At 35.4% G+C, this 72,089-nt stretch overlaps 3 protein-coding genes, 2 long non-coding RNA genes and 1 other non-coding gene across 9 annotated transcripts; 3 read left to right on the top strand and 3 right to left on the bottom strand.

Moving 5' to 3' along the window:
* Positions 1–2,929: 2,929 nt before the first annotated feature.
* On the bottom strand, positions 2,930–7,778 carry LOC113308174 (aspartyl protease family protein 1-like). Its single transcript, XM_026556648.1, has 10 exons — positions 7,437–7,778; positions 7,099–7,213; positions 5,734–5,966; positions 5,421–5,645; positions 4,454–4,592; positions 4,283–4,353; positions 4,063–4,153; positions 3,924–3,981; positions 3,648–3,719; positions 2,930–3,550 (listed from the first exon to the last, which is right to left on the bottom strand). The coding sequence occupies exons 1-10, from the start codon at positions 7,757–7,759 to the stop codon at positions 3,210–3,212; spliced, it is 1,668 nt and encodes a 555-aa protein (XP_026412433.1). The 5' UTR covers positions 7,760–7,778; the 3' UTR covers positions 2,930–3,209.
* A 19,257-nt stretch (positions 7,779–27,035) lies between these two features.
* Positions 27,036–30,323, top strand: LOC113308440 (aspartyl protease family protein 1-like). Of its 2 annotated transcripts, none has more exons than XM_026556902.1 (10): positions 27,036–27,479; positions 27,971–28,106; positions 28,224–28,417; positions 28,526–28,732; positions 28,826–28,967; positions 29,067–29,146; positions 29,241–29,337; positions 29,418–29,478; positions 29,771–29,842; positions 29,926–30,323. In XM_026556902.1, exons 1-10 carry the CDS (start codon positions 27,160–27,162, stop codon positions 30,141–30,143), a joined length of 1,527 nt encoding a protein of 508 aa, XP_026412687.1. In that variant the 5' UTR covers positions 27,036–27,159; the 3' UTR covers positions 30,144–30,323. The 2 variants fall into 2 exon arrangements, with proteins under 2 accessions (XP_026412687.1, XP_026412688.1); XM_026556903.1 differs by having other exon boundaries at positions 27,298–27,479; positions 28,036–28,106.
* Positions 30,324–52,852: 22,529 nt separating this feature from the next.
* On the bottom strand, positions 52,853–57,472 carry LOC113309190. Its single transcript, XR_003340437.1, has 4 exons — positions 57,360–57,472; positions 55,023–55,183; positions 54,109–54,160; positions 52,853–53,122 (listed from the first exon to the last, which is right to left on the bottom strand). It is a non-coding gene; the product is annotated as an uncharacterized LOC113309190 (long non-coding RNA).
* LOC113314637 lies at positions 53,410–53,490 on the bottom strand. The gene has a single exon (XR_003342518.1). It is a non-coding gene; the product is annotated as a small nucleolar RNA R11/Z151 (small nucleolar RNA).
* Positions 57,473–64,062: 6,590 nt separating the features above from the next.
* Positions 64,063–68,565, top strand: LOC113310715 (WD repeat-containing protein 87-like). Of its 2 annotated transcripts, none has more exons than XM_026559468.1 (8): positions 64,063–64,282; positions 64,559–64,618; positions 64,709–64,776; positions 65,008–65,692; positions 65,795–66,234; positions 66,315–66,476; positions 66,859–68,025; positions 68,121–68,565. In XM_026559468.1, the coding sequence occupies exons 5-8, from the start codon at positions 66,094–66,096 to the stop codon at positions 68,268–68,270; spliced, it is 1,620 nt and encodes a 539-aa protein (XP_026415253.1). In that variant the 5' UTR covers positions 64,063–64,282; positions 64,559–64,618; positions 64,709–64,776; positions 65,008–65,692; positions 65,795–66,093; the 3' UTR covers positions 68,271–68,565. The 2 variants fall into 2 exon arrangements, with proteins under 2 accessions (XP_026415253.1, XP_026415252.1); XM_026559467.1 differs by having other exon boundaries at positions 64,106–64,282; positions 64,559–64,621.
* Positions 68,566–70,348: 1,783 nt separating this feature from the next.
* On the top strand, positions 70,349–71,810 carry LOC113309295. 2 transcript variants are annotated; one of them, XR_003340504.1, is made up of 3 exons: positions 70,349–70,561; positions 71,370–71,501; positions 71,582–71,810. It is a non-coding gene; the product is annotated as an uncharacterized LOC113309295 (long non-coding RNA). The 2 variants fall into 2 exon arrangements; XR_003340505.1 differs by lacking the exon at positions 70,349–70,561 and adding an exon at positions 71,046–71,173.
* The last annotated feature ends 279 nt before the right edge of the window (positions 71,811–72,089 follow it).

Raw genomic sequence — 72,089 nt, 5'->3', positions numbered from 1 at the left:
TGGAAGTAATTTTGTAAATTATTCTAAACTAATTGTGTTGTGATATCCTTTTTGTATTAGAGTGATGACGCTTGCAAACTTCTAAAAGTTTGGAATCAAGAGATGATGTTAAAAAATTGAAAGAGGGGAGAGTTCAGAGTTCGTTAATAAGTACACAACCTCTGGAACACCGCCCAAACAGGACGGTATCCATATGTGAGCCAGAAGGGAGGTGTAGCTAAGATTCTTCTACGTACACTTAAATAAGACTCTTCCCACGGGTGTCGGATGACTGCAGGTGTTGACTGCATTGTTTTGATTTCAAACAATCTACTGATTAATGAATTTGTAAATCTTCCAATCAATTTAAAGGACTTGGGCGAGGCGAAGCCGAGCTTTACCAAATCAAATGGGGACTAGGGAGAGGCGAAGCCGAGCTTTACCAAATTAAATGGGGACTTGGGCGAGGCGAAGCCGAGCGTTGCCAAATCAAAGAAAGAGGCAGTGATGCATTGTATTTGTAGTTTGTAGTTGTAGATTGAATTGGTGAACCAAGTTTGCGAAGCTTACGCCCGGGCACAAAATCTAGTTATGTACATGACGCAGCTACGAGGGCATAAGTTAGATTATCGTTCACAGGTACATCCAGTATAGTCGAGTCAAAAACAAAAGCCAAGGAAAGCTTACGAAGGTCACAAACATCGCAACACAGTTCCAAGGTACAAGAAAGTTTGGAGAGAAAAATCAAGAACAAGCACAATCGAGACATGTGGCTTTGCAGTGCTAAGCAAAGACTACAACAAAGAAATAAAGTGCAACAGCAAGATTGCAGCGAAAATGCATTAAGGAGGAGTGTTGGAATTAATTCATTTTCTAGAATCACCTAGGCTGTAAAACAGTAAAAGAGTTTTGTAATGCGAACAGATGTGAAAGGGTTTTGATAAGTCTAGAGTTTAATGTTTCTAGAATGCTCAATAGAAGTAAGTCAGTCAAAAGTTCATGTAAAGATAAAACTAGTCATAGTTAGAGATAAACATCAGAGAACTCTAGATAAACTTACCTGGTTGAGAGGGTTAATGTGAGGCTCTTCTTCTCTTAAAATGAGGATTAAGAGTGGCGACAGTCAGTTTCATTGAGAGAAAAGAAACGTCTCGACATTAAATGAATATTTTCAAAATAGTATACATTTCTTTAAGACATTTCATCGAACATATTACCACAAAACTCAAGTAAAACCAACCTAACAATATGAATAAACTTTAGCTGGTGCATTAAGCACAAACAATCTTACTTGATAAGAAATACATATAATTCATATTTGAGCGGGGAAACTTGGAACAACATATTTGTTGAAGTTGAGGATTAATTCAGACCAAAGATCACTGTTAGATGTTAACGACAACTCATGGAACGGTGGAACCAAAAAAAAATGCGGGTAATGAGTTAGAGGAATCCGATACATAACTTTAAGAGAAAGAAAAACCAACAACAACACCAATAACCAAAAACTATTTTCGTGGAGATGTTATACTTGCAAGTGGAAATGGGGGATACACAGGTAGAAGTTTATATACTTGAAATTTTGATCGAGCGTTTCAGAAAGACAGAAACCATAAGGATTGACATGAATGAGGCATAATGGGGTGGTTAATGCTTTTGAATGGTAATTTAGATTCGTAACAGACCATAGACGAATAAATGGATGCAAAATAAACTTTGAACCGGTAAAATTTATAGTTGAATGACTCACATACGTTGGATTAGGGAGTAGAAAATGTGTGCGTTCTCAACCGAGATTTATCTCTTGCACTCTTCCACATATCAAAAATAATGGGAGCCGTCAATCTTTGTAGATGGTTCATGTATAGCCGTCAGATAGGCAAAAACACATTTGTTTTTGTAAGATAAAGACAGGGAGGTAACTAATATTGAGAACAGAAAAATCCACTAATGAAAAACAAATTAGACAAAAAAAAATCTTCATTCCTATTCCAATTTTCCAACGTCTTTTTCTTCCGAAGCATCGTCATATCCACCACCACTTTAACACCAATCATCCGTGACAAGCACACCACTTCAAAAAAAAAAAAATTAAAAACAGAAATTGGTTTCCGTTTAGTTAAATTAAGATTTTGATTCGGTAAAAATTGGTGTTTTAATTCAGAAATTGGGTTTTTGATTTGTTTTATTAAATAAGGTGTTGGTTTAATCAGAGAAAAAGAATGTGTTGCTTCGATTGATTTTGACAGAATGATTGATGGCAGTAATCTAGGGTTAGAAACGACTGTTGTATTAGCGATAGATGTAATTTTGGTAGAGGAAACCCTAAAAAGGGTTTTATCAGAGAAAATAATTGGATTTCAGGAGCTGCTTCTTCAATTGAATTTTTTGTTGAGTATGTTCGTGGAGTTATGGAGAGAGGAAGAGGAATTGATTGGATTTGGGGAGCTGCTTCTTCAACGGGTTGTGGGGTTATGCAGAGTAGTTGAATTTGTTCATGTGATTATGCAGACAAAGGAGAAATTGATTGGATTTTGACAGATCTGATTTTTCAACTGAGCTTTTGGTTCATGGGGTTATGCAGAGAGGTGTTTGCAGATGCGGAAGTGGAAAATGAATTTAGGGTGTTGGGAAGACTTTTTTGGTAAAGTAAAAGGGCATAACAGTAAATTAAAGTAGTAAATAAATTTATTTATCTATTTTCAGTAATTAGCAAACAAAAGTTAAACTCTACCAAGACAATTCCGGTCACGTTATTTCCATGTACCAAACGCCAAGCTAGATAAATGTTAGACCAAACTCAAAAGTTGGACAAAATCTGATCACCAAAAACAAAAGAACCCATAATTTGTTCAATCTTGTTGGCTTGCAAATATCAAATAGTGTAACAATAATCTTATTTCAAATGAAAATGAGAAATCATTAAAGATAATTTTTAAACCCATCGAGGAAAAAAACTCTGAGTTGATATTGATAATGTGGAATTCTTTTGAAACATGCTTTTATCTGGCCCAGAAAGTCGATATTTTGCTCCTTACCATTTCTAGGGCTAATAATAGCTTGCTCTGCCATGAGGCCAGTGACAAAATCTTACGTTTATTATTGAAATAGTACGTAAAGCAGAAAAAACCCACTTCCAGTTCTACTAACGTTCAATTTGGTCACATTTTATTCTCTTTTATTGAGCATTCTTCAACCATAAAAAAGAAAAGAAAAAAAAACACAAGCAATCATACGATTTTTAAAATGGGAAGAAATAGCACGAGAAGTGATGAGGCTATCAGGTATAGATTTCTTGGTTTTCCGACAGAAAGCTGCGGAGCGTTATTAGAATTCGAACCATTCCTAGGAGTTCCGCCGTTAATCGAAGGTGGTTGAACATTTGTTGTCGGGGTTGGGGGTGAGGCTGCGCCGTCATTTACAGAAGGTGGCTGGACATTAATTATTGGGGGTGACGCTGCTCCGTCATTTACGGAAGGCGGCTGAACATTTATTGTCGGGGGTGACGCCGGTGACACTGCTGGAAATGGAGGAAATATATCATTCCTTGAATCGACAATTCTATCAGTACCTGCAGGGAAAGAAGAAGATAAATAAGTGATATGTTAGCATCCTAATTAAGCAGTACCTTCACAACGATATATTGGCTTTGGAGAAATTATACTCACAGTTAGACGCCTTCCAGCCCAAGACCATTTTCTCCCTATTGAAAACAATATTGTGACCGATCATAAAATTATCTGCATAAAGAAAACAAACAATGTGCTATTAGCAAAGCATGAATTTTCGGTACGTTATATATCTAAAGTCGGAAGCATCCTCCCTATGCAGTCTACGGACTGACAGGAACGAATTTCTTCAGGAGCCTAGCAAGTTTGTAAAGAGATGCATTTGGCTTCTCCCCCAAGTCGTTTTTCTTTTTTGTTCAAGAATCAGATACTTACTGCCAATGAAATTCCCTCCTGAAGACTTCATAACACCCAAGCAATATGCGGTAACAGTCTGCACATGAAGAGATGACGGATTAAGTGTTTAGCATAAATTAAAAAGGTTTTCAAATGTAACGTGAATCTGAAGTCGTACCTTATCAGTGTTTAGTATCTCAACCAATGGGTAATAAACATTGAATTTGCTCCCACCCTTCATGATGAAAGTCACATTTGGTGTAGCCGTGCTGAACACATGATGAGAGTAGAAGTCTGAGTTAAAAAATCGGTACCAGACTACCAGTGCATGGAGAATATGTTAATGGAATACCAATATAGAAAAGAACGGAACAGTTTGTTAGTGTGTGAGAACAAACTTAATATGGTAACAGTATTCAAAACCGAGCATCGGACCAGCAGAATGTCGTTTATCTATCTGCGAGTCGAACTGCAAAAGAGAACATCACACCTCATATTATGCTGAACCCAAACTCAATTTATGTTTTAAAGTTCAGAGAGTAGTAGAATTCGTTACTTGGACTACTTACGCTATCACATAGAGCCGTGTATGCTGGATCGTATAAGAGTGTATATTCGGCACCAGAGTAAAATATTGCAGTAACATCGAGCTCGTCAGTTAGACTTCCCCCCACATTTAATTGAGTTACAGTAATGTTATACCATGGGCTGTATAGAATGAAAGTCACCAACAAACAAAGTAAGGAATGTTAGAAATATTATCTCCAAGATATTATTTTGTTGAGATATTTTTTGAGATATAATTTGATAGTATATATTGTTTTCATTAGGCATGTATATTCTCTTTATGTTGTAATATCTTATTTATCTTGTTTCTTTATTTCCATCTGTTCACGCATATAAGAACAGGTTGTTTTGTAACCATTTGATTTACTAATAAGAATATATGTATTCTCCAGAATATACATGCCATGACTAGTTTTTGTCATGGTATCAGAGCCAGGCCCCTCTCAACCCACTCATGTCCATCCGTGTGTCAGTGATTTCCGTATCACCCATCAATGTAGCCCAGTCAGCGGATTTCGTATCATACCCGTCAGTGTAGCCCAATCAACGACTGTCATACCCATCGGTTCAGTGTAGCCCTAGTCGTTGAGAGGGGATGTTAAATAGTACCACATCGCCTAGGGCAACCTAGGATCCATGCTTAATAAGCCATGGACAACCCTAACCTTGCAAGCCGGTTTTTGAGGTTAGTTAGGTCCAGGGATTTCTGACAGTCGTTACTTGGACTACTTACGCTATTACATAGAGCCGTGTATGCTGGATCGTTCAAGTATGTATATACGGCACCAGAGTAAAATATTGCGGTAACATCCAGTTTGTCACTTAGATTTTCCCCCACACTCAATTGAGTTACGCTAATATTATACTGTGAGCTGTATAGAATGAAAGATTAACCGAGATGCAAAGTAACGAACTCATCATTTTGTTGTATAAGAAAAAAGAAAACAAGAGAAATGAAATTGTACTCACCTTTGCTGCATGGAATTTAATGAAGTTTGTTGTTGGTCCGAGCTGCCTTTGTCCCCAAAGCTAATTCTTCCAACCCTGTCATTTCCAAAACACATGGAAAACGAATCTGCTACTAGGCTTTTCCTTGACAAAATGCTAGGAACAGATGTGCTCCCAATACCAAGCCCGAATAACCCATTGCGAGCCATACCGTCCCAATAAAAACCAGTCTGAACCTGACCACAGCTACATATGGGAAGCATGCATCACTGTCAGATTAACAAGCCGTATTGTTGCATGTTGTATTATTCAACTAGTAGCAAAAACTACCTACCCGAATGTTATCCTTGCATCAATGTCTTTTGGATTATGATTATCTGTTTTCAAACGCAAAACATCCTCTACCAAAACTCCGAAAGAAGAAATATGAGCATTATATTCAACTTTATAAGAGCATTCACTTGAAGACTTGGAGCATCCACTTTGGAGTTCACATAAACTACTGTTGCACGTCACAGCTTTGCTCGTCGATGAAGAGCTCACGCTGTATGTGTTGAGACTTATTTCCTGTTAAGAGTGAGGTGTATAATTGTAAGTAGCAGAAATAACGAAAAAAAAATACAGACTTATCTCATCACCGCATTTTTACGGTGCAACACAATCTTAAGGCAACATGTGTCCTCTTACCGGACACTGGATCTCTTGCTGAAAGGGGTGTATCGTGAACACGATTTTTATCTTTATTTTTAGATCTATTTTATTAATGGCATTTTCTTGAATATTAAAAAAAATCAGCAGGAACAACTCAATTTCTAAGAACTTGATATAGAACAACGGGCATGATTTGGAACTTTTGTAGACAAAAAAGCTAAGCAAGAAATCTGAAGAGAACAAAGTTTCCTCACAAAAGTGGTTTCTTACAAAGAAAGGAGATATATCATTCACCGTACTCTATGACTACCGAGCCTTTATTAGCTTACTAGTGGAGTGCACTGCTTTGCAAGTGGTCTATGTGGACGGGTATTGCTAACTTTTGACAATTGCAGTTCTGCTTCGCTTTAATATGCATGAGTGTTTTGCTAATCTGGATTTAGAAAGGTCTTTGCATTATGAGAATAAAGATTTATATTTTGATAAGTCAAGACCTTTATCCGTTTTACATGCACCAAGCTGAATGGTAGAGTTTTTACCTCATTTATTTATTTATTTTTGATCGAAAAGAATCGAGTTTCCAACTCACGTTACTATAAAATTTACATGCACCAAACTAAATGGTACAATTTTTATTTCATTTATTTGTTTACTTTTTTTGTTCGGAAAATAATTTGATACTACCGAGTTTCGAACTCAGGTCACATCCGATTATTTTACCACATGGCTTATTTAAGTATACTAAGATGACATTGTTTGTTATTTTACTGCCCTATGTTTCAATAGAAGTTCGTTTCGGCTTATGAATTTAAATCAAAGAGTATGAATGGACTAAAATGATTCTATTACCTTATGTTTTAATATTTTCTTGAATTAGTAGATGTAGTAAAATATATTTAGACGACTAAGTTGACTTAGATAAGAAAAAACATGGTCCCCGATGGGTATCAATATATTGGCAGAGTATTAAAATCCATATAAACTGTTGAACTGTGGAAATAAAAACAACGTAAAAGTAACCCAGGAAAAAGAGAGAAGGAATACAGACCTCTCTTTTCATATCGTTGTGAATACATGGTACCCACAGCAGTTTGGTTCCTGTATCAAGCGCGACAAAGAACGACAAACTCGGTGTCCCCAACGAAATATTAACATAGTGTAAACTGATAAATTCACACAAAAATAACACCCAGATTATAAATAAATATCAATTTGCTCTAAATGCTAGCATGGGTTTTCGCACAACTTGTCAAATAACTACGAATTTGGCTGGCCTGCAAATTTTTAAATTTTCGCCAAATACCAATCCCCGCATAAAACTTTTAATCTTTGTGCATACAATGAAAGACACACAAGGGGAGCAATATAAGAACATGACAAACTTACGGTCCGAGTGAATCAATATAAGAAGCGTCGGCGCCATGAGACAAGGTGAGCAACTTAGAATCATCATCGTTTTCGGAAAGAGCGCGACCATGGAAAACTTTGTCCCTATGAACCATAGCTGCATGGTACTCAGGACTACCTATTTCCGGTAAATTATCAGCACCCATAATAGCTTTAACTTGATCAGAAAATCTGTGGTGTATTTCAAAATCAATGGTTTTGATTGCATTACAGTTCTTTGCATTCTGGAAACACATAATTGAGAACACTAAGAATAGAGTAAATAGATAGTTAGAACTACAATAGCAAGAAGAAGAAGCCATGGGTTTCAATTTTGCTCAGAAACGAAACAAAATTACTACATTTAAAGAAGATATCGGGAAGTTAGTTTCCCAGAGACACCGAGAAGTCTTGACGCGTTTCCAAGGACTTTGAACAAAAAGTCTTGAGTCTTGAGTCTACTGTCCAAGTTGATACAAAATACATGACAATCACCAAAGTCACAAGCTATTAATATTCTTGGGGGGCTATATTTAAATGGCAAATTAATGAGCAAAATTTACTTCCATGTCAAAATATTAGTAAGAACTTACAAACGCAGGATCAATAATCATCAATAATCTTTTACAAATGAATAATCATATTAGTTACTACAACTATTTCGATGTGATGTACTTTTCTTCCTTTGAGTGATAAAGGTAGAAATTAAATACTAACTATTAGCCTTTGGTTCTTTGACCTACTAAGATTCTTGTCATATGCATTCCATTCCTTGATGGATGTGTGACAGTGTTTTAACGAGTCACATAGGAGATAGATTTTATTCATTTTGTAATTTCCTCATCCACCACCAGACTTGTTGGAACTTATTTCTGAATTAATTCAAAGGTTTGAAACGAATGTATTTATAACTTAATAAATCTTCTGAACTTGCTCCATTGTCATGCATGATTCATCTGTTTTTATTATCATGCAAATGTCGGGACACTGTTAACTGTTAGACAACTGTATAATAACAGTCGTAATGGTTTTCCGTTATAAGTCCCAGTCCCTACGTTCCACAGAATAGTAAACGAAGAAGACCAAAAGAACGTACGAGACAACTTCGATATTGACACTAGCAGAATGAATGGTTTGTGGTTTTAAATAAACTCATTTTTCTATTCAGTCCAAAAAGGAGGCTTGGGCAGTAGACTTATATTTATACGTCGTGAGAAACGCGACAAGATATCACACCCTTTTTGAGAAACACATCCCAAATTAAAAGGGCATGTCCCTGGAAATTGTACTTCTTTTTTAACAAAGTTTGGTACTTGAATGTTTTAACCGAAAAAAGAACCAAACAAATTTTGCGGCGACCCTAAATGAATTAGGGGCCACTTTTTATTTCCATCCCATAGGTGTGGCTAGTCTAGTTTTGATTTTATTTATCGATTGTGACTTTTCTTTTTTCTTTGATTTGTTTCCAAAAAATTAAATCTGGGATCACTATCACAAACGGTAAATAATAAACATTATGAAACTACCGATTGTGAAAATAGAGAAATTCAAAATTCCATTGGCTTTTGAAGATTCTGAATATGGGTGACTACCATAATCGTTAGATAATTAGCATCAAGAAACTACCGATTGTACAATCAGTAGGAAATTAAAATCAAGAAGCTATCGATTATGAAAATAGAAGAAATGCAAAATTCCACTAGTTTTTGAAAATTTTGAATTTGGGGTTACTACCACAATCGGTAGATATATAATGAACATTATGAAACTACTGATTGTGAATACAGAGAAATGCAAAATTCCACTAGTTTTTGAAAATTTGAATTTGGGGATACTATCACAATCGATATAGATAATAAACATCAAAAAACTACCGACTGCATAATCGATAGATAATAAATATTACCAAATTACCGATTGTGAAAATAGCAAAATGCAAAATTCCACTAGTTCTTGAAAATTTTGAATTTGGGGCTACTACCACAATCGGTAGATAATGAACATCAAGAAACTACTGATTGTACAATCGTTTGATAATAAATATTACCAAACTACCAATTGTGAAAATAGAGAAATGCAAAATTCCACTAGTTTTTGAAAATTTTGAATTTGGGGCTACTACCACAATCGGTAGATAATGAACATAGTGAAACTACCGATTGTACAATCCGTAGACAATAAATATTACGAAACTACCGATTGTGAAAATAGAGAAATCCAAAATTCCACTAGTTTTTGAAAATTTTGAATATGGGGCTACTACCACAATCGGTACATAATAGCCATCTAAACAACCGATTGTACAATCGGTAGATAAAGAACATCACGAGACTACCGATTGTGCTTATCTATTTGAACATAAAGGAATAATCAGTAGATAAAGTACTATATTATCTGCCGATTCTAAGACGTTAATGGCGCTGAATGCATTCAATCGTCTCTCTGATTAATATTGAACCTTGAACATGATATTTTACATGTTGTTTCGAACCTTGTTCCTCATACATATCCATGGTTGTTGTTGATTTAAGAAAAAATGGTTTTCTCTCATTTTTTTCTTATTTTTTGCTTTCTCTTCTACAAAACTAAAATAAATTACTTCTATATAAAAAATTTCTCCCGAGTATAAACTAAACTACCGATTGTCAAGGGTAAAATTGACATTATGAAAAATAAGAGATAAGGGGTGGCTTCATTTTAGGTTTGGGGGACCCTAATTTTTTTTATTAGTTGCCCCTAATTTTTTTGAGGTCGCCCCTAAAAATGCAAGGAAAAAGAAGACTGCCCAATTGGTGTAGTACTGCTTCAAGGTTTTCTTCTTATAATTTCTAAGAATCCATTCAAAGTTTCAAAATTGTGATAGTAATTAACTTCCTTTAATAGATTCTTCACCGTCAAAAGACACGGCGAAGTTAATTTTAGGTTGTTAGTAAATCCCACCAATGACACAAGTAGTGGCAGAACTAGGATTCAAGGCTAGGCGACTTGGGGGAAAAACATTATGCACGACGTAAGGCAGGCGAAGGCCGCAAAAGATTTTGGGGTGTGTTTTGGGATAGTGGATTCACTAACATATTTATATGTAACCCATTAGATCAAATCGAATCAGTTAAACAATCTTTGTTGGAATTTCAGCTTCATAATCATCATTTAGTAACATAACATGATCATGTAAATACCGATATGCTGAAAAGATATTATCCTAGCATTCTCATATTCTACAATCTAGAAAACGCTTATATATAGCTACTAATTCATATTAGAAACTAGAATAAATCATCTTCTTGGTTCTGATTTGAATATATCATTAATATGACTATAACAATAAACACAGTCACTACAAGTTACTTCTAAATTAGGCAACATGAATAGGAGCTATACAATAACATAATACACAACAATATACATGCTCTGTAAAAGGAAATAAAACCATATCAAAACTGAATAAGGTTAATGACTTAGCTTCTACTTCTATTTCCTCTTACCCACCTGATGGAAATCAGAAAATTCTGAATATATATGAAAAAGCTAGAAGAGGGCTTAGTCATTACTTGAGTAGCTATGTATCATTCAACCTTTCCATCATTAGTTTGAGTGATTCATGCTTAGTCAACATGACACCTAAGCAACAGTAAGTTAATCTAAATTCCCTGATTTAACTCTAATCATTCCTTAATCTGGCACAAACTGAATCCAGTTTAGATTAGAACTAAACATAGATTAACTTAAACTAAGCCTGATTTTTTGCTAAACAAACATAAAGTCTAACATCTCCCACTTTGGTTTGCAACAAACTCTTTACTGAAAACCGCAGGCTCAAAATAAAAGCACGTTAGCGTTCGACTATGAAGACCTACACATCGTTTAGAAGATGCATACATCATTTTCATAACCAGAAAACTAAGACGTACAAAAATCCTAAACTAAACTTTGTGCATTCAACTAAATATTTATAACAAAGGTTTTTATACTTCAATATTGAGTATTTTAAATGATCTCTGAAGAGATTGATTGTCTCAATTAAGAGACTTCTTTACAATCATAACTAAGATCATTATATCTGATGCTAACGATTTTCCCGTGATCTCAAAAGATCGGCCAATCTTTCTGTTAATTGACTTCTTTATCTTTATGATTACAATTGAGATTGTATCTCATTTGAAAAACTTCTTTAGATCATATTCAAATGACTTCTTTTGTCCAAAAAGTCATTTATATCTCTGTTAAGAGATTTCATCGAGTTCCTTTGAACCTTAACTGAGATTAGAAAATATCTCTGGTAAGAGAGTACAACAAGTTCCTTATGATCTCAACTGAGATTTGCCAATGTCTCTGTTAAGAGACTATACAAAGCTTTAAATTCTTTATGATCTCAAAAGGCTGCTACACCAATATCTAGATTAAGAGACTACGGCGAACAATCTCAAAAGAGATCATCTAATGTCTCAATTAAGAGACTACAATAAATATAATACACTAATATCTCAGTTAAGAGACTCAGCAAGTATAATACGCTAATATCTCAGTTAAGATACTACAACAAATATTTATCTAAAAAGACATTTTGTACTCAATATGAGCTATGTCGACCTTTTGCAAGTGAAAATGATAAGAAAATAAAAAATTATCACTATCCCATTATTCTTTAGAATTCCACCATTGTTTATACTTTACCATCCTTTATTCAGATATAATGAATTTCTTACAACATCAATAACCATCTCCATTTAGATAATATGAACTACATGTCAAGGTAGCAATCATCTCTTCCGGCAGATGGCATAACTCATGTAACGACTTTTGGAGTAAAATCATACGTATTAAAACTTTAGAAAAAATTCAATACCATCATAAGTCACCTTTGGGTAAACCCATGATACATGAATCTCAAATTGCTAAGTAAAACTTTTACACAACAGATAACAATGTATGAAGTATGATTCATTTAAAATATTATTACTAGTATGAATCACTTTTGGGTAAATTCACAAGTATCTAAAATGAATCACCATCAAACCACAATATATATACATTCCAATCATCATTTAAACAGCTATACATACAAACGAAATTGATAGCATGTTTATTAACACATGTAACATCTTAAACTCAAACTAAGACTCGGTATCATGGAAAATCACCTTTGGGAAGAAAATACGATATACACGAGTCTTATGCATGTTTAAGACTAACATCTCATACCAAGTGAATAGCTAAACCATTAAAACCTTTGGGCCAATGGATAAGTTGTCACTATTATGAGACATGATTCATTCACGATTTTACAAGCATAAACCACCTTTGGGTTGATTCATACTCATGACTTCAGAATGAATCATAAGAAAACCATAGCAATCACATATTTATTCTCATTAGAACACTTTCAATACTCTCAAAGCATCACTTTGGCAATATTTGTCGAGTAATGAAAAGCACAGATTATTTACAATTAAAATTCTTTAGAAACTAAAAAACAAACAACATAGTTACATAAACCAGTATACCATGAAGTTCAAATCTTCTCCTTAAAGAAAATATACCCTCATCGCAACTGCTGAAGCTCAAATTTGCCCCGTAAATGAAAAACATACCTGATTGCTGCAATAGAATGACTTAGAAGTTGACAAAGCACATGGAGAATATTCTTCAATGGCTAGACAACTCTCCCATATGAATACCCAATCCCTGATAGCTCCGCCATTCAGAAGCTTTGAAGCTATGTCACCAGCTAGTCGTTCCTTCCATATTGCATGACTCGATCAAATACTCCAGCCAGGACCCAAATTCATAACCCATTTATCAACACGTTAGTCTCTGGATTAATGTTTCCACATCGATAAGTATGGACAACAACTCTCTCCCACTGATGAGCAACCTCCATTTGCTAGAATGACCACTGCACAAGTTGTGCGTTTCTTGCTGGAATCAGACCTTGCTAGTAGAAACTCTTACATGCACTCTGTTTTGTTACGTTAAGCATAGAGGTGAGAAACTGTTGGTCGGAAAACTTCTCACAACATAGAACTGACATTAGAGTGTGCACACATTCTGAAGACCCAGCTGTTAAATCAAGCACAATTGGAGGGGTCTGCATCCTTTCCATGCTCAATTTCGCACTTAACATAAGCACCTCCAGGCACAGTAGCAGGCCTCGCAAACATGGCATCAGCAAAATCTGGAGGGCATGTGACAAGAGCTACCTTTAATTCAATCAATGCGTGTCATGGTAAGCCTTCCATACTACCCTTTCACATTATGACTGATATAAGCATTCTCATCACGCTTCGATAACCAGCAATAGGGCCATCTGAATCCTTAAAGGAGGTAATTTAAGGGTGCATCCATAAAATCTTGACTTACATAACCAACAGATCTACCCCACAAGTAAACAACTTCCATTGTAAGTCCAAATATAAAGAACTGGAATGAAGCAACTGCTTTTTTGATTTCATTTTTCTCAGTAACATGAAGTTATGCATTCCGGAACTGCTGCATACTGATATCTTGAAGAAGATGAAAACATCAGGAGAAATTTCCCACTCCTAAGGACCATCCCTTGCCAACAGACACATAACTAGTGCTTAGTATGTCTGTTACTAAGTGTATAGAAGTTCCAAATCGTCAAGTTTGACAAGCCTTCAACACCTTCAGGTTGAGAAGCGTACTTCTCACATCCATTGTAAGAAAGTAATATCTGCATTTGTAACATGGATCTTTCATCCATAAGCTTAATTTGATCTGAAAACAATCAGATTTTTATGGTTGCTTGATAAGCTCTATGTAAAACTGTTCTGGATACAAGTGCAGGTCCGCAGCAGTGAAAAGCTTCATGGAAGTATCAGACATATGAGATTCAAAAAAACTCAAGTAGTGGTAGAGGCCTGGAAAGTTTATCTTTTTTTGAAATTCCATGTAAGGATCTGTAGCTGATGTATAAAAGCATCCAATGATGACCCACTCCCCGTAAATTTAATCCTAACTACACAACCATATGTTGGTTTGATTCCCACATCTCTACAAGAAAACGCTGGCTGTCTAACACACTACACTTAAAGCTGTTACACCCTGCCTTGCAAAAACAACTACAGCTGAACCTCCTGATGATTCTACAGGTACCTCAATAACATCCCATTGATTTTTTGTCACCATAGACAATACTGGATCTGTTATGCCGCAATGCACAATCTGAAGTTTGGTGCTTGATTCAACCAGAACACCAGCGACAGCAGCAGAAAACAATGAAAAACACACAGAACAAAGAATTCCATTAGGTAACTGAATTAAAATCGAATTTGTATATCCCTAGTTGAAGAACATGAAATAACTAGGGGAAATAGAAGTAAAATGTTGGAATTTCAACTGAAGTACCCCATTGCTTTGCTATTCACTACAATAGACAACCTAGCAGAATGCAGAATGACCCGAATCCAATCCACAAACTGTTGACTCTACAAAATGCCAATACCATGCTGCTGCTTCAAAGCCAACATGATGCTCCTTGGTTAGATGACCAAGATATTGGAGGAAACAGACGATCGAGAAGAGAGTTCCTATAATCACATGAAAACTGTGGCGGTTTTGGATCCAGCTATCCACTCCAATAAGGCGGTAAGTGGGAACTTGTTCTCCCAACGGAATCCAATTCGGCCGCTGACCCATCAAATGATTGCATTTTCAAGCTAGACTAGGATGTTTTTCGGTCCTCAAATCACGGATTTAGCCCTTCCAACCATCTGCTCTTGTAACAGGTTAAAGATGTGTCGAAAGCTCCATTCTCACTAGAAATGTTCGTCGATGAACAGTTTTGTAGGGTGTTGATGGTGATGGAGGTGATAGTGGTGGACAAAGATCTCTGAAGATGTTGAGAATTCTTCTCATAAAAAGAAGAAGATGAGAAGAAAGAAATCGAAAGGAGGAAGAAGGGAAGAAAGAAAAACTAACTAAAAGTTTGGAGGTTGTCGGGTTTGATCCCGTGACCTTTAACTCAATTATTCTGAAAATTCCCCTCAACAAGTAAAAGATTACCAACCTCCGTGTCCTTTTTTCTGTTCGTATTTTACGCGATTACCCTTCCTTTTTCGGCTTATCTACGAAACTGTCTAAAAGAAAATAAAACATAAATTACGCCTGCGTCCTTTTTGAAGGGTATTTTTGGATGAATAAAACGGACGGAATTTGAAATCTTTTTATGAAATTGATGTTAGGTTTCAATTGAAAAAAATGGCCATAAAAGGGTCTCGGGCCCTTCGGGCTCTCCGGTCGGTCGGCCCAATTATAAGCATGGAAGCGAGCAAATATTTGTAGTGAAAACTACAGAGAAACCCATTCTTCAAATTTTTTCCACTATGAAACCCACGCCCATAAAAGTTCACGGGCGCACCCATTCTATCGGTGAAAATTTCTCCCAAACCCATAGTTACTGAAATTTCCGTTTATCTGTGATTTTCTTAGTCTGAGTTTTCTTTTTCTTTTTCTCTCTAGATCGATCCCTGTATATCTTCTAATTTACCAATAAGTTTATAGATTTCGATTATAATCATGACTCTGTTTGTTCAATACTGACAATGAGTTGGAACGGGATTTGGTGAAGATTGATGGAAATTCAGGTTGTCGGTGTTTAGATCGAAGACGGGTTTGATGTGAAGATGGGTTCGTATTGAATTTGAACCAAAAATTGAAAGAACTGATGATGTCCCCATTAACATCTGGTATTGAAACAGGGAAATTAGGGTTTGATGAGGAGCTGATACTGAGTTGGTAATGGTTCTTGTGGATGTAAACGTGAGTCTTGGTTCGGGATTCAGAAAATGCTTCAGAAACATACCTCGTGAAATTTCTCCAAAGAACAATTGATTTCAGAGTCAATAATACTGATGAGGAGAGTGTCATCCGCATTGGATCTCTTCTCAGTTACAGAAGACAAGTGTTGATAAGCTGGAATTGACGTCGTTCGAATTCAAATCACTTTTTCAAATAGATTAGTATTACTGTTACTAGTACTGGTCTTTATTGGGGTAGTGAAAATGACAGAGGTGTAGTTTCCATGAGTAGTTTTGTTTGCTGGTGGAAGTACTGAATATGGAGCTTTCTTCATCGTTCCACTCATAGTAAGTTGTAATTTTGTTTCCTGTTTGTCCTACTACTTGCCCGCGTCTCTGGTACGCATGCAACAACGTAGCGTGCTATTGATCTCCATTTTCCTAATGTTTTGCATCGCCTTACTAGATTGGAAAGGTTGACTATCATTATTAATTATTAAAACATAACAATTTGTATACATCTTTGACAGGGAATAGAAAGATTTGAGACTGATTTAAGTGTGTTACATCCAATTTTAACTGAATTCTGTGCAATTAAATCAGACGCGGAGGTTTCTCTTATTTTGTATGCCAAAGATGAAAGCTCAGAAGCTCATGCAGAGGTAATGTCCCGACAAAATGTTCTGTAATTTGATAAAATGAATCTCCTAATTTGTTAACTTTCGTTAGCTTTGGTTTGTTAAATATAGATTCCAATTACTACAAAAACGGGAGACTAAAATAACAGGAGTATGCATAAGTTTGCTTCCAGTATGCATAAGTTTATATTGCTTAGTAATATATATTGGAAATTTAACATTCTAAGAACCATGTAAACTAGAATGTTTCAAAATTGTATGTAAAGCTTCCCTTGTATGTACAGTTTATGTCTTATTATAACTTAGCTTTTTAATCTTACGTGTTCGGTTTAATTTGTTACGAATGATTTTTTTTTTGATAAACTGATCCACTTGGCAGGCAATGAGAAATATGAGAGCCGGCATTTTCAAGTATCAACTAAGTAGCATATTTCTTCCACATCTGAAGGTTCTAATCTATAACCTTACTTATTTTGCAATATCGAGTTGCCTCAACTATCTTTCATAAACTTCTACATGTTCAATATCGAGTTGCCTCAGCTATCTTTCATAAACTTCTACATGTTCAATTCCGTTGTGCTTTGATTTCACCTAACTTTGAAGCTTGCAGACTTGATACAGTCCAATGATTCTCTCATATTTCAACATCACTTGCAGGCCTTCGAAGAGCGTGTTGCTATGTGTCGAAACTAGTAGAAGAAATAAAATGTGGAAAAGGAGATGGAAGTGTAGATGGGTTTGGTGGTGTGTGTGACGTGCATTTAGAAGAAAATGGAGGTGTAAATAGTGATGCATAATAGGTTATGCATCTACAAAATTTGTTGCATAACTTGTTATGCATTCTCGAAATTGGTTGCACGACACGTTCTGCAGCTTTTTCTTTTGCATAACTTGTTATGTAGTCCAGAAAAGGGTTGCATAACACGTTATGCAGCTTCTTTTTTCTTAATATTGAAACCAACAAGAAATAAGGCTGCATAACTTGTCATGCACCTACAATAATATCTACATAACATATTATGCAGTCGTGAATATGACTGCATAATGCATTATGCATCGAGAAAATTGTTGCGCAATCTTTTATGCATCGAGAAAATAGATGCATAACCTGATATGCATCCGTAAATATGGGATGCATACTGCATTATGTATTAATTTTTTATGGACGCACTAAAATCAACCAAAACAATGATTACATAACTTGTTATAGATGCATAACTTTGTTATCCAAATGCATAATTTGTAGAATGAATATGAATGTTAGGTGGTTTTAATGAATTTCATTTTCTATCAAAGAAAGAAGCAGCTTGGACCACAAACGAAGTATTTTTGCCCCCTTGATAAGAGTATAATTAAATGGACACGGAGTCCATAAACTTAATTAGGAATTATGGATGCAGACGCGAGCTACCCCAGATTAAATGGACACGGAGTCCATACACTTAATTAGGAATTATGGATGCAGACGCGAGCTACCCCAGATTAAATGGATTGAAAGTGAAAAAACTTAAAAGTTTTTATTGACTTTAAATAAAGTTAAGATACCGAATTAAACTTAACCCATTCATTATGGAAATACAGTTAAATAATTTAAACTTCTTTGGGCCAACATCAGATCCATAACTTCTTGAAACCTCCAATAAATTAGGTTATGTGGCACTCTACTACGGTGGCTATTTACCATTCAATTTTCACCCCATCTCAATTGGAAAATATTTTGATTCTAGCAACTTGAACGCATAAAAATATTCAAGAATATGTTATTTTTATGGAAAATGGGTCATTTGTCCAAATATTTTTAAATCACGGTTCAAATGGACGAGTAAAAATAGTTTGGGTGAAATGGCCAAAAAAAAATAACAAGGATGAAACTTGATTCATCCTAGCTTAAATTTAAAAAATAGCAAGGATGAAACTGGATACATCCTGTGTAAATTAAAAATAAGAAAAAAAATTTGAAAATGGGCACGATGAAACTGGTTACATCCTGCCTATTTTTACATTTTTGGCCATTTAAACAATATCAAAATCTAACTGTCCAATTCACCCAGAAATTGTTGATTTTGGTCTTTTTAATCATTTTTGTGTTGTTTTTACTGTTTGGAGAACGTTGTCTTCTAATAAATTAGCATATGCTTTCATATACCTTTCATGTGGAAGAAATTATAGGTGAAAATCACATAGAACTTGTTAGCTTTTCAATTGTCACATTACTTTATTCTTAGTGGGACGCGTGCAAATTGTAAGAAATTAACAAAATTCACTTCACTGTCGTATCATCTTCAATCATGTATATATATCAAATGATCAAGACAATCAAAAACCCTAACACTCAACTAACTTTTATGCCAAACCGTTTTGCCAATACTAGTTCTTTTGAGCATATCCGATAGAGGGTGAATTTTTGTTTTTTAGTGATACATTGGATTTTAGATTCCGTTTGGCATAAATCCATCTTCAATAGTAGGGTCCTATAAATTAGGAGGGACCATTTACTAAATATGAAGGTGTTCAAGAACGTGTTATCTACACCTCCGGCTCCATCTCCACGTCATATTTTCACTGTTTTTTTAAGAAAATTCTCTACTGTTGGAGATGGTTTTTTGGATATGAAGTCCTACATTTACTATATCTGTAGACCCCATAAATTAAAGGACTAAACAAATAAGGCACATTGGATTTTTTGCCCCTTCTGATAGAAATGCTCTTAGTATACATGTGCTTGGGACTTTTTGAAGGGGTCGAAATAAATGTTGTTTACCCTAGCTTCAGGAAGACTGTGTTGTGTCACTGGTGGCCCGTTTCATAATGATTTGACACGGGATTCAATCTGCATCATTTTTAACTCAATATGGGCAAGCAAAAACATCTAATTAGCGATTTCTTGAACGAATTTATTTTTGAAAAATTGGGATTATTATCACCTTGGGTCTACTTGCTGATTCCTGCTGCAATCATTTCGTTTATTTGGAGAGAACGTAACAGCCGCATTTTTGAAGCCAAGTATCCCTACAAGATAGACGATGATCTGGAAATTGATGCAAAAACATTGATACTCACTTGGGCTACATCTGCTGGAAGTCCATGTAAACTTGGCAAGCTCAATCATCAAAAATTGTCGTTATCCTTATTACCGATCAAAAAAAAAATTGTCGTTTCTACTATTCGCAGACTTCTGTAAGTTATTTCTTTCTAATATAATCTTATCTTTCCAGGACATGAACTCCCATGTACACGCTTAAAAGTCAAAATATATCAATTTTCTCTGTATGTTCGATACCTGATAATATAATCTTGGTGTTTTTAGGGGCCACCCCAAAGAATTTAGGGGCCATCAATTTATACCCAGCCAAAGACTCTAGTTAAGGGGTACCCTATATGATATTGAAGTTACATAAATACGCTTATGGTAAAACTGTATAAAAACCAAATCAAAAACAATTTTACTCATTTCAACTCTTCTTCTTCCAGTTTCCTATTATCTTCCGATTGTGGAAGAAAAAAAAAATTTCCGCTCCAAAGTCAAATGGCCCCAATTAGGTAAGAATCTATCATTTTTGGGGTTTATTTCGCTTTAATTCGACGAATCGAGAAAAAATAATTCTAGGGTTTTCGGTTATTTATCCAGATTCGGACGATATTCATGCTCCTTTACTTCCGAATGTAGTCGTGTTCTTCATTTCTCAAGAACATCGACAGTATTCGGGAGAAATATTTGATGGTTATCGGCCGAATATTGTTGGTCATATCTTCCTGGATACAAACTGGTAATAATCGGTAGTTTAATGAATCTTTTGGCTTTCGAATATATTTAAGTAGATACACAGTATTCGGAAGTACACTCACTACCGAATATATATATATATATATATATATTGAAAAAATCTCAAAATTTCTGATATAGGAAAAATCCCATTTTGGGGCCAGTATTTATTCGGAAGACAATATAATGTTATATACTTCCGATTATTTCAATTTCAAAATTTGAAAAGTATAAGTTTTTCCCAAATTCTGATTTTTGGGCCATCGTACATTCGGGACTTTACAAAACAATTATCCTCCGAATATAGCAAGTTCAAAACAAACCACGCCATGGCTCTAGGTGGTTCCAAGGGCCAATATAGAATGTTAGACAGCCCATATTCGGAAGTTTGGATAACTAATTATACTTCCGATTATTTCAATTTCAAAATTTGAAAAGTATAAGTTTTTCCCAAATTCCGATTTTTGGGCCATCGTACATTCGGGACTTTACAAAACAATTATCCTCCGAATATAGCAAGTTCAAAAAAAACCATGCCTTGGCTCTAGGTGGTTCCAAGGGCCAATATAGAATGTTAGACAGCCCATATTCGGAAGTTTGGGTAACTAATTATACTTCCTATTATTTTAATTTCAAAATTTGAAAAGTATAAGTTTTTCCCAAATTCCGATTTTTGGGCCATCGTACATTCGGGACTTTACAAAACAATTATCCTCTGAATATAGCAAGTTCAAAACAAACCACGCCTTGGCTCTAGGTGGTTCCAAGGGCCAATATAGAATGTTAGACATCCCATATTCGGAAGTTTGGGTAACTAATTATACTTCCGATTATTTTAATTTCAAAATTTGAAAAGTATAAGTTTTTCCCAAATTCCGATTTTTGGGCCATCGTACATTCGGGACTTTACAAAACAATTATCCTTCGAATATAGCAAGGTCAAAACAAACCACGCCTTGGCTCTAGGTGGTTCCAAGGGCCAATATAGAATGTTAGACAGCCCATATTCGGAAGTTTGGGTAACTAATTATACTTCCGATTATTTCAATTTCAAAATTTGAAAAGTATAAGTTTTTCCCAAATTCCGATTTTTGGGCCATCGTACATTCGGGACTTTACAAAACAATTATCCTCCGAATATAGCAAGTTCAAAACAAACCACGCCTTGGCTCTAGGTGGTTCCAAGAGCCAATATAGAATGTTAGACATCCCATATTCGGAAGTTTGGGTAACTAATTATACTTCCGATTATTTTAATTTCAAAATTTGAAAAGTATAAGTTTTTCCCAAATTCCGATTTTTGGGCCATCGTACATTCGGGACTTTACAAAACAATTATCCTTCGAATATAGCAAGGTCAAAACAAACCACGCCTTGGCTCTAGGTGGTTCCAAGGGCCAATATAGAATGTTAGACAGCCCATATTCGGAAGTTTGGGTAACTAATTATACTTCCGATTATTTCAATTTCAAAATGTGAAAAGTATAAGTTTTTCCCAAATTCCGATTTTTGGGCCATCGTACATTCGGGATTTTACAAAACAATTATCCTTCGAATATAGCAAGTTCAAAACAAACCACGCTTTGGCTCTAGGTGGTTCCAAGGGCCAATATAGAATGTTAGACAGCCCATATTCGGAAGTTTGGGTAACTAATTATACTTCCGATTATTTCAATTTCAAAATGTGAAAAGTATAAGTTTTTCCCAAATTCCGATTTTTGGGCCATCGTACATTCGGGACTTTACAAAACAATTATCCTCTGAATAATATAGTCGTGTTTAGAAATACCAACTTAATCGGTAGATAAGAATTTAAGTTTGCCACCGAATGTCTTATTCGGAGGGAATACGTGTATCGTTAACAACCGATTGTAGTGCACCAATGATACGAAACCTCAACGTCCATATTTTCAGAAACCTCAACGGCCATATTTTCAGAAACCTCAACGGCCATATTTTCAAAAATTAGATCCTTTGGAACTCTAATCTATATAAGGAGGGTAACCCCTCTCAGTTATTATTGAGTAACAAATCTGAATGAAAAACCTTTTCAATGGCAAGTCCATCATCAATCGACAACATACTTCGAAGATGCAAGCGAACAACTACATCAATTGCAGCAAGGGAAGAAGAAATACAAAAAAGGAACAAACAACCCAAAAAAATTAAACCATCGTTAGTGGCAACGGAGGATGAGGAAGAGGAAATCAAGGCTAAGAAGCGAGGTCAAGAACAATTCCATCATAGAGAAAGATTAAAACAAGTTGAGGAAGAGACCGAATGGATAAAAAATTATTACATTGTGAAAGATCTACCCAAAGAACAGCAGGACGATCGTATATTTTGGATTAACGTTTCATTGGGTCCTTTTGTTGGTAAGTACAAGAAGCCACGCCACAATTATGAACCATCCCATGTTTCTTCAAGGGTGCACCATGTTATAAAATTGTGCACCGAGTACAACCGTATTCTTGCTAGGCACAGAGACGACAGGTTTGCGGCACAAGATGCTTATTCCAAGTGGAGAGGAGAGTCGTTTCTACATTTCGAAGCCGCGTTGATTGTTGCATCTCGGACTGGGAAAAAAGAATAACATGTGATGTTTGAGTGTTGTAAATTCAAATTTTTAATATTAATCGGCGGTTTGATAAAATATGGAATTCCCGAATATGATTAATCGTATTGAAGTGTTATAATACTGTTGTTCCGATTACATAGTTTCAAAAAAAATTATAATCGTGCCTCGAAAAAAAACGATCAAACATCGTCATCATCCGAGGGGATCAATTCGAGTAACTCAGCGGGAAAGTTGTTGTCCATAACACGATCCCAATCAACCATGTTGGACTCATATTGTTTCACCCAATCCTTGCAATGGTTCATCGGGAAGTAATCGTGCCACTTACTCAACGGAGGTAACGGACAATCTTTCTTTACTCTTAAACCGATAAAATGCATTTCATTCACAAATGCCATTATGATTCTTCTATCTTTAACCGACTCGTCGCATGCCGTTCTTGTGGGTGCAAACGTCATGCTAAGTCCATACATAGGAGGAACGAAGAAATGTACCACGCAATTCAAAACGTCCGCTAGGAGATATCCAAATTTAGGAATTGTCATCCAATACTTGGATCCGATTGTCTTCAATCCCTTTCGACACTTCACACGCGCAACTAAGTCTTTGAAATCTTGTTCTTTGTCGTATCTATCTCCTCGCCTCATCATCTCCATATAAAAACCCTTGTCCTTCACTAGTTGTACCGCCATCTTATTTCTTAAATATTGGCATTGGGTGACATCTTCGATATCCGCCTCTCTAAAGTAACCCATTTGTTCCGTAGCAACGTGAAACCCACAATTTCCATCCCCATCAACCTCGTCGGTCGACAAAACAAATGGAATGATAAGTGGAGGGAGTTGTTCCAAATACTCTTTGTATATTGTATATGTGGATCGATTTGGTCTTCCATTAAGATCTCTAGGGAAACGAAGAGTACCTTTGTCCTCTTTTATAGTAAGAATTTCCATTGGTTGGGTTTGTTGCGAGGCGTTCATTTGCTCAACAACTTCTTCGACAACATTGGGTTGACTTACTTGAGAAGGATCTGTAGAGATCTTTGGCCTTACTTGTCGGGTGGTTGGTCCACTTTGATCATTTCTTGGACGACCTAATCAGTCCTTTTGATCGTAGCTAGGGCCGACTTAATTGTAGACAAAGAAGACAAGTTGTCGGGATCGTCCGCCTTTATTTTACTTAAGATCGCACTCGCTTTTTGGATCCGCATAGACCTCACCGTCTGCATTTGATGTGGTTTTAACTTGGCAACCATTACATGTCCAATTAAATCCAACGGATCATCATGGTTGTGACAACCGTTATCAACTTTATACATTTTATACTCTTTACCTTTAATACCATCGGGCTTATAGAAGACAATCTTAAATGGGCATCCTATCTTCTTGGTATTGCTTCGGTATTTCCTATTCGTCTTCCGTATGTACTTACTATTCTTTCCCTCGTGACTCTTTCGCGTCCCACCTCGCTCACAAATCATTTCAAATCGAGTGTCACTAACATGATTATTTTGAACTACCACGCACATGTTATCTTTTTCCTTGTTCATAAGCCATTCCTTTGCCTCCTTCTTACTTCCAAATGTCTAAACGTGCATAAAACAAAACAAATCTAATAAGCATAACCATTTAACATATAAATTTTGAAAAAAGAAAAAAGTAGTAATGAGTATACCAAATCGTTTGCATAGTATATGGAAGTGTCGGGCCTCAAATAGAAGTCATCAACAAACTCTTCAACGGCCTGCATATGAAAGCAACAAATTATTATACAATAATCGGAGGTTATTAAATAAGTCAAACTTCCGAATATGCTATATTCGGAATCCTATCGGTTACCCAAAACACCCGATCTATGCAAATGAATGTACACAGTTTACTGAGTGAAAAAAATGATATAATCGGAGGTAATTAAATAAGTCAAACTTCCGAATACTTTATATTCGGAATCCTATCGGTTACCCAAAACACCCGATTTATGCAAATGAATGTACACAGTTTACTGAGTGCAAAATATGATATAATCGGAAGCTAAAATATATAGTAAACCAGCCGAATATAAATAACCGGGAGATAACTTTAATCGATAAACATCCGATTTTCAAGTTTTCGGAAATTTTATTTTGAGGCCACTGTTATATTCGGCAGTCAAATAATGTTAAACTATTACCGATTGTAAAGGATAAGAATACTGAGTTTTGAAATTTTCTGAGGAATTCGTTTTTGGGGCCATTCGGAGGTAAATAACTCTACATAACTACCGAATGTAGATATTTTTGGAAAACCAGTTTGGGTTTTTTCTCATATTCGGCAGTAAACTAGTATCTTGTAACTACCGAATATACATATTTGGTACTCAGTGTGTTATATTCGTAAGTTTAATCTAGAAATTATCTACCGAATCTGGGTAGTTCATGGCATTCAATGCATGCAATAATCGGTTTTTCTTGTTTACAAAAGCACACAAACCATGCAAATCGAGTATTTTAGTTTCTTAACACAATACCTGTGTTTTACATGCATCGTTAGCTTCAATATCATGCGATTCTCCATTTTCTTCCATGAAAGGGTCGTCTATGTTTTCCTCTCCACAAAAGTTTGGATCATTCAACATATACCCCAAATCGTCTTCTCTAAACGGTCGTGAACCCTCAACATTTTGTTCTTCGTCATGATTCTCACCTTCTTCTTCATATCCATCCATTTTTGTAGTGATAAAATGGGTTTTCTCTTTTTTTCCTTCACCTTCTTCTCTATAACTCTAACAACCCAAAAATGAAAAAGAAATGGAAAAAATGAAACACAAATCATTCTAATACTGCACCGACTACAATCGGAAGTATGGGAAATATTTTGGCTTCCGATTTCATTCGGAGGGTAACAATGTTATCATATCCTCCGAATATATAAAGGTAATTTCGCCATTACGAATTACGCGAGATAAGGGCTGGCTACATTTTCCCTTTGGGTGACCTTTTTTATTTTATTGTTGGCCCCTAAATCCTTTTGAGTGGCCCCTAAAAACGCCAGGAATATAATCACCACCGGACCAAATGAAAAAAAAATATCCATATAAGACTTGTCAAATCCACATTTTTGTGGTCATGTTTCCACCCACTGTTTGATGGTCACATAACTGATAAATCCATTGACTTGCTTTTATTCGTCTTTGTCACCTATGGGTAGAGATTGGATCTTGCTGGCCACTAAAAGAGATTGTTGTTATAGATCCTTGGCCAATCCCTTTTCTTAATAGCCCTAATCTCCTTTCATCTGGAACTGTCATAACTTGGCTCTCTCTAAATAGTTTTTTCTTTAATAATTTAATTCTAATTCTTTTTTTACATTTCATTGAACTACACCATATTGGGACAGTTGATTCTCTTTTGTAGCTTCCCAATTTCCTCCATCATCTCAACTCGTTAGTTTGTTTTGAAAAATTCTGAATACGCATATTTAATCACTCTTCGTCATGTCTACAGAATGAAGAATTTGAAACCTTATAATTAAATGAACTTATAGGTAAATAAATCTATTCAAACTTGTTGGTTTCTAATGTCTTGTTAAACATGACTCGTTTATTTTTACTACCATGCAAATTACACAAAGCTATTTATTTTCTTCGGAACGCCTTTTAACTGTTGTACGAACAAAACATCTATAATAACAGTTGTAACGGTGTGCCGTGTCCCGTCACATACGTTCTAAAGAAAAGAATAGTCAAAGATATTTAGCAGAACGTAGGAGACAAGTTTGATATTGACAGTAGCAAGTCGAATCAATGGTTTGTGGTTTTAATGAATTCCATTTTCTATGGGAGAAAAGAAAAGCTTGGACAATAGACTTTTCTTTTCTAAGTCGTGAGAAACGCGACAACATTTCACCTTCTAAAACTCAACTTCTCAGCAGTCTCTCCTTTAACTGAAGTAATTTATTTAGCTTCAAAAATATCAAAATTTTGATTCATTTCTTTCGATATTGAAACCATGGCTTCTTCTTGTTCATTTTCTCGTAAATATCTAATAACTTTATTATTAGTGTTATCGATGTATATTCAGGAATTAAGGAACTGTAATGCATTCCAAACTTTCGGTTTCGAAATGCACCACAGATATTCTGATCAAGTTAAAAGTATTATGGGTGGTGATAATTTACCGGAAAAAGGTAGTCTCAAATACTATGTAGCTATGGTTCAGCGTGACAAAGTTTTCCGTGGTCGTGCACTTGCTGGAAATGATGCTGAAGATTTGAAGCGGCTCACCTTTTCTAATGGCAACGAGACTCTTCTTATTCCTTCACTTGGATCGTAAGTGTACTGTGAATTAGATTCATTTTTCATTATATAGGTCTAATTGTTGTCTGCAACACTGAATTTTAAACATTACAAAATAGAAGGCCTCTTGGAACGGCTAAAAAACGTCCCAAGAGGACAAAAAACCGTCCCAAGAGGTATTAAGGACGGTGTCCCCTGTTCCACCGTCACTAATATTATTTGGCCATATTTTCTTTTTGGGACGGACATATTTTGACCATGTTTTCTTTTTGGGACGGACATATTTTAGCCTTGATTTAAATATTTTATGACTATTAGGGACGGTCAGGCCGAAACCGTCCCAAATATCCTTCTTTAGGGACGGTTTTTTCAAAACAGCCGTCCCTAGAAGCTACTTGTTTTGTAGTGTTTGTTAGGATTGATTATTTTGGGAAAATTCGCCACTTAGGCAAAGCCTTATGGAGAATTTGAAATTGGTTATTTTTTGTTCTGAATTTTGGGGATCTTTTGCTGGGTATTTTCAGTTTGCAGTATGCTAATGTTTCGTTGGGGACACCAAGTTTATCGTTCTTGGTTGCGCTTGATACAGGAAGCGACTTGTTCTGGGTGCCATGTGACTGTACTAGCTGCGTTCGGAGCTTTATGACAAGTTATGGAGATGTATGTTCTTTTCTTATTGTTTTTTTTTATCTTTTCTAACGATGCTTTAACTGAGAGTGACTCTTAGATTTAAATGTTATTTCTACTACTTACAATTATGCATGTCACTCTTAACAGGTAATAAATCTTAACATTTACAGTAGCAACTCGTCATCAACGAGTAAGTATGTTTCATGCAACGGTAGGCAATGCCCGTACCAGGTTTTATATAAAGATAATTCTTCTACATCCGGAGTTCTGGTGGAGGATGTCTTGCATTTGGCAACAGACAATCATAATCCAAAGCCCGTCGATGCGAAGATAATATTTGGGTAGGTTTTTCTATAACTCATCAAACTGCTGTTTCCATTTGTTGCTGCTTTTGGGGTTTTAGCTCATGGAAGTGGTTGTAGTCTGATAGTTATGCTTCAATTATGTAGTTGTGGTCAGGTTCAGAAAGGTTCTCCCACTGGGTTACTTGGGCTCGGTATGGGAAACATATCCGTTCCTAGCATTTTGTCTATCGAAGGCCAAATAGCAGATTCTTTTTCCATGTGTTTTGGATCTGATGGGGTTGGAAGAATTAGCTTTGGGGACAAAGGAAGCTTAGACCAAGAAGAAACTCCATTCATTCTCAGGCAGCGGCAGTGAGTAATCTTGGATCAGTTCTCGTGTCTTCTCCGCTTTCTTATACAACCCAATAGAGTTCCTTATTTTGTTTTCTTGACATTTTTTCCCAGGCAAATATATTATGAAGTTAGTGTGAATCAATTAAGTGTGGGGAAAAATCTAAGTGACCTGTTGGGTTTCAGTGCAATTTTTGACTCCGGTACCTCATTTACACACTTAAATGATCCAGCATACACTGCTATATGTGAAAGTGTAAGTACTCCAAGTAACGGCTTTTCTTCTGCTCTAGCTAACTTGAAAACTTAGATTATATTTGGGTTTAACATAAGCTATGGTTGGCAAAATTTGCAGTTTGATTCACAAGCACAAGCTCAACAAAAACGGCATTCTTCTGATCCCGGGATTCCATTTGAATATTGCTACGATGTTAGGTATGTTTACTATTCAATCCCATTAATACTCATACATATTTAGGAATAGACATCCACTCTCGGCTCAGATTCTTACTCCCTTTGAACGATGCAGTTCAAATTCAACTGAATTTTCTGTAGACGTGAGTTTGATCATGAAAGGTGGGAGCCAGTTCAACGTTTATGATCCATTAGTTCGAATCATCGAAGGGGTAACACTTCTCAGATCATCATTTTAAGGTTTCCATTGTAGTTATGCCAAATACTTAATCTGTTATCTCTTAATGTGCAGACCACCATTATCGCATATTGCTTGGCTGTTGTCAGGAGTCCAGATGTTAACATAATTGGCCGTAAGTTATCTATATCTTATATAGTTTTTGTCAGACCTGGTTAACTCATACAAGAAATGAAGGGATTCTCGAGTCTCGACCATTTCTCCCAAAAAAATGCGCTTGCAGGAAAGACCAGATGCGTGCCTTCACAACTTGTTCATTGCAAGTCAGTTGAGTCAGTCTCTTGCTAGTCAGTCAGCTGGGAATTTCAAAATACTTTGCGCTCTGAATTCCCCTGCATCATCAGAAAATTTCAAAATACTGAGTTCATGCTTTGCTTGAACCACATATTTTCTCTCTCTTAATGCAGATAGTTTTATGACTGGTCACCATATTGTCTTCGATCGGGAGAAAATGGTGTTGGGCTGGAAGGAATCGAACTGTGAGTATAATGTTTTCCGAAGCCGACACAATATCACTGTAAGGTTGTCAGGTAATGCTAACATATATCTTCATCCCCTGCAGGTTATGAAATTGTTGATCCAAGTACTCAGCCAAGATTTCCTCAAATACCCAAAGAGTCGCCACCAACAATAAATGTTCAACCACGTTTCGTATACGGCGGACCTCCTAGGAATGGTGTAAATTCTAGGGCCCCACAGTTACTGGTCGGCAAACTACAAAGTTTATGCCTCGTTGCCTCGTCACTCTTCGTGATATCTCTCATTTTACAAATTGTTTGATTTATTTTGGTTTTTTTTTTTTTTTTTGGCAGAATTTCTAAATTGTTAAAGGGCCCGTGTCTATAGATGTGCGGTCCAAAATAAATGTCTTTTGATTTTCCCATCTCCTCCATGTATACACATGTATTATATCTATGTAACATATATAATACTAATCAATAGAACCTTTCTCTTCCTCTTTTCTTATCTTTTATACTACGAAACGTTATCATGCACGATGCTATACCGTAGAGTTAGATTGAATCGGATGATTTGTTTTTTTTCTACATCTACATGGATGATTTTCATCAATGACGGAATCGAATAAGCTAAGTTGGGTTGTTGTTTTTTTTTTTTTTTGTTCCTGTTTTCGATTTTGGCATATAAATTGGGTATATTGGAATTAGGGATTATTTTGACTATTGGTTTTTAATCAGGAATTAGTTTGGTTACTATTACTATTATTTGGGTTTTGGTACTGGGTATGTAACAATTAATCAGGGATGGTCCTAATCTAGTACATTTGTAAATCAGGGATTAGTTTGATTGATCCTAATCTATTCCGTTTGTGTATGTACTACTAATCAGGGATTAGTTCGACTAATATAATAATCCCCTAATAATCCTTACATTCTGTAGTCTGGGAGTTGCTTCCGGATCTAGATTGATGGGAAACCTGGGGACGAAAGTTTTCCGGGGAGAAGAAAGCCGTGCAAGTAAGACTCACCAGGTCCGATCCAACTCACTCGATCCAATCATGTTCCGACCCGTTCCAGCTGTGGGCCGTCCTGTTCTAGTTCCCTTGGTTTCTTTATATAGAGCTGGGCCGTCCTCTCAAAACGAATGAGGCACTAAGTGATCGGGTGAAAATCTCACCATGGGATAGAGGAGATAGACAGACTATACGGCACAAAACTTGGCGTTTGTGAAAAGAGATCTTCATAGGATATGTTCCTGTGAAACCAATATATACGTACGTGGTATTTGAGGATGAAATAAACGGACGTGATTAGCTGACATAAAAAGTAAGGTATAGGAAATAAGACCCACTACATCAGATTAATGCGCGTGTATTTTTAAAATGAGTTTAGTTTTACGGTGACAAGTCCCGTTAACTACGTTTTCTGTCGCAGAAGTTTATGACCTGAATTTTAGTTCAGACGGCTGGAAGTTCCCCGTATGAATACCTATTTTCACCAAACGGGAAACAGTACGCCGTTTTTCTCATAATTATTTCAAACGGAGAACTGTTAGCAGCATAGGGAGGGCTTTCAGTAACTCCTTCGAATGAAAGAGAGTATGATAGAGTTTATGACACTGACGGACCTACAGCTGGGCTAATCTGGGTTTTAGCCCAGGTAGTCGTCACAGCCCAAAAGCCTAAAAATGTGAAATGTTATGCTCGACAAGGCTATTAGCCCGGACAAAAAAAATAATTAAGAGTCCTTAGATCCGTCCCTGGTTTCTGGTGAAAAGGAGTTTTCCTCTACCCATAGTGAAACCTAATTTGATCAAATTTGATCAACTCTTTCATTTTGAAAGAGACTCTCAATCCCCATAGCTCTTGCTCTAAGGTATGTAACTATAATGCGAGCTTTTACAGCGAGTATTTTTTACTAGGCTTTTACTTTTTTTATAATTTCTTGGCGGTATATAAAGGAACAAGGATAATCTCAGTTTCCGCTCTACAATTGAAGAAATGAATAACTAAGGAATTTCAATTTCCCGCACATTTTTTTTCTTGAAAAGAAGAGAAGATTTATTGAAGAGAAGAAGAATTTACAGCAAGGTCTACCAGTGGTAGATTAAACGGAAAAACAAGAAAACAACCAAGTTACATGACAAGTGCATCCCGGTTTTTCAAAACCGAATTAGAGAAATTTAGATGGACTCTGATGCCAGCCGCACTTGCCCAAGTAAAAATCCCCAACATTTAAAATTTTAAAATTAAACCAATAAGAAATAAAACCTCATGACCTCATTTAGTTAGGGATCAAACACATTTAGTTCTAATTACAAACTACCCCAAATTATTACCGTGAAACTTTTATAATTTTTTGAAAGATTTGCTTGGTAGGTTTTAGCCTTTACTAAAAAAAAATCTTCTTCATCTGCTGCTTTGGTTAAGTAGTCCGCTGCATTGTTCGCCTCTCGCATAATGCATCGACAACCCACCCATCCAAAGGCTCGAGGTACATTTTCAAGTAGTGACATTCCAATTTCCTCCCACATCTTAACCTTAAAAGTATTATTTCTGAAATGGTGAAAGATTGCTTTTATACTTCTTTGTTAGAACTTCCCTCTTGTATCATTAAAGTAACCAAGTAATTCAGAAACAATATGTTTGCAAGTTACAACTAATTGGTACAATTTTTTTTCTCCACTTATATAATCTTTACGAATAAATGGAATTCATTGATAAGAACAACATTAAGAACGTGTTTGTTCTATCGTTTTCATGAAAAAAAATACATAACTAGATATGTGAATGGCAGAATAGAAACAACCACTGATGCTAAATGAGAAGTCATTTATCATGCAACTGCGTAGGTTTTCTTTACTTGCTGATCACATCCTGTTGATACAATTTTAGTTAAGATAAACTTTTTATTTCCACCCAATTTCCCTCCTCGGCATCCATTTATTTTCTCCTATTAATAAGAATCAAATTCATTAGAATTAACTGTGTAACTTGAAGAGTTAGTAGGTATAGTTATATCGGCAGAGCCATCTAATATTAGGGTATATAACCACTCCTTGTATTAGATTTTCTCTACTAATAGTTTATGAACGATACAAATGGGAGGGATCAATTTCCTAATTAAGAATACAACTAATATGTTTTGCTTTTTTAGTTAAGATATCTGCAACTGCATTAGCAGTTCTGTGGGTAAACAAAAAAACCTTGAGAAAATTGAACAAGAATTAACAATCTTTCTTATTTCTTCCAAAAGAGCAATACATTGCCAAAAGATTGAAGTTGATTCAGATAATCTATCATTTTTTTTTTTGCAGTCTCATTCTATACAGGAATTGAAGTTTTTCTCTTTTCCCCATGGTGCTACTTGCAAAAGACCTACTGCTTCTTATTTTCCAAGACTAATATGTTGATAAAGATGGTCCCTCTCTTCCATTTTTAAAGTCTTCTGCATCGTTTCATAAGATTAGAGCGAAACCAGGTGGTTTGTCCTTCGATATCCAAGTTGCGTCGACACGTATTTGATGATTCCTTATAGGTTGTAGTTTTCATGTTTGTATAGAGATTTGTGTTCCAGATTAGTCTTTTTGGTATTGCTTGTTTCCTTCCTGTTCCAAAATTCATTGTGCCTCTAAAGCTACCTATAATTGTGAATTATGTTTTTCTTGAAATACTTTTATACACATTTCCTTCCGAATGAACCACGTTTTAGTCTAGCTAATTTTCCTACGAAATAGAGAGCTAAATCAGAAGTCAACTATTGAAGCTATTGGAGGGGAAACAAATTTATATCTGGGTTCAGCTGGAATGAACCATACTGATCAAATTGAGGCAGTGAATATGAGGGTTATTAAAGCAACTGAAAGGTTGACGAATGATGACACAATTGCAGCGACTCTGGAAGACAAAAATGACTGAAGTGGTGCCATCTTATTTGCATCTACGATTGAAGTGGGATTAAATATATATATATATATGGAAGAACACAAGGAAAATTTTGGTTTTTACTCCAATTGATTATTCCCCAATTCTGAGAAATGTGTAGACAGTTCTGAGAATCCTCACTGAAAGTGTTTAAGGAGAATGAATTGAAGTGAAAAGGAAGAAGAACAATAAGGCAAAAAATGACAAACAAATAACCTCATTTAAAACAAATAACCCTGCACAGCGAAAAATAATTAACTCTATTAAACGGGTAAATATTTCATAGAAAATCCTAAATCGGGCGAGTTGCGCTCTGCAAATAGGGCGACAAACTCGGTGATTTTTTTTCTTGTTTTGTGCATCTGATTTCGATTTCTACCTTCGTTAATTCAGGTGAATTTCTCGACTGAATTCAATGATTGGTGTTGCTTTCAATATTAATCTGAGTTATGAATCATTAGACTGTCTGAAAGTGAATTGTGTTTAAGTTTCTAGTGGATTGTAAAAGGAATCTCGATCTGTTCATAAGAATATGGGATCGATTTTGAATAATCCTAACTTTAGTTTCTTTTTTGAACCACAAGAGAAGAGAATTGAAGGTGAAGTTTCTAATCCTGTTCCATCTTTATATATTCCTGATGAGGATATTGACGAAAGTATTAGTGAATGGAATTTTAATTTAATTGGGAGATTAGATTTCGTCAAATTAAAATTTGCTACTGCTGAAGAATCTCTGAGGAAGCAATGGAATACTACAGGTACTTATCAACAGATTCCTCTTGGCAAAGGTTTTTCATCATCAAATTAACGAATGAAAATGATATGAAGTATATTTGGAATGGTTTATGGAAAGTCTTAGATTCTTAAACTGAGACTTTGGGAACAAAATTTTAATCCATCTTCCCAGAAGACTACTACAGCTTTTGTATGGGTTAATTTTCCAGGATTGGCCATTGAATATTGGAAAGAAAAGATACTTATGTCTTTGGGTGATGCAATTGGAAGAGCTATAAAGGTGGATGAAACAAGTCTTAAGAAAGAAGTAGGATATTATGCCGGTGTTTTGGTTGAAGTGGATTTAGCAAACAAAATTCCTCATCAGGTGGTAGTTAACACCAAATATGGCAGTTTTTAACATGAGGTACAAATTCCTAAAATTCCTAGTTTCTGCAGTCATTGTAAGGTTGTTGGTCATTTGGTACATAGTGTAGAGTGCAGAAAAAAGAACAAATGCAAATGGAAGCTAATGGAGAGGAACAAAAAGTGCAAAGGAGAATATGGAAGATTAAGGAGAAGAAGACTCAAACACCAATTGGTTTTGATATTTGCTGCACTCCAAGAACTCAGAAGCATAATAGTGTTGAGAATGCAATTTTTGGTGAAGATAATGTAGTGGATGCTATTCTCTCTCCATTGATGAACTAAACTGAGAGTACATGTGTTAATGAAAATGAGAATACAGGTAAATTTCATATTCTTCAGAATTTAGTGAATGATGATTTTCCACCCTTAAGTGTGAATAAATTGTTGGAGGTTGCAACTAGTAGCTCTTCTGTTATTAACAAAGTGACTATGGAAACTGGCAAGGAGCAAGTGGTGCAAGAAGTTGTTAAAAAAGTGGTTAAACCAAAGAATATTAGTTCGATTACAACTAGAAAGCATAATAATATGAATCTAGTGAAAGAGAAAAAAGGGGTGAGAAGTACTTCTACTTCTCAATCTCAACCTTCTATATGAAGACAATCTTTTTGAATATCAGATGCATAAGGAGACCTAGAACCAAAGATAAACTAAGAAGTTTAGTTAAAAAATTTAGTCCTACTTTAGTTTGGGTGGTGGAACCAAAAATAAAATGGAATTCTAAGGATTGTAAATGTTTAAAGTTACCAGGTATGAATCATAAGTTAATACATATTTCAGTAAATGGTGATAAAGGAAATATTTGGTTATTTTGGAGTGCTTCTATAACTGAACCTACTGTGGTATCAATAACAAGACAAGTGATTACTGTTAATGTGGGAGGGGTTTTAGTTTCTGGCATTCATGCAGCTTCTCTTTATGCGGATAGAAGAGAGTTATGGAGTGAATTGATGAATATAAGTAATATGGATCTACCATGGATGCTAATTGGTGATTTTAATACATTTTTAAGTGTAGAAGGAAAGATAGGGGGAAGAACTACTTTAAGAGTAGCAATGCAAGATTTCCATGAAATAATGAATTTCTGCGGTTTAATTCAAGCTCCAAATTCAGACCTGCAATATATATGGTGAAATAACAGAGCATGTAGTAAAAGAATTTTGTGTGTTTTGGATAGAGCTCTGTACAATGTGAAATGGATTGATAGATATCCTACTTGGAGATATAAGGTGGGTGTAAGGAGTATTTCTGATCATAGTCCACTTCTGGGATCTTGTGAGATGATTCCCAAACCAAAAAATATACTATTTAGAGTCCTAAAAGTGTGCCTGGAGCATGAAGACTTTAAAAGAGTGATTAAGGAGGTTTGGAGTGAAGATATTCAGGGTAATCCTTTTTTTTTATGAAAAAAATGAAATTCATGAAGATAAGAATTAAAGAATGGAATGGGAGAATTTTTGGTGATGTAAGACTCAAATTGGCAGAGGCTGAAAAAGCAGTATTGAATGCAGCTTTAATTTCAGATAAGGATCCAAGTAATACTTCATTGTTAAGTAATCTGGTGGTGGCAAGAGGTAAGCAAGAGATATTAACCAACAACATCACTCAATTTTGCAACAGAAGGCACGAGTAAATTGGTTAAAGGAGGGGGCAGCAAATACCAGGTTTTTTCATACTTTAATAAAGATGAGACAAGCTACTAATTCTATATCAGAACTGGAAGATGATGCTGGTTTTATTGTTAATGATTAGACTTTAATTGCAAACTCCTTGGAGAATTATTTTAAATAGAAATTCAAATATAAATAGGTTCACTTTGGGGAAGGAATTTTTGATGCAATCCGAGAGGTTATAAATGTAGAAGACAATATGATGTTAGAGAAAATACCTTCACCTCAAGAGATCAAAGAAGAAGTCTTTTCATTGAATGCAGACAGTGCTCCTGGTCCTGATGGATTTCCAGGATTCTTTTATAGATTTGTATCGGAGATTATTGGAGATGGAGTAATAAATGCAGTCCAATATTGTTTGAGGAAAGGTATCATTCCAAAAGGTCTGAATTCTAATTTTCTATTTCTGCTACCTAAAGTAAAGTGTGCTAGAAGACCAAATCAATTTAGGCCTATAGGATTGAGTAATTTCAGTTTTAAGATTTTCACTAAGATTATGACTTCTAGAATGTATGGACTCATGGAGAAGTTAGTTTCAGAACAACAGGGAGCTTTTATAAAGAATAGCTATGTTCAAGAACAGTTGTTTTGGCATCTGAACTAATAAATGAGTTAGACACAAAGAGGAGAGGTGGAAATGTAGGCTTAAATTTGGATATTACACAAGCTTATGATTCACTAAGCTGGAAATTCCTATTTGAAGTCATGAGAAATTTTGTTTTTTTCTCAAAAGAGCATAAACTGGTTACTTCAATTGTTCACTTCAGCTAGAGTTTCAGTTTTGGTAAATGGAGGTCCAGTTGGTTTTTTTGAAGTGAGTAGGGGATTGAGACAAGATGATCCATTATCACCAATCCTTTTTGTGATAGTTGAAGATGTCTTGAGTAGAAGTTTGTGTAAAATGGTGGATGAAAATAAGATTGTACCAATGGTGAATTAGAGAGGAGTACATACCACTCACATACTTTTTGCAGATGATGTTTTTTTGTTCTTCAATGGGCATAAAAAGAATATACAAAAGGTGATGAATATTTTAAGTGATTATCAATAATCCTCAGGACAAGTAATAAATCAGATGAAGAGCAAGTTGTTTTTGGGGGGTGTAACTGAAGCTAGGAAGCAACAAATTGCAAATAAACTTCAAATGAATCTTTCTCAATTTCCAGACAGGTACAGTTTGGGGGGTAGTGGAAATGATGAAAAATAGATTGTCTGGATGGATTGGAAAAATGCTATCTTTTAAAGACAGAATAACACTTATAAAGTCAATTTTATGTAGCATTCTCATTTATAATATGTCAGTATATAAGTGACATGCAAGTGTGGTGCAAGTTTGTGAAAGACTCATAAGAAAGTTTTTATAGACTGGGGATCCATATGAAAGAAAAATTGTTACTTTAAAGTGGAATGAAACTTGTTCTCCTATGGAGGAAGGTGGTTTGGGCATAAGAAGAATGGAAGTGATTAATAAAGCTTTGCCTATGAAATTAGTGTGGAAAATACAAAACTCTGAAGCTGAATAGGAATGATTCATGAGAGCAAAACTTACATCTGCTAATGGTGAATGGATTGCAGGATATAAAAGGTCTTCAGTATGGCCTGGTTTAAAATGGGTTATTGAAGAGGTTAAGTTGCATACAAGATGGATTATAGGTTCAGGGAAGCAAATTTCAGTTTGGAATGTTACATGGATTAAAGAGCAACCTCTAATTGAACTATATGAGGAAGATGAATACATGTTGCAGAATAGAAACATGAAAGTAGCAGATTTGATTGTTCATGGTGAATGGTTAATACCTCCTACAATGTTACAATACTTTCAAATAGAGGATTTACCTATTATATCAAAGAAGAAGGACACTAGAATTTGGACTGGTACTATGTCAGGGGAATTCACAGTGTCATCTTCTGTTGAATTGATTAGAGAGCATTTTCAAAAAGTGATATGGGCAAAGTAAGTTTGGAATCCAGCTCTTCATCCCATTGCAGCAAGCAATGTGTGGAAGATAGTGTTAGAGAATAGCTCGGTCGACCTCGCATGCGTTGCTATCTCAAGCATGTTTGTCAATGTTAGTGATCAAAACTATGATTCTTGATTTCTAGTATACATAGCTAAGTCTCGGACTAGGATAGAAAAGTGTAGTTGAGCTCTAGGACTTCATGGTGATTCATAATACAATGACGAAGATCTACTCAAGGAACCGTGGAACTTCATCAACAAAAAGGTATGTGGAGACTTGAAATTATCAATCACTCAAAAGTCTATCTCATCTATCTCCTACTTCTTATGAGACAAAAATCGTATGTTATATAGACTGGATCATACACATTTGATATTTCGAGCCGAGTATATCTCTCCTATCTATATATCGAAATCATGTGTTGGTAAAGCGTTTCGCTTTGATCGGGTTTATCTTCACCTAATGACGAAAGTCATAATGTTTCAATCACTTTGAAAATCGCTTTGACGAGAAATGGTGTAAAAACTGTATAACGTCCTCTAAGAATGTTTCAATGGTTGGAGTGAGAGTTTAGGTCTATATAACCAATGATGGATATAAGCATTGTGTGGTAACACATATGTGCATAAGTCCTATTCCTTAATCCGAAGTTTACGAACTTTGTTGATTGAGAGAAACAGGAGGAATTGGCTTTGCCAAGTCCGCGAACTGGCAGAGGTCTCCTTGCCGAGATTTTCTGCTGAGTGTGGAAAACTCTGTCGGTTGCCTTAAGTCCGCGAACTTGCTTGCGTACTTGAGTGCGTTATGATCTAAAGATGTTCTCTGAACATGAAACTTAAATTACTAAGGAATGTTTTATGTAAATCGTGGCTATAAATTTCATAAGCCGATTCAATCGAATCGAATCATCTTTGTTTCAATTGTGTTTTTTGTAGTTACATAAGATCTCATAGCAATTGAACAACTCTCTAACTAGTTCATTTGAGTCAATTGAACTAATTATGGTGAAGAAAAACAAGGTTAATATTAAATGCTCATATGGTTAACCTTTTGGGTTACTATGTTGAATATACACGAACACGTTTGGGCACGGTTTTCACAAACCCAGTAAACGTATATCTCAAGTGTGTGTGACAAGCTAAGTGTTCGATCTAACAGTTGAGGAATATTATCTTGAATCTAAATCAGGTTTTCATCTAACGGTGAATATGGATTGCTTTGTAACTAAGGCAAAACCCTGATTTGAAGACCATATATAGGAGACATCTAGCATTGGGCAAAACTAATCCCCACATGTCTGTGTGATAATAATGCGCTCGCTAGAGTCGATTCTCCTCTAACCTTTGGTTTTCTTCTCTAAAACTAGGTTAACAACTTAGAGACTTCATTGGGATTGTGAAGCCATACCGATACTACTTTTATCGTAGTTATGTGATTTGATCTTGCATCTTTTATCGTACGAGTACAATCTTTGATTGGCTTGAGATCGTGATAGTTCTCCGATAGGCAAGGTAAAGAAGTCACAAACATCTTCGTCTCACTATTTGTGATTCCTCGATGTCCTCTTGTGTATTCAAGTAAGACTGTTGAGAGGTGATTGATTAATCTAAGATGTTCTTCGAGAATATAAGACCGGATTATCAATTGGGTCATGTTCACCTTGATTTCATATCATAAGACGGAACAAAAACCTAGGATTTTTCTGTGGGAAACAGATTTATCCTTTGACAGACTTTTCTGTGTGAGACATATTTGTTTATTATCAAGTCTGCGATTTTGGGTTGCAGCAACTCTTGGTTGTGGGTGAGATCAGCTAAGGGAATCAAATGCGCAGTATCCTGCTAGGATCAGAGGCGTAGGGAGTACAACTGTACCTTGGATCGGTGGGAGACTGATTGGGTTTCAACTATAGTCCAGTCCGAAGTTATCTTGGAGTAGGATGGTGTTTATAGCGGCTTAATACAGTGTGTATTCAATATGTACTAGATCCCGGGGTTTTTCTGCATTTGCGGTTTCCTCGTTAACAAAATTTCCGGTGTCTGTGTTATTTCATTTTCCGCATTATATTGTTTATCTTTATAATTGAAATAATACAGGTTGTTCGTTAAAGTTTAATCGATTAGAGATTCGACCTTGTGGTTGTTGATTTCATTGATTAACACTTGGAAATTGGTCTTTGGTACCGTCCAATTTATTCCTTGTATTTGATAAAGACTCGTTATTATTTTTAGCTTGAGTAAAAATCAAATCAAGAGTGAGATATTAACTCATTGAGATAGTTTTATCTAGATTGAGTCTGGATGTCTAGTTGATTCTCTATCAAAGTATTTCGGAGTTAGTCCATACAGATTGTTAAGCGAAATATTGGGTGGTGTTGTTAGACCCCCGCTTTTTCAGATAGTGAGGGGGATTTGTGAAACTGGTGAAAAAAGAAAACACAAAGGCTTCAGTTTATCTTCAAAATGCTACTTATGTGGTGTTGATACTGATAATCTGGAGCATATATTATGGTTTTGTAATTTCAGTCAGCTAATATGGGAATGGCTTGGAGGGATATTCTTGTTCTGCAATCCTAAATCATATGAAGAGGTGATGAAATTTGCTAAACATAAAAGTGGTGCCGTAAAGAATATATGGATACTTGCTTCTTCAATAACAATGGTGGAACTCTGGTTCTTAAGGAACAGAATTTGCTTTGATGGGGAAAAATTGGATCTTGGAATGATCAAGAGGAGAGTGAAGCAGTTTACTACAGAATGTGCAGTAAGAATAAGGAGTAGTATGTGGAACTGTAGTTATGACCACATGGTTTGCAAAAATTTTGATATTAAAAATCAACCAATAAAGTTACAGAAGATTGTAGCAGTAAGATTCTTCTTACCTGCAAGAAATCAAACACTCATCTGCTGTGATGGTGCTTCCAGAGGCAATCCTGGTGCAGCGGGTTATGGTTTTGTGTGCAGAGATGATCAGGGAGAGTACATATATGCTGAAGCAAGGGGTTTGGAGGTTGCAACAAATCACATTGCTGAAATAATGGATATTACAGGTGCAGCTGAATGGACATTACAACATAATAAGCTGGACCTGTGCATCAATTCTGACTCTAAAGCTGCAGTGAGTGCATACAAAACTGGAAGGCTGCCTTGGTTTATGCAGGTAAGATGGAGTAGAATAAAGGAATTAATCAGGAATATACAGTTTGTACATAGCTTGAGAGAAGTGAATTTCTCTGCGGATTCCATGGCAAAGAAATGAGCAGGCTTGGAAAGAGGAGCTGCACTGAAATATGATACAAGACCAAGTTTCTTAAATACTTTGGAATCACCTGAGAAAATTTACTACAGATTTTGTTGATTCTTTTAGATTGTTGGGATCAATTTTTGTTGGGCTTCTGTTTGTTTCTTTTTGTGCTTTTTCAGTCAATTGTATGTTGGGATAATTTTAGTCTGTAAGCTTTAGAGTGTTTGTATTTTTCCCCAAATGAGTAATAAAATGGAAATTGATTGAGCAAATTTTTTTTAACTCTATTGAATAATTTCAACTAACGACTACATTACCGACGGAGTGCTCCAAAATTCATCCAATTCAATTTTTGAAATTTTTTCTTCACGTGTCATTCAATTGTTTCACCAAAAGATAATTAACTCTATCGAACAATTTCAAACTCACGACTACATTACCAATGGAATGCTCCGAAATTCATACAATTTACTTTATGAAATTTTTTCTCCGCGTGTCAGAATGTTGCATTCTACTGCTAAAGCATCTATTGTGTGTCCCATTTTCCATATATAATAGTTAAGCTTCCAGAATTGAATACCTAGAACAAGATTCAATGTAGGTATAACAAGTGATAAATCGAGACATTTTGAATAAGTTTGAAAAAATTATACAAAAATATCTAGCTGCGCTAGAAGCAGACTGATTACAGCCCGATTCAAGGTGGGTGATAAATTAGATTTCGTACACTTAGATTGTGTTAGCTTGTTGGCATATTAAGTTGCGTTTAGTGTCCTATTTTATTCCCACATGCCAACACCTTGGAACAATGTGATGCTTTTAGAGTTTACCATTAAGCTCTTCAATTTCCTCCCTCATCCCAAAAATTATGATTACTTTTAAAACGATGATCCATTGAGATTCAGTAACAAAGACTACAAGAAAGTAATTTATGTTTTAGGGGAACTTAGGAGAAGAGGAAGAGTAGGAGAAATGGTAAGAGGGTTCTTATTAATAGCAACAACATACATATTACATAGCATAGTATGCTTTATATACAAGTAGTAAGAGAACCCTAGATATTATATTGGGCCGCACATCCATGGGCTACAAGCCTTACAACACTCCCCTTTGTGCGGTTCAATAACAAAACTTTATACATAGTGCTTCACATATAATGCTTTGAATGTAGTTCTTCAAATGTCGTTCTCTCCTTGATGACTTGTGCCGAAATCAATTGCCTAACTAAAACTTTGATAAGGAAAAACCCAGTGGGATAAAACCTTGGTACAACTCTTCACATATAGTACTTTACATGTTGTCTCTTACTTTACATGTAGTTCATCACATGTAATACGATCTTCAAAGATCGACGAGTCTAAGTTATTTGCCTCGTTAAAACTTCGTCAGGAAAACCCAGAGGGATAAAACCTGAACTAAAGAAAAAGAGTAAAATATTAAGAAAACTTAGAACATAGTTGGACTCGAATATGTTGCCTCATTAAAACCTTGACACGGAAAACTCAGTGGGATAAAACCTTGACGAAGGGAAAAGAGTACAACGTGACAGATGCAAGTAAACGTGATCTGTTTGCAGATGATTACTTTGCTCCGTTGAAGTTGACTAGTTGTTTCACAACTCTTAAGAAAGAAAATCCTCGTGGGAAAGATAATAGCCTTAGTTGGGAAATTACATTCCCGGTGTTTGTTGTTGTCTCATTAAAAACCTTGCCGAGTAACAAAACCCTGTGGGAAAAAGTGACCTCGGTGAAGGAAAATAGTTCAACACACCATTAGATGCTCCCCCTGATGTCAGACAATTTTCATTAGTCCAATGCATTCAAAAGGAGTTTATGACACTTTACTTTAGTGACTTGAATGTTTATAAGACCATGTTGATTCTGGAAGTTACGTTGCTTAAGAGAATATCGCGTTTTATTTCTTTGATTCAAATATTTTCAGTAATATCAACGCGATCTTTATGTCTTCAACGTTCAACATACTTGATGTTTTTAGTGTTGTCTCGCTAAAAACCTTGTCAAGTAACAAAACCTTTTGGGAAAAACTATTCTCGATCGAGGGGAAAAAGAGTACAACACAGCTTCAATTTCGAAGTAAAATTGAAATTGACCATTTATATAATATTTTATATAATATGGACTTGTCTTGAGACAAAAGAATGTTCTAAACCCAAATAAATAACCCAATAAAAATTTCATAGGTTACATACCTCAAGTTTTGGTTCCCACCATGCATAGACAGAACCAGAACAGAGTTGTTCGCGCACAGCCGGAGCAGAACAACAGCTGGAACGCGTCCGGACAGAACATGGCTCAGTTTGAACCGGGCTTTGAGCGTCGTGAAAAATAAATCAATAGAAGTAAAAATGGAGATTTCCGCGAATGTACTACCAATCATTTATGAGAGAACAAACAGAAGCGGAACTTAGGAGAAGAGGAAGAGTATGAGAAACGGTAAGAGGATTCTTATTGATAGCAACAACAAACATATTACATAGCATAGTATACTTTATATACAAGTAGGAAGAGAACCCTAAATATTATATTGGGCCGCACATCCATGGATTACAAGCCCTACGACAATTTACGGTTTAGAAATTTATATGATCTTTCTCTTGCGTTATATAAACTTGCGATTAGATGGAATCCTTGAAACGAGAAAATCATTCAAAACTTGTTAATATTTTTTCATTCTCACACATAATTGATTTTTATTTATCACTAAAGAATTGGTGTTAGTTTAATGTGTTTTAAATTTAGATAGTTGGTATCATAACCCAATCATTTTACCATTAGACTACATGGATATCAACACTTAATTCATTTCTAAGCATACAAATAGCAAATCACGATTTCTGAATGGGAAGTCATAAGATACATCGATCCAACTACTTAATTCTCATTTCTTTTTTCATCACTTGTTGATGGATTGACACATCATAAAATTGGTTAAAAAAGACCAAAATCAATAATTTCTGGGTGAAAAGAACATTTAGATTTTGATACTGTTTAAATTGACAAAAATATAAAAATAATAAGGATGTAAATAGTTTCATCTTACCCATTTTCAAATATTTTTTTTATTTTTAATTTACATCAGGATGCATCCAGTTTCATCTTTGTTATTTTTAAAGTTTAAGTCAGGATGAATCCATTTTCATCCTTCCTATTTTTTGGTGTGCATTTCACCCATACTAATTTTTACTCGTCCATTTAAAGCATGTTTTAAAAATATTTGGACAAATGATACATTTTCGGTTGACACATTACATGCCCTCGACCGGTAGTAATTCCGAGTTTCTACGAGACAAGAAACACAATCTGATGCGAAAAATCGGTAAATTTAACAAAGTATCGTTTCCCTAGCATTGTTGACACGAATAGAATTTGGTACCATATTCACTTCCAAGTTCCAATTTATAATGAATTGTTAAGTATATACTTTAATTGTAAATAATTAACTATCATTGACATTTAGGCAATAACAATATGTTAGCTTAAGCCAGATGGATTTAAAGGCTTTACACTTAGAGCATCCACAGTGGGCGAGTATAACCAAATTTATGGGATGAGATCGTAACACAGTGGGACGGAGTAAAGATCAAATTTGGACCAAAGATCAAATTTCAGACCAAATATGGTCGCGACCAAATCCCAAATTCTAATATAGTCGGGCGTAAATTTAAAGTACGCTTGTTGCTGGGCGTAAATTTAAAGTACGCTTGTTAACGGGCGGAGATTTAAATTACGCCCGATGAAATTTTAATTAAATAAAAAAAAAAAAGAATGAGGCGGACTTTTAAAGTCCGCCTGTTAAAATTTACAAAGAGAGGGGCGGACTTTTAAAGTCCGCCTGATGGAATTTTAGTGAGGCGGACTTTTAAAGTCCGCCTGTTAAAATTTATAAAGGATGGGGCGGACTTTTAAAGTCCGCCTGATGGAATTTTAATGGGGCGGACTTTTAAAGTCCGCCTGACGAAATTTTAATCATGTACCGTTGCGTCACACCACGGACTAAACCCAAATTTTGGTCTTTCTTTTTATCTTTGATCTTTGGTTTTGATCGCACCACTGCAGTTGCTCTTAAGCGAGGGTATTCATATTCGTTTGATTTAGATCCGTCTAATAGATTTGATTGAAGAATTTTGTAGAAATTAACGTTTAATACCAAATTTGTTGGGCTTTGGACGTTCTAATCCTACTCTCTCAGGCCCAGTAGTAGTTAGTCCTAATTTGCCAAATTATGAACGGGTTAATCCATTTTCGAACGATTTGGTCCAAAACAGATTTTTTGGATGACAAAACTACCCATTAACTATAACAAGTTTTCGCAATTTAACGTAGTTTAAGCTAGGATGAATCCATTTTCATCCTTACTATTTTTTTTTTTGCCATTTCACCCAAAATATTTTTTACTCGTCCATTTGAACCGTGATTTAAAAATATTTGGACAAATGACTGTTAAAAAAAAGTAACACAGAAGTCTATATTCTTACTGCTCATCTGCAACAACATCAACTCGTTTTGGAGTTGTCAAATCTTAACCAACTCGGAGGAAGTTACGTGATGGCCTAGCCTTGTCCTTGTCCCTGTCCTTGACATGTTTTGAAATTTTGAAATAATGCAAGTAGGCTAGTAAAAAAGAAAAAAAAATCAATATTCTAATCCTCCTACCGGAAGTCTGGAAGTTAACTTAAAAGACGACCGTTGTTCTACAAATGCCATCAATCTTCACCCTCGTTTTGGTTCATTCCTACAAATACCATCAATATTCACCTTCGTTCACCACTTCACCTTGGTTCATCAAGCAAGAGAGATAATCAAGTTGTCATTAATATTGATGTCTAAAGAAAGATAATGAAGGTTAAAGGTTCTAAGAGAGATAATCAAAGTTTCCATTAATATATTGTTGTTGGGGAAATATAGTTGATATTAAATTCCCAAAATTTTAAAGCGAGAAAAGAAATTAAAGAAATTGTAGATGTGATTTTTATACTGTATGGATTTTGATAAATTTTCGAAACTGTGATTGTTTTTTCAATTGACAATGGTCGAAGAGAAATCAAATGTTTTTCAAAGAAAAACTCGAGAAAAGAGTTGATAAGGAAATTAACTGCATAATCATATAGATATATGTAAATTGTAATGGAAATTAAGTCAACCTCATATTTGTATTCATCTGTTCTCGTTATGTGCCTATGGTTAGAATAAGCAAGGATCTTATGAAATTTGTTTTTGCTTCTGAGAGAGATAATCAAGGTTAATTTGGAATCTGTGTTCTGTTTGTTCTTTCTCCAATTCCCCATGTATAAATTCCTTGTTTCGAAAATGCCAACTTGCAATAAAAAAGTAAATAACCTCCGCCCCCAAAATCTCAAAGCTTGCTAATGGGGGTACCATTTTGCTGAAAACTTACATTTCATCTGTAACTTCGTTTCTTTGAATAGGCTTCACAGATCAAAATCTTACAATCCAGCCATGATTTCTACCAAGCGCCCTAGAAAACAGGTAACAAGTTTGGATTTACAAATGCATTTCATATTTCACAGGTTTTTTTAAATTGTTGACACTTCTCTTTCTTACGGTGCATGCTGCAGAAACGCAAATATGATGTCGAAATCCTGCAGTGCTAGTACTAGCGCCGTTGGAGATGCTGCGGATGATGTTGCTGCTATAGCTGAATTACGAAAGAATGTAATGGTATGTAAAATACCATCTTCATATTCAATCAATTCCATTTTCATTTTAGTTTTTCAATTGATTTCATTCCCCTTTGCAGTCTTTTTTTATAATTGTCTTATTTGTGTCGGAGAAACATGAAATGCAACATAGTTCTTGTCATATTAGTATTTTTTTACTTCTAATTACTTTTTTCTTCAGAAAAATCCGGGTGTATGAGAATTTAACTTGTTTTGGGTGAAAAGTGATTGATATTTGTATCATGTTGTTGTTACGGATTGCTCGCAAGTCTAATAAAGGAAAGGCACCAATGAAGCAGCAAATTGCAACTGAGGTAACTTGGTTGGTTCAATTTAGTGTGTTCTTTTTTCTTGTAATGGTTTGAAAATTGTTGAAAAGGATAATTAAATCTTCCGCATTCTAGGTTGCACCAGCCACTGGAGGAGTGAAGAAGCGTCGCAACCGCAGAAACGTTTCTGGTACTGTTGCTCCTCGGTATGTTTCTTCAAGTACCTGACAATGTTCTTTTCCTTAATTGTATTTTTGTTATTTGGTGATGCATTAGATGATTTTGTTGCTTACCTTTATACTACAGGATTTGTGGAAACAGGAAGCCAGCCGCAAGGATACATTGCTATTCCTCAACCAGCTGTATTGAAGACATAACAAAGCAATTAAAGACACCATATCTGAAGATGTTCCAAGATAGTTGCTTTGGGCATCTTAAACACATGCCAAAGATTAAGTTGCATGCCAATGTCGTCCTCAATGTACTCTTGCGAAGAAAGTATTTACCTAAGAAAGACAAGGAGGAGGTTGATTACATGTCCTTTATCATTGGAGTTGATCAAGAGATCTGTTTTGGCGAACGAGAGTTTGCACTGGTGTCGGGGTTGAAGTTTCAGGGGAGTGAAATGATAGACCACCATCCTAATGGGAATCGTCTCATGAAATTTCATTTTCCCGGTAAAAAAGGTGTTACATTGGATGAGTTGATAAAGAAATTCCATGAAATGCCGCAAAGTTTGGACAAACTAAAGCTTGGGTTGTTTTATATAGCTGAAGGTGTAATTTTGGGCCGTAGGTCAGATATGATTGTTGATAAAGGTCATTTCCTCTTAGTTGACAACCTTAAGGAGTTCAACATGTACCCATGGGGAAAGCTGTCGTACAAAGCGACAGTAAAATCTCTCATCTGCCTGTCAGAATTAAAATCAGAAGTAAAATCTTGTAATGTGTATGGATTCCCCCAAGTTTTTCAGGTATGGATATGAACTCCAGATAGCGAGTTTTAAATACCCATTTATTCAATAATTTCAATTTGCTTATTTCTTTGATTTTGACAGGCTTGGATTTTCCATAGAATACCAGTACTAAAAGAGAAGTACACCGACAAAAACGAGAATTGCCCTGAGGCCCTTCACCCTCGTATCTTGCATTTGGAAAGGACTAAAACCAACGCACCAAGTCATGCAAAAAATACCATAGATTTAAGCAATGTAAACGTGAGGAAATCTCTGTTCTCCCTTGAGTTGTTACAATGTTGGTCACATAACTTATTTATTCTGAATATGTGGATAATCTAATTCAAGCAATCTGACGCCTAAGCTCCTTACTCTTTCTTTTCCTTTTTGCAGATTAAGGTTTCACCACCTTTACACCCTACAACAGATGAACTAAAAGAAGGCTACATGGCTGGATTTTCAAATGATGGGGAGGTTTCAGGCATCCTAGAACTAAATGGGGAAGATATTTCTACTCAACAATGGGAAGCAAATAACTATTCCAACCCCACAAATTCCTTGGTAAGATCACATCGCAAGAACGCTCTGTCAGTAGCCTCAGTAAATTGATCTCTTAATTTTAAAGTTATCACATACATATGCACATACTGCACAGCAGGATGCCTCTGCCGTCAAGGACATAGGACTATCAAGTGAGGGGGAGGCTTCAGGAGTGGAAGGGCATCAAAATGATTCAAGCATCAAAGAGCTACATGATGCTGCTGAAGATGATCATTATTCCATCCCAATGAATTCCTTGGTAAGTAATCACTTGTTCTTGCTTATTAAACTATAAACTAGTTTTGATTGATTCCATAATAAACCGAAATCTATAAGAAACACTAAGCTGAACTGCAAAGTAACCTTCAACTTCTAAAGGTTTGTAATAGCGTCATCTTCTAAAGTAACCTTCAACTTCTAAAGGTTTGTAATAGCGTCATCTCCATTTTCTGGTAATTTCATTTCATCAACTTCTAAAGGTTTGTAATAAGCAAAATGGCACCACCATCAACGAAGTTATAACTTTATCAGGTGCTGAGGATCAAGATGCTGACTCTCCAGAGAACTTGAAGCTGAAACTGAGAAGAGAAAATAAAAAACTTCAAAAAGATATGGAGGATTTGAGGAGTGATATTAACAAGCTGATGGAAGAGAACACTACACTCAACAAGGGGAAGGATCTGCTGGAAAGTGAAATTGAATCACTTAGCAATGATAAGACTAGTTTGGGAAATGATACCAGAGTTTCTCAACAAGGAGAAGACGAAATTGCAAACTGATGTTGAACTTCTCAATAAAGAAAAGTCTACAATACAAGGTGATATTTGTTCGCTCAATGAAAGAAAGACTATTCTGGAAAGTGAAATCAAATCTCTTAGCAATGAGAAGACTAACTTGGGAAATGAGACTGAGTTGAGAAGACGAAATTGCAAGGTGGTGTTTGTTCGCTGAATGAAACGAAGGCTATTTTGGAAAGTGATATTGAGTCGCTTAGCAATGAGAAAAATAACTTGGGAAATGCGGCTGATTTGCTCAGCAAGGAGAAGACGAAATTGCAAAGTGCGTTTGAATCTCTCGACAAAGAAAAGTTTACAGTGCAAGGTGATGTTTTTTCGCTCAATAAAAAAAAGATTGTTCTTGAAAGTGAAATTGAATCGCTTAGCAACGTCAAGAGCAAATTGGTAACTGAAACTGAGTATCTCGGCATGGAGAAGACGGGACTGCGAGATGAGAAGAATAAGCTGCATAAAAACATTGAATCTTTGAACAAAGAGAAGGATAAGTTGCAAAGTGATATTGAACTTCTCACTGAGGAGAAGGATAAATTGCAAGAATTTCTCATAGAAGCGAAGGCTGAATTTATTTGTTCTGACATGTTTGATGTTGATGATACTGGTCTAAATTTCAAAAGATCACAAAAAGGTAAGTTGAATTTTTTTCATATGTAACTTATTTCAAACTCTCATTTCTTGTAAACTTTACATATGTGCTTTTTATTTAATTGTCTTAATTTTTTGCAGGGAGACGTCTTCTGCGTCCACTGAAGTGGTGGGAGAATGAGCTAGCAGTGTATGATCAGGTTAGTATATGACGTGTTGTAATCCCCTAAGCTTGTGACATGCTTGGCAGTTACAGTATATTGTATGTTTGTTTTAGAAAACTCTTTTATCCTTGCAATATGCCTAACTTAATATACTTCACCACTGCCATTCTTTGACTCGTCTCAGTTTCCCAATGCTTTCTCATGCATATCAATACAGCATTGTGAATATTCATTGTACTCGTCTGCAATTAACATAAAACTTCTTTCAAAACCATGTTTGATTTTGAAATGTTAGTGATAGATTTATCGTGGTGTTGCGTTTTATTCTAAATGCGTGGAATCAACACATTGTTGCAGGATCGTGAAATAATCGGAATTCAGAATGGCTCGTCTACTGCAGAACATCCTAGAGGCTTGTCTCATTTCAGTTTTTGAACGTCATCATTCCACCCTCTCCTTTGAAGAACATTTTTTTTTCTTCCTATACTATACTCCCTCTGTTTGTGAAAAACAAGTCATTCCAAGTTTCCTAGATTATAAGACAAAACAGCATAAACTGAAAGGACCTTGAAATTCCATACTTTTCGTTGTTTCCTAAAATATTGAGGTTCTGCCTGGATTTTAGTTTCTAATTGCAAGCACATTACGATCACTAATTCAGGAATGGATTCGTCGAACAAAGAGAAGGCTAATAAACTAAGAGCCAAAATGATCATTTCCGATCTTAAAAAACAGCTTGATAATGAAAGGAACGAGCGTAAACTGAAGGATCAACTACTAAAGGAGATGAACGCAAGGAAGGAGGAACAAAGGAAAGAGACGAGTGCATTGATATCCCACTTGGCTGCAAAAGGACTGGTTAGTAATAAATTTAAAATACAATGTATACAATAAAGGACTGGTTCTTATACATATTTATCTATATTTGTGAGACTTTCGTTACATGATTAGCATTTGCTTCTTTATGCGTTAGCACTAATGCCCATGAGTAACTTTGATATCTCTGTTAATTTTTTTTGTTTACGCTTTCATTACCAAGTATGTGAGTATTGTTGTCTGAATTCTTCTTTTAATCAACATGTCAAGCTATACCTTTAAGAAAGATCATTGAAACTTTGTTAGCTTGTAAACTTAGTACTCGCGTTGAATTGGACTGGACGCAATGTTTGTTTAGTTTACGGGTTCTTATGGACTGTAACATGTACCGAGTTTTTATTGATATATTGTATTAAACTGCGATTGTTAAGACTAGTCGTTTGAGTACTAAATTCATGATCATATATCGAAATATGCAGTTTGCAACTAAGTTACCAGTTGAAGTCGTAAATTATATATGAACATTTATAAATGATGTCTGGTGTTTCGATTGTTTAACTGCACAGAGATCTTCTAAAATTCCCCGGCCATCTACAACTAGTAACCAGCTTACCAGCTCTGGGCAGGAGTCATCTCAACAATCTAAGCACGAATCTCAAACGTCTATGCCACCTGAAGAGCCAATTGTATGTTTTTTTCCCTTCCATGCATGAAAATCTATATAGTTTTAGAGTTGCACTTTATGATGTTCATATGCCATATTTTATGTAGCTCATAGAATGCGAAATGGCAAATGTGAATCCTTCAAACGTCATTGCACTTGGTACGATTTTCTACTCACGGACAGAAAAACAGATTTTCTACTCATGGACAGAAAAACAGACCGTACATGGAGCTGCACTCGAAAACGATTGCTACAAAGTTTCCATTGATGTTGCTAAAATAGAGAATGTTTTCTTACCCTTCCTGGAAAAATACTGTTTAGTCCAAAAGCGTGTCAAAAAGTACGGATTACTCCATCCCGAGTTAACTAGGTACAGATAAGTCCAAAATTTATTTAAAATATGGAAAATACACATATAACCTTCTGATTACAATTTAGTCCAAATATTTATACTTTAATCCAAAATGACTCAGGATGATGTCAACAATTTTAAATAATATAAAAATAATTAAAAAATGATTCATCTTTTGAAAAGTTTGCCCAATATTCGCAAGTTTTATATATTCGGAAAGCTCTTTCCGCGAGCTACAAAAAGAGTACACATATGACTATATAATTCGCATTTTTTTTAAATCTTAGTTTACACTGGTGTACAGACGTGTACACATCTACGTAGAAACATGCTATTCAAATCAGAAACCAAAAAATCGTCCATCTGCAAAACCTGTCCACTGTTCTTCTCCATTTTCTTAAGCCCACTCGAAAAGTACCTAAACGCACAACAAACATGCTATTCAAAGCGGAAAATCCATAAAATCGCCCATCTACAAAACCTGTCCATTGTTCTTCTCCACAATCTTAAGCTCCCTCGAAAAGCACCTAAACACATGGCAAGTATGCTATTAAAATCATCTCATGATAAAAAAAAAAAAAAAAAACTTAGGGTTTCATCAAAAATTAGTTTTTTTATATTTTTGAGAGAGCACAATGTTGTACAATTATGTATGCACCTAAAAAAATCTAACATCCATACCCACAAAACAGACCATGTACCACAAAACAGACATATATTATTGAATAGCACAATGATGTAAAACCATATACATATGTATAAAAAATCCAACACCTTAGGAGAGTAAAATTTTGCAGATCAATAAGAAAAGATTAGGCTTCAGTGTGTAGCAGTCAGATCATTGATAAAATCTCACTCAAACCCACTAAGATATAAAATTTATCATCATTAGCCTATTAATCACTTGTGCATTTGATATAGAATCAAATCAAACCAGAACATCACTTCTACAGAACCTTAACCAGATAAGCAACTTTTATTACTACTCTCTGAAACAATAAGGAAATGCGGCAGTTATTTTGACATAAATAAGCAGCATTGGGGCTTTTTTCGTCATTGAATATTTCAGAGAAGCCCGGGGTGCAACATGCAGATAATACAAAACAAAAACGAAGAAATTGAACAAATAGATGTAGAGGGTGCGCACTCGACAACTATGTTAATACCGAGCCCCTAAATTTTACTACCTAACTAAGACTTGGGATGATGATATTCGAAATATGAAGAATTATACGTTTGTCTTGAATAGATAAGTCTAAATGCAAGTATTAATTTGTTACATTCAGGTTCATAATCAATGCAGAAACAAAGTATACGACTTAAAACAAGTACGTACGGTAAAACTAGTGCACTAAAAAGTACACCGCGCATAACTAGTGTACAAACAAGTGCACCTCGTACGACCGGTATAATAAAAGGTTATTCCAGTCTTTAACCTTTCAAAAGAATATCTTCACACATTTCACAAGGAAAGGAATAAATGGTTAGAGAGGGCACAAAGTGAAGAATTTACCAGGCGCTAGTTTACTATGACTAGTAGGTAGCTAGTTTCTTTGGCACGTTCGCTGTCAAACAAAAGTGGAAACAGATAAGAATAGTATTATCTGATTAAAAGCATGACAAGTCTATATAATGATACCAAGCATAAGATTGTCGATCCATTATTTTCACTTGTACTGCATTGTACACACCTATAAAACATGCATGAAACTGCTCATTCATACACAAAATATGGATGAAATCAAGCATTCTTACACACGAACATGCTACTTCTCATAGGAAATAGACTAGTGCACCAGTTTAGACTCTTCACATAAAGGAGACAGACTCCCCATCATAGACTCCTTATCATCATTGTTACTTGGCTGATGTACTTCCAACTAGTTAACTTTACTGGTTATGCGACATAAAACCACGATTCTAAAAAATATAGCCGAACCTTGACCGAATAGGCATACCAAAATCAGCAAGGTAAAAGAAAAAAAAAAAAGCTCAATTAAAAGTATCTAAAAGAAAAAAAATCCATAACAAATCCCTTGGATATCATAAGGTCACCATAGTAGATAAGTACAAATGAAAATACTAGTTTCATAGTTTCTGGTACAATCAATGCAGAAACAAAGTGCACGACTTACAACCAGCAATATGATAAAACTGGTGCACTAAAAAGTACACTACGTAAAACTGGTGTAAAAATAAGTACACCTCACATAGTGAAGTAAAACTGGTTTACCTTGTCGCTCGAATTCCTAAGAAAGTTCGAGAGAGAGCGAAAGAGAGAAAGAAAAATATAACTGAGTGAATTGGGAACGAAATTTCCAGATTTGTTTTAATATTGGGCACATAAATGTCATCTTGAAATAAAAATTGAGAATGTTTCGAGTGATAAATGTGCTAAAATGGTTAATTTAGATCTAATCATAATACCTGTTTTTCGTTCGGCGCTTTTCATTGTCAGCAACTCCACCATTTACTTTTTGCTCACTCTCAGCTTGCCAAATCTCATCTTCCTCACGAATGAGCTCTGAATGTGCTCCTATTTCCTCTTTAATGTAAGAACCTCTTGATATGCTACTTCAATTCTATTACTTTTAAAATGAAATAAAAGAGTGGGTGGGTGATAGTATAGTTATTAAAGCAAAGTACATAACGATCAAGAGGTGTACACCTATGTACACACTAAACAACATGTGTAAAATTATTAACATACAGTGAAAGAAAAAAAAACTAACTTCCCAAAATATATTCTCCGAGCAGGTTCAAACATTACTACTCTACGAATTGTTGGTGGGGTCCCGAACACAACAAGCACTTGTGCCACATCCAAATATTTCCATCTCGTTCACCTTGTACGAGGAACTTCTTAATAAATATTGTGAGGCTTCCCTTGCCGATAAGTATAAGAATGAACATGTGCTTTTGAAGCCATCTCACACGAACTACAGAAGTAACTTTTTATAAAAAAAAAAAGAAATACTTTACTAAGACTCCAGTCATGGAGTTGGGGTCATGGAGTTGGAGACGCAAGAAACACAATGGTGTACAACTATGTACACATTAAGAATGAATAGATGTACAACTATGTACATATAAAAAATCAATACATGTACAACCATGTGCATGACAGTAACAAACCTTTCATATTCATTGACTGCTTGTTCCCCTTTTTCCACATGATCCAAATACTAAGGACGGTACCAACTCAAAGTTCAAGGTGAATACCTGAGTTCATGCGCAAAATTGAACTTACTTAAGTTGATCTTTTGCAAGTATTAGAAAACTATGTGAACTCAAAACATAGAGGAAAAAATATTGTTGTAACCGGTCGTACAAACAGCCAAATAGAGTTTTGCAGTTGACTGTAGTGGGATCACACTATCCACCTGAATACCCGGCGCTAGTTTACTATGACTAGTAGGTAGCTAGTTAAAGATCATCTTCATTCATTTTTAATCTTTTCTAGTTCCCTATTGTAGCATCAAAATTAACTAGTTGAATAGTTACCATGATATATACACGCGAAGCATGCAGATCCACAAAATAAGTACAGTACCTCCAAGTAAGTTTACACTCCTGGCGACTTACTTTTATCCCTTTCGCAACTGCAATTCTTGACTGTACAATTTCATTGAAAACTCATCTTCCTTATCCATTTTTGCATGAAATTAGCTTACTTAAATTTATAGTTACAAAGTTTATAAATGATTTAGTATTCTGTTATCCGAAGGTAGGTCTTGGGATACAAAATTTAGAGTCAAACTTAGGCAAGCAACTGAGTTCAAATTTTGACATACATATATATAAGCAAATAAAAAAATGTGTTCTAGATATGAATGTGTCGTTTGAACGAAATCATTTAGTATCTACAAATGAGTTAAAGATAAGAATCTCATCTCTCATTTTTGGATAGGATAATACATAATGAGAAGCAATACCATTACGACTACTCTCAAGTTTCAAGTACGGGATAAATTAGAAAAACACCACTGCACTTTTACTAGATATCAAAATATCAAAGGAAGCACACTAGTTTCATTAGTATAATAATCTTCTAAAATCTTGTTAAGTTCCATACTTTCATGGCCATATATTGTGATAAATAAAAATAAAAGAGCACACAAATCTGAGGTTAACAGATTCATCCCATAAAAATTCCCATCCAAATAAAACATTGTATAGATAAGAGCCAGAAAACAACCACACCAAAGTCTAATCATCATAGTCGTCCTGCAACATGGAGAGCAATAACAGTAACAAAAATAACAGATGCAACACTAGCAGTAACTAACATAAGATTCTCAAAATATATGAGTGTTTGGAGTCAATTTTTTGGTTGTCAATGAGTTTATCCCATATTGAATCACCCTAATCAACTAACATTTTCGTTATTAATCCAATTAATGATTCGCTGAAATTATACAACCTTCATATTCTTACAATCAAAATGAACTTCAACTAATTGAGTCTAAACCATGATAGGAACATACAGATGTTAACTAGGGTTCCAAAACTAATAGGTCGAGAAGAATTTTTGAGAAATTAAAACCTAATTAAATAGAATTGAATTAAAATCAAAGTAAAAAAGAGTATGAAAATCGGAATCACCATTTTGCGAGGAATATTCTTAAGAACATTGAACACATTTCGTATTTTAAAGATTAAAATTATCAGACCGACAGATTCAAAACAGACAAATAAAAATAAGAAGAAGAAAAGAAAAAGAAATCAATGAAATTAACATATTCCAATATCAAAAAAGCCTACCTGAAACGAGAAATCATGAAGAACGAAACCTCAAATCGTCTCTATCTCACGCCAAAAATCTCAAACGTAGAGGTTCTAAACTCTCTCTTTTTTAGTCGAAAACGTAAATAGGGTATATAGGGAATAACGAAAAAATATGATTCTCTAGATCGGGAGAGGTTTGGACTAACTCGTTCGGATTTTGGACTGAACTGTGTATACGGGGGGATTTTGGACTAGCCAGTACCAGGCTTAAGGAGACAGGACTACATTTTCCAAAGCCCAGTAACAATGGGACTATACGTTAATTTCTACTAGCCTTCCCTGATTATGATGGTAAACACAGAACAGTAGAGCAGGCTCTTGGTAGGTTTGTGGCTTGGCCGAAGGACCTTGTGATCCCTGTATCAGAGGTTAGTTGATAAGCTTGTTTGCTTTCTTCATTGAATCTTTTTTCCATAACTGAGTCTATCAGGAAAATGTTAAATATTTGAGAAAATCTCTGAACCATAAAACATGTTGCTGCTAGTGAAAAATAGAGAAACTAAATCGATATATGTGGTTACACTGTTGCAGATTTGGTTAGGAGATAAATAGGTAGTGTAATGTATTTCAATATTTGTGCAGCTTTCTTTGTAATTGTTGGATATATTGTTGCACATTGTTGGTTGAATCTCTGCTTTTCGTTTGAATAATTAAACGACTGGATTTATGTTGCTATGTTAAAACAGTGCAAGTTACTTTACTGCTGCAGATACCAGAACCAACTCAGGTTCATCCGAAGGAGAAACAAAATACTAAGAAAAGAAAGAAGACCTATTCAGCTTCTGATAGATAACTCAGATTAATGACCAATTGACTCTTTTGGACCTATATTTGCACGAAATGATGCGGCTTAAGACGATTTGCAGTAGTACAAGCTCCTGTGTTTGGACAAGCCGATAATGTCCGCTGGTTACAACATATAAAATTGTGAGTTTTTTTCCGATTTACTGCTCTTTCTTTCTCGTTGTTGTGGTTTGTTTATTCAATTTCGATTTGGTGAATCAATTACTGTTTTTTAACAAATTACGATGGTAATAAGTATTGATCTATAGTTTTCATAAACAAGAAGGCGGATCTATCCAAAAGAAAAAGTCTCCATCGACGCAGATCAGTACTGTTTACAAATTTGTGGTTAAGCCCAATAATTATTGACTAATGCATTGTAAGCCTTGTTGATTCTGCAGATACGGAATACCAAAGACTAAACCTTATGGATGGACGTCGATCATGCCTCTTAGTGCAGTCCACGACACAATGTGTTGTGCACGACACTTACGTCATAGTTAAAGGTTTTTTTCGTTACCGAAGGAGCCACAATAGAAAAATGATGCATTTCTCAACTCTTTGTTTTGCTAGTGGTTCACGTTCACCTTGACCGGTTTTTGCTCTCATGATTGATTAGAGTATCCATGTAGGGTTTGGTAATCTAATTTCTTTAAAATCCTAAGCTCATAAGGATCCACGTTGAACGGTGACCCTCACCCACTCACAGAATTGCTCCGTTCCACTTTTCCTCAAAGGAGAGAAAAACAAGGCGTTTTTCTGCTAAAAAAAATAATTTTATATTTATCCCACAAAAATAAAACAACACGAAAAAAAAAACTAAGAAGAAACCCGCAAACCTAATTCCCAGTTCTCCACAGAAACAAAAAGAAAAAAACATTGCGACCTAATTCTATTCTCTTCTTCTCTCTATTCTTCATATCCATTATTAGGTCTCTCTGTAAGGTTTTTCTTTTTCAGCTTATTAAAAGAAACATTTGCAGGTAGGTTTTTTGTTTATGCATATTTTTCTTGATTCAATTAAGCTTCAATTATGGGTTTTTAAGATTGTAAACCCTGATTAATTTCTGTTCTACTTTCACAACTCTGTTGCAGTTTTGTAATTAATATACTTTCTGTGTTTTCGGTGAAGTTTTTGTTTCAGGGTGTTAGGAAGAAAAGCATAATCAGAAAGATGAGGAGGAATAGAAGAAAAAGGTATATAAATAGAAACCCTAGAATTATATTCTTAGATTTGTTTTGTTTCTTCTGATTATATATTGATCGTGTGTTTTTTTCTTTGTTCTCCGATTCCACCAAAACCTAGAGCTCTGATCAATCAAAATACTTCACTATCTAAGGTAACAATTCGTGGAAAACCCTTTTCCACTATCGTTACTTAATGTGTGATTATAATGGTTAAACTGTTATTTAAATAAGTGATTTTGAGTTATTGACCTGATTATCTGTATGACCATCCAAACAAGATATTAAAATGTATGCATATAAGTCGCATCACAGAAAATGTATGATGATCGTTTTACAAGTTTGTTACTTTCAGTGATTTGGTCGATGGTATAAACTACTAAAAAGGGGTTTAAAGATATGAAGTTAGGTCTTTATATATATATGGTTAACTGAAAAACACCATAATCTATTAAGCAAACGTGCAAAAGTGGCCAAATATGCATCTTAATTTGGAGTGGTTTTGTTTGACTTAATATATTTAGTATGTTACTCATATATTGCAGGTAGCAAGATTTGTATGGTTAAATGCTCCGAAATATTTCACTGATGTGAGTTGATTTTCTCATTCACTGTTATTTAAGCCTATTAGCTCAATTGATTCGACGCGATTGAAAAAAGATTTTAACATTAAGGATTTGAAAAGCAATATATGGAACTATTGGTAGTCTGTAGGTGGTTTGCTTTGTAGATTTGTAAGATTATATGTTTACATTTAAATTACCATCATCCTATGTTATAAGTTGTCGTGATTGGCGAGAAGGGAAGAACACCATTCCCAACACAGTTTTATCACATGCTACATATTTTTGAGCCTGTTAGTGTTAACTAAACTTTAAAAACTTTCTCTAGACCCACTTATATGTTTCTCTGATTGTTTTTCTCTGATTTAGTTTGATTACCTCTAATACGTAGAATTTCGTTTTTCTCTGATTTAGTTTAAGTACCTCTAATATTTGAATTTTGAGTTTTGTAGGTTTGATTTGTAGGATATATATTTGACTGGATTGAAATTAGGTTTTGGCACAATAAGGATGCACACATTGTCTCATACAAAAATTGATAGCTAACCTTCGTATATTAGTTTTGTGTGTTCTTTTTTTTTCTTTTTCAATTCTTACTTTATGTTGAACTTAATTGTATTGTTGCGGGTTGTTGATTTTTTCGGGGTTTTTTCACAGGGATTAAAATCAGAAAGATGTGCGACTTAATCTGATTGATTCTGCAAAACGATTAGGTATTAAAATTATTAGCTTTTTTTGTTTGTTTGTTTGTTTGTTTGTTTGTAATCTGATCGTTTTTCATCTTATTGTGAAAATCTTCCAGTCTCTCAATTTATTGTGACACTCTTCGGTGAAACCCTTCTCCTTCATCCTCCATGATTCAGCAAATTCGATCATCTTTCTCAAAAGAAAAATATCACGTCCTGGAGTGGTTTGTCTCTCAATTTTTATTTTATTTTTTTCCTAAATTTTGATTAGGGTTTTGATTTTTGGTTGGATTAGGGTTTTTGAGAGACAACAGGGGATAAATAAACAGACGTCCATTCTGTCCAAGGACCATGAACAAGTACCTCATTTATATAGTAATGTCATGTTCTCAGCTAACAGCATTCGAGCTACCAAAACGGTGGGGGTAAAGATCCCGTCCTTCTATGGAGCCTGAAAACGAGATTGGTAGGTTCACAACCCCTCTTATATCGGTTAACGTTTCTTTTATTTTTGTATCCCTTGATTTAAGTTTAGTCCAATGTTTCTTCCATATGGGGCTTGCAACATTTTGTCTTTTTAAATGTATGAATCTTTCAGTGACTAGATATTACATATTCAAGGATACAGCATGCTGCTGATTTGGTTTGTTCCTCTATTTCTGCAGGTATAAGCAGGAGTTGCCACGTTCAAGCTAAAGAAGACACTATACTAACCACCAGTTGCTTCTACTAAAGCTTTTTTTCAATGGTTATTTTCATATTCATGGTAGTTTTGATGTTATATCCTACGAACAGTAGCATCATGTTCTTGAAAAGAGGCAGTGCTGGACACGTCGCCTATTTAGAAAACTAAATGTCTTCGTAGACAGGATGGTGGTGTGTGTACTTCAAAAAACGAACGACTTCGACATGCTGGTGCTGCTGCACAGGCAAAAGAAAAACGAGAACGGCTGCAAGTAAAATTTGAAGAGGGAAGAAAGCTTCTTCAAAGCAACACTCTCAAGTCTGCTTTCGTGTATGGCCATTCTGAAATGGGATCTCCTAAGATAAATTTTTGTAAGACAAGTGATGATGGTTATATATGCATCTCGGCATATTGTTCTACTAATTGTAATGCAGAAAGGTTTATATTCTACCATCGTGCTCCGTCCTAGGCTACTATGGATTCTTATATTGTGATTTTTGTTCTTAGTTTGGGTTCTTATATATACTTTTGGTCTTTGTCTAACCTAAAATCTTTTACTTTATTTTTCATTTCATTTCTGATGGCTTGAGAAGACTTCACTGAAGACCTGTATATTTAACTTATACTCAATCTAGAAAGAATAAATTAATTACGCCGATGGTGATCAAGGTCAGCAACATGAAGTGATTTAGAATGTTATTTTTTTGGTAATGTTATAGTCTTCCTAATACTATGCAACATGGTTCTCCTATATTGTTAGTTGCGTGAGAAATAGTACAATAAGGATCTTAAGCAATTACATGAAGTTATGGAGAAAAGAGATTCTCAAAATCTAGATTTTCATATTAAAGAAAAAAACCATGTTGCATAATCTCTTAAAAGTGACTGAATGGAAAAAAAAACATGTGCATTAACTTTTCATTCTTAATGCACATGCCTTGACTATGTATATACTTAGGACTTGACCAATGATATTGCAACTGGCTGAATGGACAATGTCAGTGTTAATCACAGATACATTAAAGATGTTTTCACTATCCAAAAGGATATGAATGGATACTTGCTTTTCCAATGATATTGCCACTAAATGGTCAAGTTAATTTTTCCTAATGAATATGAAGGTCGCCATGTGTCCACAAGAACGACGTGGATGCATTCCCGTTTGGATTATTAAGTTCTGTTAGGGTTCGTTTGCAACAGCTTCCAATCAATTTAAAGGACTTGTGCGAGGCGAAACCGAGCTTTACCAAATCAAATAAAGAGGCAGCGATGCATTGTATTTGTAGTTTGTAGTTAGAGATTGAATTGGTGAACCAAGCTACGCCCGGGCACAAAATCTAGTTATGATGTAAAGCTGAACTTCTGAACTTGTAAATGTAAAAACTGATGCTAAATTATAATTGATATAACTAGTAGAATTATAATTTTTTGTTCCTGTCAGATATGTGCCCACCACCGTTAAAATTATACCGACTCAAATTAACAAACTGACCAGCTTTCATGCATATATTTAAACCGGCCATGATTTTTAAATCTTCTATATAATGACCAAACTGTTAAGTTTTCCATCCGGACCCACCAAAACGGTCAACAACGCTAAATTAGTCAATTTTTGTTCTTAAATTACTAACTTATCCTTCTTCCTTTCCTCCTCCATAAAGATATTTTCTTCTCCTCCTTGGCTGTTCTTACTCCATACAACAAAATTTTACCCAGCTACAACGACGTCCATTTCTTCTTTTCTGCTTCTCCAACTCTTTCTCGACTACATCGCCCACGATTGATGGTGGCAGACTTTAAATAACACTTGCTTCAGTATTGATTCATATGGTGATGGAAACAAAAAATCGAATGAGATAATTATGAATAATGAAGACAATGGAGATTTCTCCATCAAATAGGTCCGGGGTTTATATTGAGATTTTTTTTCATTTTGAGATCTTAATTGTTCCTTAAGTTAGTTCATTAGGTAAGTATTAAGGTCAACTGTAATTAAAGATTTGATTTGAAACTTTCACAAAATTTTCAAAATGTCGTCTGTAATTAGCCATTTCAATATTCTATCTTCAAATACTATCAAAGTCATCAGACCCCAATATTTCTTGACCTATATATTCATCTCACAAAGCAGTAACAACATCAATTCTTTCATCTTTTCTAGCTGGTAAAACCAACTCATTCTCACGTGATCTGATGCTTTGTTGTTAGTTAATTGTAGTGAATAGTTTAAGCTTGATGAACATTTAGTGTTTGTGACTATTTAGGAGAATGAGTTTGTTCTAGATATGAGTTCACTGAAGGGAAGGATTTACGGAAAAATTACAAACCAATCGCCACGTCTATCTCTTGGTAGTTTCACACACTCAACAAGTTTGTAGAAATGTCTAAATGTTGTTCCTCACTGGTCTGAGTCACCGAGCGAAAAAACTCATGACACGACCTAGTCATTTCATAAGAGGGGTTTAAATGTAATTTACCAGCTTGGATAACTGATACATAGACACTTAACTGCCGTTACCCGTTTTGTTAGAAAAAACGGGATGAAAATGTCAATATCTGCCACTTTATATAATGATTCACAAAAAAACGGTCATTTTCTTAAATATAGATCAAAAAGTTGGCCATTTTATTAAAAACCCCAGAAAAAAAAAAAAAAAAAAAAAACTCCCATGTAATAAAACTCGAAACTAATTCAGACCGAGTCAGACGCTAAACTGGGTTCAGATCACAAATACACAAAGGCTGGTGGTGCGTCCAAGACCCAACTACCCAGGACATATTTTTTTGAGGGGGATAAAATTGAAGTTTGATATGTATGCCAATTGCCAAACCAAACAGCCCCTCCAGGGAGTGAACTTCGTTAACTCTCTTTCAAGAGCCAAAACTCGCAATTAAAACCTTGAATCGAATCAACAAACAAAAACTCACAATTCAAACCCTAATTTGAATCCACAGAAGAAGCGACAGCAGATTATTGACTTGGAAAGTAACTAAAAGGTTCGTAAAATATCATCTGCATTTTCAATCAATTTTCATTTTATTTATTTTTTTCAATTTTTTTTTTGTTGTTGATCAATTTCAATCCCCTTTCTGTCTCATTTTGTGTATGAACTTGAAAATGCAGCATAGTCCGCCTATCATATGAGTTGTTTTCGATTGATTACCTTTCCAATCATTTTTATTGTTTCATTTGATTTTTTTTAGGGTTTATGATGAAAATTAGAATTGGGGAAAAATAGATTTGATCTTTGTATCTTGTTATTGTTGTTACAGATGGCTGGTGGTAAGTCTAATGGAGGAAAGGCCCCAGGGAAACATCAACATGCAGCTAAGGTGGTAGGTTGGGTGGTTCATTTTCTTTTCTTGTTTTTGTAATGCTTTGAAAATTTGTTGAAATTGAAGATTAAATCTTCTTCTTTGTAGGTTGCACCAATCACCGGAAGAACGAAGAAGTCTCGCAGACGCGACTGTCCTGGCAGTGTTGTTCCTCGGTATGTGTCTTCAAATACCTGACTTTGTTCTTTCCCTTAATTGTATTTTTGTGCATTTCTAGAATTTTTTCTGTTTTTGTCTTGGGGGTTCGTTTTTTATTAGGTTTTCAATGTGAAATGTTTCAGAGCTTATTTTTCCGTTTCCAATGTGTTTTATTTGGTAAATATTCAATGTACTTTATCGAGAGTGAACTGTGGAGACTGAATACACTGCTTACTGTCCTACTGCAGAGTGTGTGAAATAATGGAGCACCCTATAAACGTAACTTGCCGATCGAGACCCAACTGTATTAAGGACTACACAAGCCAATTGGATGGTACATATCTTAAAATGTTCGAAGACAGTTGCTTTGGGCATCTTATGCACTTACCAAGTGTTTCGTTTTGTTTGAATCTCGTCCATAATGTATTGTTGAGGAGAAAAGATACTTCAAAAGAGGACGACGTGGAGGAGGCTATGTCCTTTATTATTGGCAATCAAGAGATATGTTTTGGAGAAAGAGAGTTCGCAATGATGTCGGGGTTAAACTTTTAGGGGACTGAAAAAATAGACATGAACCATAACAAGATACCTCTCATGGAAGCCCATTTTCCAGGTCAGAAAAATGTTAAGTTGTCAGACATGATAGAGAAATTCAAACAACTGCCAAACAGTGAGGACAAACTAAAGCTAGGCTTGCTCTGCATCGCTGAAAATGTAATTATGGGCATTGGGTTAGATGTCAACGTAAATAAGCGTCGTTTCTTCCTAGTTAACAACCTCAAGGAGTTCAACAACTACCCTTGGGGAAAGCTGTCATACAGAGTGACAAGACGTTCTCTCATCAATGCGTCAAATAAAACAGATGTTTCCAAAGTGGAAAAAATACTTGGCGCATTGGTTTATAATTTGTATGGATTCCCACATGTTTTTCAGGTACGCATAATAACTCAAGTTGGTGAGTCTTAAATTATCATCAATAGGGGGATGATTGTGTTAATCAATTTACTTATTTAGTTATTTGTTTGATTTCGACAGGCTTGGATTTTCCAAACTATACCGATTTTAACAGAGAAGTATGCCGTCAAAAACAAAGATCGCCCTCAGGCCCTTCACCCACGTATCTTGCAGTTCAAAGTGACTAGAGCTCGTGGACCATTGCATAAACAAATCCTGAAAGAATTGAGCTGTGTAGAGGGGAGGAATTCTCTCTTGCCATGCTATTCTAATTCAAGTAATCTGACACCTGACCTCTTTAACCTTTCGTTTCCTTTTTCTTGTAGATTAAGGTTTTGTCACCTTTACACCCTACAAAAGAAGAACTAAAAGAAGGCTACATGGCTGGATTTTTAAGTGATGAGGACGTTTCAGGAGCCACAGGACATGAAAATGATCCAAGCATCCAAGAGCTTGATAACGAAGACGAAACTACCGAAGAATGGGAAGCGAATTATTATTCTAACCCCACGAATTCCTTGGTAAGATCACATCGCAAGAAAGCTGTCAGTACATTATCTTAATTTAAAACTTATGAAATACATTCGCATACACTGAATAGGAGGATGCCTCTGCCGTCAAGGACAAAGGACTATCAAGTGATAGGGAGGTTTCAGGAGCCAAAGAGCATCAAAATGATTCATGCATCCAAGAGCTTAATGGCGAAGATGAAGCTACCAAAGAAAGGGAAGCAACTTCTTGCTCCAACTCCTCTAATTCCTTGGTAAGATCACATCGCAAGAAACCTCTTTGCCAGTGTGTAGTACAACTTCATGTAAAAGTTATCAAACCCGAACTTGAATCTCAACTTAATCATACAGACACCTAATTACTAATTTAACCACGACTTCTAACAATTCTTTCTTTCTTTCTTATTTACGATTCTACAGTAACCATAATCTTTTTAAACTATAAATTTCTTTTGATTGATTCTGTATATCTAAACCAAAATCTTGAAATATCCTAAGTTTGAACCATCAACATCTAAAGGTTTGTAATATATCATCTCCATTTATGATCAGTTTTGTTTCATAAGTTTTTGTTTCTGTTTTTTGTTTGTTTTTTGTTTTTTTTGTTTTGTTTTCAATTTCTCTTTGTTTGTGTAGAGGATTGGGAAGCAAAATTGCACCAAAGAAGTTATAACTTTAGCAGGTGGTGAGGATCAAGATGTTGAGTGTCTTGACGATTTGAAGTTCAAACTCAGAAGGGAGATTGATAAACTTAACAAAGAAAGGGAGGAATTGGGGATTGATCGTTATAAGCTTTTGGAAGAAAACGCTATACTTAATTTCAAGAAGTTAAAACTTGGAAGAGATACCGAGTTACTCAACGAGGAGAAGACGAAACTGCGAAGTGATGTTGAACTGCTAATCAAAGAAAAGTCTATTGTCCAAGGTGAGATTTGTTTGCTCAATGAAAAGAAGATTATTCTGGAAAGTGAAATTGAATTATTTGGTAATGAGAAGACTAACTTGGGCAATGAGACTGAGTTGCTCAACAAGGAGAAGACAAAACTGCAAAGTGATCTTGAATTTCTCAACAGAGAAAAGTCTGCACTACAAGGTGATATTTGTTCGCTCAATGGAAAGAAGACTACACTACAAGATGATATTTGTTCGCTCAATGAAAAGAAAACTACGGTACAAGATGATATTTATTCGCTCAATGAAACGAAAGCTACGGTACAAGATGATATTTGTTCACTCAATGAAAAGAAGTTTATTGTGCAAGGTGATGTTTGTTGGCTCAATGAAAAGAAGATTACAGTACGGGATGATATTTGTTCTATTACTGAAAAGAAGACTACAATACAAGGTGATATTCGTTCACTCAGTGAAAAGAAGACTACTCTGGAAAGTGAAATTGAATGGCTTAGCAGTCAGAAGACTAATTTGGGAAATTATAATGAGTTGCTTAACAAGGAGAAGACGAGATTGCAGACTGAAACTGAGATTCTCATTAAGGAGAGAACAGAACTTCAAAGTGATTTAGAATTTCTCAACCAAGAGAAAACTGAATTGGGAACGAATGTTAAGTTCCTCCAAGATGAGAAGAATAAACTGCAATCTGACATTGAATTTCACAATGGAGAGAAGGCTGAATTTATACGTTCCGTGACGGCTGATCTTAGTAAGTCCTTTTATGAACGTGAGAAAACATTGGCTGAGAATGAAAAAATGTTCATAGAACTTAAAGAGATGAACCAAACATTGGTTGCTGAGGAAAAGTTTTACACTGAAGAGCTTCAGGAAGCTCGCCAAGTACTTATCAAGGTACACTATCTAAATTGTTATTATTTTCGAAGTTTTTTTTCTTTTTTAAATTGAGGTTAATGGAAACACAAGATTTTGATTGATGTAATATGCAGGATATGGAGTCAGAAAAGGCAACCACAAATACGGTGATTGGAGTAGAAAAGAGAAAGAGAAGAGATCCAGAGCTGTGGAATTTCAGAAAGAACAAGAGAGCCACGCTGAAAGAAGTGATTTGTTTTCAATTGAACCGTACAGATAAGTAAAAGAGACCAACTTCTACATGAGCCTTGTGTAAGAACGTGGTAATGTCCAGTTTTTGGAGTACACTAGTGGGAGGATGCTAACATAATATCTAGTTGTAAACGTGTGTGAAAGAATTAGGTGACAGGAAAATGGAAGATATGAAATGATATAATGTAGATGTTACGGGTCTGCTCATGATGTGAAGCTGAATTTCAAACTTGTAAATGTTTAGAATATGAAATGTAAAACTGCTTCCAAGTTAGCCTTTTTAAGAAAATGCTTTATCCTCTCCTATGTTGGGGGTGTGCTTATTCAGTTGTTAGTTGTTACTTGTAGACAATCGTTTTCTTGCAGGATTCTTTTACTTGAGACAAGATTAAAGGTATATATGACATCATGAAAATCATAGGATTCTAGAAATGGGTTGTAAGACTTGTGACCTGTAGGTAAATGATTACTGTTACTTTGGTTAGTATTGTAATATTCGCTTAAGTATTAGAGTAAACACCTCGAGCTATTAATTAAACTTTACACCAAAATTTTATCGTGTTGAGTTTTGACAAACCTTGGTTGTAGTTACTTTTGTTTATGCTTATCTCCAGCGGTAATTGTTAGCTTTCATGTCTCCGTCCCTATGGTGCGAATGTGATGGTTTAGGCCCTTTGGGGAACTGTGAACAGAACATATTGTAGTACTGCCTGTATTAGCGTCTGGTGCAATACTCATGTCGAGTCTATTTCTTCTTTTCCTTTTTTGTTTTGCTTTTAGTGTTATGGATGATCTCTGTTCAGGAAGAAGGAGAAGGAGAATCTATTTGCTTAAGCATGATAATTTTCATATGTTTGTAGTCTCTATTCTCTAGCTTCTGTTCCTTTCTTTCAATCCGCCTCTTCCGCATGTCAATACAGCCTTATGGATAGTCACTGCGCCCCTCTGAAATTAACATAAAACTTATTTCACAAACATGTTAGATTTTTAAATGCTAGTGGTGAACTCATCATTGCATTGCATTTTATTTTAAGTGCATGGAATCTACGTACATTGTTGCAGGATCTTGAACGAATTGGAATTCAGGAAGGCATGCCTAGTGCAGAACATCCCAGAGGTTTGTCTCATTTCCGTTTCTGCACGGCACCATTCCACCCTGAACCTCGGAAGAAAAGAAAACATTTTTCTATATTATGTTCAGTTTGTGGAATGTAACTTCCTAATGGAAATTAAGGCCTTCTGCTGCTCTATAAATAATAAGATTCTTCATGAATTTTGGTTTCTCAATGCAAACACACTACAACACCTATTGTTTCTGACACACATTGTGCATGGATCTTGGTTTCTCATTGCAATTACTGATTTAGGAATTGATGTTGTGCAGCGGAAGAAAAGAAAGTCTGAAGGGCAAATTGATTAGATGCATGGTGATGTCGAATCTTTTACCAAAGAAAGGCTGAACTAGTAACAAAAGGGTTCATTGCTGATCTTAAGAAACAGCTGGATACTGAAAAACGCGAGCGAGAACTAAAGGATCAACAACTCAAGGAGATCACCGCAAGGATGAAGGAACAAGGACAAGTGCATTGATTTTGCACTTGGCCGCTAAAGGAATATTTCCACCAGAGACAAGTCCAACTAGCAAGGTTGTTAGACTGGTAAGCTATAAATAAAAGACAATGGATACCATTAAGATTGGGTTATTAAATCTTTTTCTCTATATGTGAAACTTTAGTTATCCGAATTAGGTTCACATAATTAGCACTTGCTTCTTTATGGGTTAGCAGTAGCACCCATGCTCATGAGTAACTTTGATATCTCTGTTATTTTTCTTTGTTTACACTTCGTTTTATACGAACATCTATAAATGATGTCTAGTGCTTCTATTTGTTCAACAAAACAAAGATCTTCTAAAATTTCTCGGCTTACCAGCTCTAGGCAGGAGTCACCTATTAATTAGCGATCATCTCAACAGTACGCACAAATCTCAGATGTCTTCGCCACTTGAAGAGCCAATTGTATGCTTCTTTTTTAAATCTGTATAGTTTTAGAGTTGCACTTTATGACGTTCATTATGCCATATTTTCTGCAGCTTATAGAATGCAAATTGACGAATCCATATCGTTTAAACGTCATAGCATTTGGTAGCATGTATAAAGCAATCTCATGTTTAGAAGCATCAACGGAAACTTTGTACCAATTGCTACAAAATTTCCATTGATGCTGCAAAACATGAAATTTCTTTCTTACCCTTTCCAGAAGATGATGATAAATACAGAACAGTAGGGAAGGCTCAGAACTTGTGATCGTCCCTGACTTGAAGGTATGTTAGTTGCTAAGCTTGTTTGCTTTCTTCTTTAAATATTTTTTTTCCCTAACTGAGTTTATCTAGTTTGTTAACAAGGATCGGAATATGAAACATTTTAAGAAATTTCTGAACCATAAAACATGCTGCTGCTAGTGAAAAATAGAGAACCTAAATCGATATATGTGGTTATAGATTTGATTATGAGATAGATGGGCTGTGTAAAGTATTTCAGTATTTGCACAGCTTTCTTTGGAATTGATGGATACATTGTTGCCTATCTGCTTTTCGTTTGAATGGTTAAACGATTGGATATATGTTGGTAAGTTAAAACATTGCAAGTTACTTTATTGCTGCAGATGCCAGAACCAACTTAGGATCATCATAAGGAGAAACAGAAGACTAAGAAAAGAAAGAATACCTTTTCAGATTCTAGATAGCTCAGATTATGACCAATAGACTCATTTGCTCCTATATTTGCACAAAACGATTTGGAGTAGTACAAGCTCCGGTGTTTCGGCAAGCTGGGCACTAACTAGAGTTAGAGACTATACCATAAAATAGAGAAAGGAGAGGTAGATGTCATATACCACCGATAATGTCAAAGCGTTGATTGCAACATACCAAATTGTGAGTTTGTCAGTTTACTGCTTTCTTTCTCGTTGTTGTTCAATTATGTTTCAATTTGGCGAGTCAATTACTTTTTTTGACAAATTATGGGGGGTAAGTACTGAAGTCAAATTTGTTCAAGTTTGTGCAAACTATGTTATCATTTTCTTAAAAGCTTGTGCGGTGTCATGGATTGATCTAAAGTTTTCGTAAACAGGAAGGCGCAATCTTTCCAAAAGGAAAGGCTGAAGTGCATGATGATAAATTATCCCCGTCGACGCAGCCCCATATACAGAGATCACTGCTATCCTTACTAGTCCAACATACTGTTGCAACAATGTGATATAAGGTATATTAGGTTAGTTTATAGCACTGTTTATAAACTTCTAGTTAGCCAATAGTTATTGACTAATGCTTTGTATTCTACAGATATGGACTACCAATTGATCGAGAGTAAAGGAGGGGCAAAATAGTAAACTTGTACGAACCCAATAGAGGTTATCTTGTGCACGACACTTTTGTCATTGGGATAGATTTTAATTTGTTGCAGAAGGAGCCAATAGAGGGATGAAATGGATGCCAGATCTAAGAGAGCTGTCAAAAGTCTCAAGTCTGGCTGCAGTTTACATTTTGGTAAGTTAGAAAAAAGTGGGCAAGGCCGCAAGGGTCAAGAAAGAAAGACATCTTGCTAGGTTTTCTGGTGTAATCCAAGGTTTTTTTTTGTTCTTCTCTTCTTGTATATGCATCGTTACTTTGCTGTTGATCGGTCCGTATGGTCCTGTTGAACTTCTCATGTAGGACTAGCGGCATATGTTTTGGTTGACAACTATAATGCAAACAAATACAGCTCTTGCACATTTTCTTCGATGTTTCAAATGTTTTTTTGGTGCTACATTGATCTAGCTTCTAAACAGAAACTATGGAGTTGTTTGTACTC

The sequence above is a fragment of the Papaver somniferum genome, chromosome 9, assembly GCF_003573695.1.
Source record: "Papaver somniferum cultivar HN1 chromosome 9, ASM357369v1, whole genome shotgun sequence".
Lineage (NCBI taxonomy): Eukaryota > Viridiplantae > Streptophyta > Magnoliopsida > Ranunculales > Papaveraceae > Papaver > Papaver somniferum.
Note: the sequence above shows the minus strand (reverse complement) of the source record. Positions and strands in the feature narration are given on the sequence as shown.

Bases quoted from the DNA above. Each gene is read 5' to 3' on its own strand.
- LOC113308174 (XM_026556648.1), bottom strand. From the start codon at position 7,759: ATGGCTTCTTCTTCTTGCTATTGTAGTTCTAACTATCTATTTACTCTA. The intron at 5,967-7,098 runs GTCTGTATTCCT...CACTCTTAACAG, and splicing joins ACAACGATATGAAAAGAGAG to GAAATAAGTCTCAACACATA. The intron at 3,551-3,647 runs GTGAGTATAATT...CTTTCCCTGCAG, and splicing joins GGGCTGGAAGGCGTCTAACT to GTACTGATAGAATTGTCGAT.
- LOC113308440 (XM_026556902.1), top strand. From the start codon at position 27,160: ATGGCTTCTTCTTGTTCATTTTCTCGTAAATATCTAATAACTTTATTA. The intron at 29,338-29,417 runs GTAACACTTCTC...CTTAATGTGCAG, and splicing joins TAGTTCGAATCATCGAAGGG to ACCACCATTATCGCATATTG. The intron at 29,479-29,770 runs GTAAGTTATCTA...CTCTTAATGCAG, and splicing joins AGATGTTAACATAATTGGCC to ATAGTTTTATGACTGGTCAC.
- LOC113310715 (XM_026559468.1), top strand. From the start codon at position 66,094: ATGGCTGGATTTTTAAGTGATGAGGACGTTTCAGGAGCCACAGGACAT. The intron at 66,235-66,314 runs GTAAGATCACAT...TACACTGAATAG, and splicing joins CTAACCCCACGAATTCCTTG to GAGGATGCCTCTGCCGTCAA. The intron at 68,026-68,120 runs GTACACTATCTA...TGTAATATGCAG, and splicing joins CTCGCCAAGTACTTATCAAG to GATATGGAGTCAGAAAAGGC.